The 70,847-nt window shown below is 45.3% G+C and overlaps 3 protein-coding genes across 6 annotated transcripts; 1 reads left to right on the top strand and 2 right to left on the bottom strand.

Moving 5' to 3' along the window:
• Positions 1-25,028: 25,028 nt before the first annotated feature.
• Positions 25,029-29,264, bottom strand: ZNF22 (zinc finger protein 22). Of its 2 annotated transcripts, none has more exons than XM_053583851.1 (2): positions 29,091-29,264; positions 25,029-26,618 (listed from the first exon to the last, which is right to left on the bottom strand). In XM_053583851.1, exon 2 carries the CDS (start codon positions 26,523-26,525, stop codon positions 25,851-25,853), a length of 675 nt encoding a protein of 224 aa, XP_053439826.1. In that variant the 5' UTR covers positions 26,526-26,618; positions 29,091-29,264; the 3' UTR covers positions 25,029-25,850. The 2 variants fall into 2 exon arrangements, with proteins under 2 accessions (XP_053439826.1, XP_053439827.1); XM_053583852.1 differs by having other exon boundaries at positions 28,994-29,102.
• Positions 29,265-35,038: 5,774 nt separating this feature from the next.
• On the bottom strand, positions 35,039-66,417 carry RASSF4 (Ras association domain family member 4). 3 transcript variants are annotated; one of them, XM_053583848.1, is made up of 11 exons: positions 66,319-66,417; positions 57,105-57,204; positions 55,980-56,055; positions 46,338-46,480; positions 44,598-44,689; positions 43,786-43,943; positions 39,950-40,051; positions 39,620-39,671; positions 38,118-38,239; positions 37,201-37,298; positions 35,039-35,950 (listed from the first exon to the last, which is right to left on the bottom strand). In XM_053583848.1, exons 2-11 carry the CDS (start codon positions 57,164-57,166, stop codon positions 35,890-35,892), a joined length of 966 nt encoding a protein of 321 aa, XP_053439823.1. In that variant the 5' UTR covers positions 57,167-57,204; positions 66,319-66,417; the 3' UTR covers positions 35,039-35,889. The 3 variants fall into 3 exon arrangements, with proteins under 3 accessions (XP_053439823.1, XP_053439824.1, XP_053439825.1); XM_053583849.1 differs by having other exon boundaries at positions 57,105-57,201; XM_053583850.1 differs by lacking the exon at positions 37,201-37,298 and having other exon boundaries at positions 66,319-66,398.
• DEPP1 (DEPP autophagy regulator 1) lies at positions 49,535-51,581 on the top strand. Its single transcript, XM_053583853.1, is given in 2 exon segments — positions 49,535-49,914; positions 50,590-51,581. A coding segment is annotated over 1 exon segment (627 nt). The 5' UTR covers positions 49,535-49,914; positions 50,590-50,591; the 3' UTR covers positions 51,219-51,581.
• Positions 66,418-70,847: the final 4,430 nt, after the last annotated feature.

Below are 70,847 nucleotides of genomic sequence, written 5' to 3'. Positions count from 1 at the left end.
AACTTCAAGACAACACAGAGAAAGAATTAAGAATTCTATCAGAGAGAATTAACAAATAGATTGACATAATAATAAAAAATCAAGCAAAAATTTTGAAGCTGGAAATTTCAATTGATAAACTGAAAATGTATCAGAATTTTTCAACACAAACTCGATAAAGCAGAAGAAAGAATTAGCGATCTTGAAGACAGGCCGCAAGAAAATATTCTGTCAGAAGAAGAAAAAAAGAACAAAATAGAATGAAGTATACCTACAAGATCTAGAAAATAGCCTAAAGGCAAATCTGAGAGTTACTGGTCTTAGAGATGAGGTAAAGAGAAAGATTGTGGTAGAAACAGATAATTTTCCAAAACGTAGAGAAAGATATTAATATTCAGGCACAAGAAAGTTATAAAACATCAAGCAGATTTAACTCAAATAAGATTATGTCAAGCCATTTAATAATCAAACTCCTGAATTGTTCCTGAACATTGTAGTAGATCAAAAAAATGAGTCCTAATAGAAGCAAGAGAAAAGAAAAAGAAAAGCACATAAAGGAGCCTAAATACATCTCACAGCAACATTCTCATTGGAAACCTTACAGGCCAGGAGAGAGAGGCATAACATATTCAAAGTGCCGAAAGAAAAACAATTCCAATCTTAGAATATTATATCCTGAAAAAATATCCTTCAAACATGAAAGAAATAAAGACTTTTGCAGACAAAAACCAAACCAAACCAAAACAACAACAAAAACCCAAAGCAGAAAACAAAACACAAAAGCTGAGGATTTCATCAACAGCAGAACTATCCTATAAGAAATTCTAAAGGGAGTTCTTCAATCTACAAGAAAAGGATGCTAATGAAAAATAGAAAATCATTTGATGTTATAAAACTCACTGCTAACAGTAAACAATCAGACTAATATAAAATATTTTATCATTTAATTATAATGTATAAATCATTCATATCTTGAGCATGAGGAATGAAAGATAAATCTATCAAAAATAATAACTATAACAAAATTTTAAGAGATAGTATAAAAATATATAAGTGGAAACAACAAAAAGTTTAAAAGTAGGGGTTGGATGGAGTTGTAGAGTTTCTATTATTTTTCTCTTTGCTGGTTTTTTGTTTGTTTTTGTAAGCAGAATTAAGTTGTCACCAGTTTAAAATAATTGGTTATAAGATGTTTTTTGAAAGTTTCATGATAACCTCAAGTTAAGGAACCTATAACAGATGCCCAAAACATGGAAAGCAAAAAAATCAAAACTACTAGAGAAAAACACTTTTATATAAAGGAAGACAGGAAGAAAGAAAGAAAGAAACAATGAGAGGACCACAAAACAATAAGAAGTCAAATAACAGCTTGACAGTAGTAAGTTCTTACTTATCAATAAAAATACTGAATTTAAAGGGACTAACTTCTCCAGTGAACAAACAAAGAGTGGCTGATGGATAAAAAAGCAAGACCCAAATATGTGGTTTTTATGAGAAACTTACTTCATCAATGAAGACATACCTGCACAGATAATAAAGCAATGGAAATATATCCCATGCAAAAAGAAACCAAAAAAGAACAGGACTAGCTATGTTTATATGAATTAAAATAGTGTTCAAGACAAAAACTATAAAAAGAGACAGTCATTATATTTATAATGGTAAAGGGTCAATTCAGCAAAAAGATGAAACAATTGCAAACATGTATGGACCCAACAGTGGAGCACACAGATAAACAAAGCAAATATTATTAGAGATAAAGAAAGAAACAGGCCCCAATACAATAAAAGTTGGAGACCTTAACACTCCACTTTCAGTATTGGCTAGATCATCCAGATAGAAAAACAACTAATAAGCATCAGATTTAATCTGTACTATAGACCAAAAGGACCTAATGGATATTTATGAAACATTTAATACAATAGCTGCAGAATACGCATTCTTCTCCTCAGGACATAAATCATTCTCAAGGATAGGCCATATGTTAGTCCATGAAATAAGTCTACAAAAATTTAAGAAAATTGAAATCACATCAAGTATATTCTCTGACCACAATGGAATAAAATGAGAAATCAGTAACAAGAGGAACTCTCATAACTATACAAACACATGAAAATTAAATGATATGCTCCTGAATGACCATGGATCTATGAAAAGATTAAGGCAAAAATTTAAAAAATTCTTGAAACACATTAAAATGGAAACACAACATACAAAAATTTATGTGATACAGTAAAAGCAGAAAGTTTATAGCAGTAAGTATGTAGTATCTCTGCCCACCTCCCCTGAGGGTGATTGGTGGGATTACACCTGAGGTGCATCTTACAAGGGTATATGTGAAACTTAGTAAATGTAGAATGTAAACATCTTAACACAATAACTAAGAAAATGCCAGGAAGGCTACGTTAACCAGTGTGATGAAAATGTGTCAAAGGTATAAAACCAGTGTGTGGTGCCCCATGATCACATTAATTTACACAGCTCTGATTTAATAATAAAAAAAGGATAAATCACACACACAAAAATAAATATGTAGTATCCACATCAAAATAAAATAGAGCTCAAATATCTGAAAGAGCTAAAAATAAACCAAACACAAAATTAGTAGAAGAAAATAAATAATAAATAGTAGAGCTGAAATAAATAAAATTGCAGCCAAAATACAAAGTATCAATGAAATGAAAATTTGATTTATTGAAAAGATAAAGAAAGTTGACAAACCTAAGGAAAAAAAGGCAGAATACCCAAGTATATAAAATTAGAGATAAAAAAGAGACATTACAACTGATACTGTAAAAATTCAAATATCATTACAGACCACTGTAAGCAATTATATGCCGATAAATGACAGAACCTAGAAGAACTGGGTACATTCCTAGAAACATACAGTCTATTAAGATCAAACCCCAACTATCCCAATTTGATTATTACACAGCACATGCCAGTATCAAAGAGTCACTTATAACCTACAAATACACACATAATAATAACTTTAAAAAGGGACATTGCTCATAAAGGAAGAACAATTTGAATGACTGTAGGTTTCTAGGTCTCTAACCAGAAACTACAGAAGTAAATGGCATAATATTTTTCAACTGTTGAAAGAAAATAACTGTCAATTTGAAATTTTATATTTAGCTAAAGGGCCTTTACGAATAAAGGTGAAAATGAAGGTGTTATCACATGAAAAACCAAGAGAATTTTTTCCCCAGATCTGCTGTAGAGGAGCTGTTAAAGGAGGCTTTTCAGAATAATGGAAGTTATAGCAGAAAAAAATAAAACATCAAGCATAATACACAAGACAAATGGTGAACATACTGGTTAAAATTATAGTCTACCCTTTTTATCCTCTTGAGTTCTTTAAAATATATTTGATAGTGAAAGCAAAACTAATAAAATTATCTAAAAGGATTTCCACTGTATATAGATACAACATATCAGACAATTATAACATACAAGGAAGACAGAAAAGGGCCCATAAGATTGTAAGATTTCTACATTCCATTTAAATGATAAAATATTGATTTTAATTAGCTTGTGAAAGTTAAATATGTAAATTGTAATTTTACAGTAACCACTAAAAAATCTATACAAAGAGATAGTACAAACACACTTGGTAAATTAAAATTGAACATAAAAAAAAACCAAATGACCCCAAAGAAGGCAGAAAATAGGGAAACAAAGAAATGAAAAAAGTACATCAAACAAATAGCACAATTTTCAACCTAAATCTTCATATGTCAATAATTACATTAGCTGGAAATGGCCTACACTCACCAATTAAAAGACAGAGAATGTCATGACAGTTACTGCATAATTTCATTTTATGAATTATATAAAATAGCCAAACTCTTAGAAACAGAAAGCAGAGTAGTGGTTGGGCAGCCAGAAAGAGGTAGAAAAGGGAAGTTACTCAGTGGGTGCAGACTTCAAATTTGGCAAGATGAATAGGTACTAGAGATAAGTCGCACAATAATATGTTTACAGTTAACATTATTGTATTGTACATTTACAATGGCAAAAATGGTGAATTTCATTTATTTGTATTTTTATTTATTTATTTTTAATTTCAAAATAGTAAGAGGGTACAAATGTTTCTATCAAATGGGTAATTTGTAATGCTTTAGTCAGGGCTATAAGTGTGCCTATCATCTGACTATTCTTTGTTGTGCCTCTTAGGCAGGTTTTTGCCCCTCCCCTTCTACCCATACCCCTTCTTCTTCATCTCCAATGAATTTTACATATTTATGTGCTCATCAGTTAGTTCCAAATTATTAGGGAGTACATGTGCTATTTGTTTTTCCATCCTTCAGATACTTCATATAGGATAATGGTCTCTAGTTCCATCCAAATTGCTGCAAAAGACATCAATTCATCCCTTTTTATGGCTGAGTAGTACTCTATATTGTATTATGTGTATATATATATATAGTGTGTCCATAAATTCGTGTGCAACTTTAAATTGCACACTATTTTAAATGGCATATGAACTTATGGCCACCCTGTATATATACAGAAACACACATATTTTGTTAATCCACTTGTGAATTGATGGGAATGTGGATTGATTCCACATCTTTGCAACTGTGAATTGTGCTGCTATGAACATTCAAGTGCAGGCATCTTTTTTATAAAATGACTTCTTTTCCTTTGAATAAATACCCAGCAGTGAGATGATTGGATTGAAAATTAGAACTACTTTTAGTTCTTAAGGAATCTCCATACTGTTTTCTATATAGGTTGTACTAATTTGCAGCACCACCAACAGTGTATAAGCATCTTTTTGCATCCACACCAGCACACAAACATCTATTGTTTTTGAACTTTTTTGGGGGTGGGTGGGTGGGAATTCATTGAGGGTACACATAACCAGGTTACACTGATTGCTTTTGTTGGATAAGGACCCTCTCATAATTATGGCCCTCCCTCAAAAGGTGTACCATACCCCTTGCCCCTCTTCTCCCTCCCTCCTTCCTTTTCTGAGCTCTCCACATCCCCTACTTCCCACCATGCACTAGAACCTTAATTATCTTCATATCAGAATTGAGTACACAGAATTCTTATTTCTCCATTCTTGTGATCCTTTACTAAGAATAATGTGTTCCTCATCTATCCAGGTTAATACAAAAGATGTAAAGCCTCCATCCTTTTTAGTGGCTGAATAGTATTCCATGGTATACATATACCACAACTTGTTCATTCTTTCCTGGGTTGGTGGGCATTTTGGCTGTTTCTACAGTTTGGAAATTGTAAATTAAGCTGCAATAAACAGTCTAGTGCAAGTGTCCCTGTAGTAGAAGGATTTTTCTTTTCCCTCTGGGTAGATGCCCAGCAATGGGATTGCAGGATCAAATGGGAGGTCTAGCTTGAGTTCTTGAGTTCTTTAAATTGCACACTATTGGGGTGAGGGGCAAGATGCTGACTGGAAACAGCCTCTGACAGAAGCTCCTGTCCAGAGAGAAGGATAGTGTTCAGAAAATATCCAATTAAGCTGAAGACAGGGAGCCCAGCCGAGAGAGAAGTGAGATAACTGCAGGTCACCCCTGCTGAGACAAGCTGCGACTCCAAGACAACAATCTTCAGGTACAAAACTCAACCAAGAGGAAAAGTGCCCAACCCCTCCCCCAAGAAAGCTGTGGGTTCTTTTTTCCTTTTCCTTTCATTCTTCATTTGCTCCTGTGGGTTTTCTATAGGCGAGCAGTGAACTGAGGATCTCTTGTCTCAACCCACTGGTGTGAGCAGTAGGAAGTGGGGACTACTTCCTCCAGAGGGACCCTGAGGTGACTCTGAACATTCTCTTACCAGGCAGAAAAAATTGAACTAACATTTTCCCTGCCATTCTGAACTTCCAGGCCATCCTTCTCCCCTCACCAGATAAACCAGATCCCTAAACCCTGCAGAGACTGAGAGAAGAGGCTCATGAGCAGTGCCTCCCCCTCCCAGCCTGCCTGACCGAGTGCCCAGCCCTCCACCCAGACTCACCTGGAGCCTGCACCCACACCCTTCCCCACCCTCCCTGTCTCCAAGCTGTGCCATGGGTACCGAGCCCTGCCCTTGTGCCCTCCCTGCCTCTGTGCTGTGCCCGCCAGGCTAGAGACCCGCTGAGGCTGTGTGCCAGGCCCACCCTGCCTCCGCGCCAGGCCCCAGCCCTACCAGAATCACCAGTGGAGTAGTGGTCTCCTTGCTGAAGTCATTGGGTGCTGGACACTGCCAGAATCATGTGCAGCGTACCCCTGCTGCCAGATCCACGTGCAGCACGCTCCTGGAGCTGCTCCTACAGCCAGAATTCTCTGGCTTTGATAATGGCAGAGGAGCTGAGCAGGGGCACTTCCCACAAAGATCTAGCAACAATAGAGTGATCATACAAGGGTCTAATCTTGGAGGAAACCCCCCCCAACTCTGTGCACTACCAGAGGAAACAGAACCCACTCTATAGGGATACTGGTGCTGCAGAGCAGCAGGGGCAAAGGCACAGTGGCTGAGGGAGATAAGCATTTGCTGGCCCGGTACCCCCAGGATTAGACTGAGCCCAAGTGGAACACTCACCAGTGGCTATTGAACACCCAAGGCAGGCAGGCCTCAGCTCCCCCAGCTGGCTGGTAGCCGAGGGCAGTGGCCGGGCCTTGGGAGCATTGACCTTCCTTTGACTCTGACAGACACTAAGCCCTTTTACTTTGCATTATTGAAGGGAGCAGGACTGCAGCCCTGAAGGGTCACCAGTGGTTAGGGATGAAAAAGGAACAAAGTGAGAAAGAGACTCAGCCCCATGGTCCTACTGTGCTACCAGGTGGGCCTTTCTGACTCTATAAAACACCGGAGAGAGCCAAATCTGAACAGCCAGTAGACCTGTGCCATCTAGCTGCTTGGAGACCTTTCAAACTCTCCCACCTGAGAGTTCGTACTGACTGGGTCAATTGGTTAACTTGGGACAATCACCCAAGGACGCTCTTGGGTGATTCCGTGGTTGTGTAGTAACAGGAAGGGTCAATTTTCCCATTCCAGTTGTTTTCTGGGGAGGTGGGATTTCTTAATTGCTTGTAGATTGGACAAGAACCAGTTGAATACAAGACTGAGCCACCCAACCCCACCACACCAAGCAGGTTTCCCCAGCCTCAGACTGTAATACTGTACAAGTCCTTTGCAAGGGTAAAGGGGAAAAAGCTGCAGTCATGAGTCCCAGATTCTTAACAAACGGCTGGTTAACCACAACTCCAGGAAACCCCTATCCAATCTCACCTTACCAGACCACCTAGCCAACAGTGAAAAACAACCATGAGGCGGAATCACCAGAAAAACTCTGGCAACATGAACAATCAGAGTAGATCAACTTCCCCAAGAAATGATAAAGCAGACATAGCACAAGATCCTATTCACAAACAAATGGCTGAGATATCAGAAATTGAGTTCAGAATTTGTACAGCAAATAAGATCAACAACATGGAGGAAAGGATGAAATTAGAATTTAAAGCAGAAATTCAAAAGATGTCTCAAGAATTCAACAAATTTAAAGACAAAACAACCAAAGGTTTTGACACATTAAAGCAAGAATTTACAGCCCTCAAAGATCTAAAAAATACAGTAGAATCCCTCAGTAAAAGAATGAAGCAGGCAGAAGAAAGGATCTCCAATATTGAAGACAAAGCTTTTGAACATTCCCAAGTTAGGAAAGACAAAGATGGACACTTCATTCTGGTCAAAGAAACAATACAATAAGAAGACATCTCAATACTAAACATTTACACACCTAACTGAAATGCTCCCAGATTTATGAAACAGACCTTGAGGGGTCTGAGCAATATGATATCTCATAACACCTTAATAGATGGGGACTCAACACCTTGCTGACAGAACTGGAAGATGCTTTTTTTTTTTTTTTGAGTCAGAGTCTCATTATGTCCTTGGTAGAGTGCTATAGCATCACAGCTCACAGCAACTTCAAACACTTTGGGTTTAAGTGATTCTCTTGCCTCAGCCTCTGAGTAGCTGGGAGTACAGGCACCAGCCACAATACCTGCCTATTTTTTGGTTTCAGTTGTCATTGTTCAGCGGGCCCAGGCTGGGCTTGAATCTGCCAGCTTTGGTTTACATGGCCGGTTCTCTAGACTGAACTACAGGCGCCAAGCCTGAACTTTTTAATAAGAGCTATTCTGACAAGGTGAAGGTGATAACTCATTGTGGCTTTAATTTGCATTTCCCTGATGATTGATGATGTTGAGCATTTTTCACATGTTTATTGGCAAATTGTCTGTATTTTTAAAAGCTTCTGTTCATGTCATTTGCCCACTTTTTAATAGGTTTGTTTATCTTTTTCTTGCTGATTTGAGTTCTTTGTAGATTCTGGATATTAGTCCTTACTGGATGTATAATTGGTAAATATTTTCTCCCATTCTGCAGCTTGTCTATTTGTTTTATTGATTACTTTCTTTGATGTGCAAAACATTTTTAATTTAATCAAGCCCCACTTATTTATTTTGTTGTTGCTGTAATTAATTGCCTTTCATCTTAGTCATAAGTTCTTTACCTAAGCCTGTATCTAGAAAATCTTTTCCTACATTTTCTTCTGGAGTTTTTGTGATTCGTGGCTTACATTTAATTCTTTTATCCATCTTGAATTAATTTTTGTAAGTGGTGTTAGAGTCCTGTTTCATTCTGCTGCATGTGGCTATCCAATTTTTCCAACCCCATTTAATGAATAAGGATTCTTTTCCACAGTGCATGATTTTGTTTGCTTTGTCAAATGTCAGATGGAAATATGAAGAGAGTTTAATATCTGGGTCCTCTGTTCTAATCCACTTGTTTGTGTCTCTGTTCTTGTGCCAGTACCATTCTGTTTTGGTTACTATAGCCTTATAATATAGTTTGAAGTCTGGTAAAGTGATGTCTCCCAATTAATTCTTGTTGCCTAAAGTTTCTTTGACTATATGGGTTGGTTTCTGGTTTCATACTGAAAGTAGAATTATTTTTTCTAGATCTTCAATTTTAAAGTGATGTTATTTGTTGGTGGGTTTTATTTTTAAAACGATTATTTTTATTTTTAAAAGCTCAACACCACATTTGGTTTCCCCTTTGTCCAAATAAGAATTTTGAAATAAATTCTTTTTTTTAACATTTGAAAAAAGTGATTTCCTTGATGAACAGTTCCAAAATATCCCATCATATGACCATGCCATTCTTCTTAAGGAAGGGAAGAAACTCAGAACCTTTAAAGTTAATTATTATAAGTCTAAATTAAAAGTTGCCTTTTAATCATGAAAAATATTACTGAGATTATGTAAAGAAAAAATATATTGATAGATTGGCTGAAAACATTTACACCATATATACTGAACATACTAAGGCTAGTTTTCTTATTATAATAATCTCTCCTGAGAGAAAGACATTCCAATAGGAAAATTGATGCATAATATAGAGACAATTCACGGCAACTGTACTGTTAATCATAAAAATTCAAAGTAAAGTAATAGTAAATAGTTTTATTTATCATATTGGCCAACACTTAAGTATAAAAGTTCAAGCAGAAATACAGGGGAAAAGGTCCTGTTGCTCTGCTCCATGTGTGTATAACTACAATTTTTGTGAGATAGAACCCACAGTATCTAGTGACATTAAAACACGCATATCTTTTGATTTAGCAGTCACATTTGGAGAGAGTCTATCCCACAGCTTACAACCCAACTTAATAATACATAATGATCTATGTGCAAAGATTTGTACGTCAGGCTCAGCCTCAACAGTGGTAAATTGTTTATGTGGTATGTACTTCTTGAGGCCATTGAAGTGATCAAAACTAATAAATAGGAAATGCATTTTGCAAATTAGTTGTCAATTGTATGACATATGGCAACATGGAAACACTGTTTCTCAAAGTGGATCCCAGCTTTCTTCCTTGTTTCCTCCTGCAGTATTTTCTGTACATGGTGTTTCCCCCAGTGAATCACTCAGAGGACATAACATGGGAAATAGCAGAGACAAATGTGATGGTGCAGGACAGAGGTCTTTGCTACCTCAGCCTAGAATGGAGCCACCCTGGAGAGCCACTTTCAGGACTTTGATTAACTAGCCTATTGATGTTTCTCTTGAGTATTAATTACTCCCAGAAAGTGAGGACAAAGAGAAACGTCTGGGTCTTAGAGGAAGAGACAGCCCTGGCCCTTCTTTAGGGATCCTGGAGGCTGGTCATTGTCTGCCTGTCTCTGTGGGCTTTGTTAACTCTAGGAGTTTGGCCTCCCAGAGGGTGCTTCCAGAGAGTTTAAAGGCTCTGGGGTGTTTTTAGGGACTGCTTCTAGGTGCAGGTGACTCTGAGAGTCTTTGCAAAAAATCTCTCCAACTCCATCAGGGGCAGATGGATTCAGGGGAATTATAATTACTAAGAGAAAAATCTGTAGGCTAAAGTAAATGCATGCTGGAGGAAGAATAGGGAATGTAGAAAGCCCTCTGCTTGGGAATATTACACCTTCATGTTAACAAATTTAGTAAGCAGGCTTTGATCAAAGCATGAGGGATGTGCAGTGTTTATAGGGCTTCTTCTCTCTGCTTCTTACCCCACTTTCCACTTCCTCCACCACCACCTCACTGGTTTTAGAGTGACATGGCTCTTTTTAAAACATAAGATGCAAAGAAAATGTTACTAATTTAGTTTGATAAGTGAGGTAACTAGAGTTACACGCGCAAACCGAGAGATAGAACATGTACATGTTGAATAATATCTCTCTCCAAATTCATATTCACCCTGAAATTCAGAATGTCATCTTAGAAATAATGTCCTTGCAAATGTAATTAGTTGAAACGAGGTCATACTAGAGTAAGGTGGGCCCTTAATCCATTATGCTTTGTGTCCCTATAAGAAGAGAAGAGATACAGATACTGAGATGTACAGGGAAGAGGCCATGTGAAGATGGAGGCAGAGTTTTGAGTCATATGTCTGTAAGTCCAGACTTGGATAACTGCTAACCACAAAGATATTCACCTGTGTAAGTTCTGGGTTTCACTTCAGCCTTTTTAAGTGGAGTGAAAGAAAAGTACCAAGAAAAGGAATAAAAGAATAAGTACCAGAGGAGGTGGCAAGTTTATGAAATGCAATGCTACTGAGGACTTCTCAAGTACCAGGCAAAAGCAACAAAGTACCTTGGCATTGCTCTGGGACCCCCTTTCCTGTTTCCTCAGGAAATTCCTAATATTCATTTTGCACTAGAATGCACAAGGTCCAACAATTAAGTTCTCAAACTCATCCTAGAAAAAGTGCTACATACCTCATTGTTGAAAATCAATAGTTAACTTTGAATACTCCCCCTGGGGAGCTATGCACCGACACCAATACCTAGTCCTCCCTTCAAAGCAATTCTTGAACTCTTTTTCTGGAATGACCACCATAGCTGTCATTGTATGAGGTCTGACAATTAAGTTTGTGAACTTGCTACTATGTGCTTACATTGGTAGCACTGTACAAACAATTCAATAAAATTTCATAACCTTGATATATCAGTGTCTCACAGCTATATTGTGTCCACATGTGGTGGTGTCTTGCTGAGTGGAGTTCATTATTGGTGTTGCATGTTTATGTGTGGTCACTCCTTTTTTGGGTATATAAATATTTATGCTTAAGTCTTCTTGTTAAATTATTCTCTTTACCTTTTTTTTTAATTAAATCATAGCTGTGTACATTGATATGATCATGGGCCATCATTCACTAGCTTCACAGACCGTTTACCAAGTTTCACATATACCATTGTAAGATGCACCACAGGTGTAATCCCACCAATCCCCTTCCCTCTACCCACCTCCCCCCTCTCTCCCCTCCCTTTCCCCCTTCCCCCTATTCTTAGGTTGTAACTGGGTTATAGCTTTCATGTGAAAACCCTAAATTAGTCTCATAGTAGGGCTGAGTACATTGGGTACTTTCTCTTCCATTCTTGAGATACTTTACTATGAAGAATATGTTCCAGCTCCATCCATGTAAACATGAAAGAGGTAAAGTCTCCATCTTTCTTTAAGGCTGCATAATATTCCATGGTGTGCATATACCACAATTTATTAATCCATTCGTGGATTGATGGGCACCTGGGCTTCTTCCATGACTTAGCAATTATGAATTGGGCTGCAATAAACATTCTGGTACAAATATCTTTGTTATGACGTGATTTTTGGTCTTCTGGGTATATGCCCAGTAGAGGAATTACAGGATTGAATGGCAGATCTATTTTTAGATCTCTAAGTGTTCTCCATATCTCTTTCCAAAAGGAATGTATTAATTTGCATTCCCACCAGCAGTGGAGAAGATCTCTGGTCTTGGGATTTTGTGATATAGGCTAGTCTCACTGGAGTTAGATGGTATCTCAAAGTAGTTTTGATTTGCATTTCTCTGATGATTAAAGATGATGAGCATTTTTTCATATGTCTGAAGGCCACACGCCTGTCTTCTTCAGAGAAGTTTCTCTTCAAATCCCTTGCCCAGCCTGTGATGGGATCCCTTGTTCTATTCTTGCTAATGCGTTTGAGTTCTCTGTGGATTCTGGTTATTAAACCTTTGTCAGAGACAAAACCTGCAAATATCTTCTCCCATTCTGAGGGCTGTTTGCTTGCTTTACTTACTGTGTTCTTGGCTGTGCAGAAGCTTTTTAGTTTGATCAAGTCCCAGTAGTGTATTTTTGAAGCAGCTTCAATTGCCCGGGGGGTCCTCCTCATAAAATACTCGCCCATCCCGATTTCTTCAAGGGTTTCCCTGCACTCTCCTCTAGTATTTTTATAGTTTCATGTCTTAAGTTTAAATCTTTGATCCAGTGAGAGTCAATCTTAGTTAATGGTGAAAGGTGGGTCCACTTTCAGTCTTTTACAGGTTGCCAGCCAGTTCACCCAGCACCATTTGTTAAATAGGGAATCTTTTCCCCACTGAATGTTTTTAATTGGCTTGTCAAAGATTAAATAACGGTAAGTAGCTGGATTCATCTCTTGATTCTCTATTCTATTCCAGACATCTACCTCTCTGTTTTTGTGCCAATACCATGCTGTTTTGATCACTATTGATTTGTAGTAAATTCTGAGGTCTGGTAGCATAATTCCTCCTGCTTTGTTTTTATTTCTGAGTAATGTCTTGGGTATTCGAGGTTTTTTCTGATTCCCTATAAAACGAAGTATTGTTTTTTCCAGATCTTTAAAGTATGACAGTGGAGCTTTAAAAGAGATTGCATTGAAATTATATATTGCTTTGGGTAGTATAGACATTTTAACAATGTTGATTCTTCCCAGCCATGAGCATGGTATGTTTTTCCATTTGTTAATATTTTCGGCTATTTCTTTTCTTAGAGTTTCATAGTTCTCTTTATAGAGATCTTTCACATCCTTTGTTAGATAAATTCCCAAATATTTCATCTTCTTTGGCACTACTGTGAATGGGATAGAGTCCTTAACTGTTTTTTCAACTTGACTGTTGTTGGTATATATAAAGGCTACTGATTTATGAATGTTGATTTTCTAACCTGAGACACTGCTGTATTCCTTGATCACTTCTAAGAGTTTTGTAGTAGAGTCCCTAGTGTTTTCCAGATATACTATCATATCATCCACGAAGAGTGAAAGTTTGATCCCTTCTGACCCTATATGGATACCCTTGATCGCCTTTTCTTCCCTAATTGCAGTGGCTAAAACTTCCATTACAATGTTCGAAACCAATGGAGACAATGGGCAGCCTTGTCTGGTTCCTGATCTGAGTGGAAATGATTCCAATTTAACTCCATTCAATATGATATTGGGTGTGGGTTTGCTGTAGATGGTCTCTATCAGTTTAAGAAATGTCCCTTCTATACTGATTTTCTTAAGTGTTCTGATCATAAAGGGATGCTGGATATTATCAAAAGCTTTTCCTGCATCGATTGAGAGAATCATATGGTCTTTGTTTTTTAATTTGTTTATGTGCTGGATTATGTTTATAGATTTACGTATATTGAACCAGCCTTGAGATCCTGGGATAAAACCGACTTGGTCATGATGTATAATTTGTTTGATGTGTTGCTGGATTCTGTTTGTTAGGATCTTGTTGAATATTTTTGCATCTATATTCATTAGTGATATCGGTCTATAATTTTCTTTTCTTGTTGGGTCTTTCCCTGGTTTGGGGATCAGGGTGATGTTTGCTTCATAGAACGTGTTGGGTAGTCTTCCTTCTTTTTCTACCTTTTGGAACAGGTTGAGTAATATAGGTACTAATTCCTCTTTAAAGGTTTGGTAGAATTCAGACGTGAAACCATCTGGTCCTGGGCTTTTCTTTTTAGGGAGGTTTTGTATGGTTGATTCTATTTCCGAACTTGATATGGGCCTGTTCAACATTTCCACTTGATTCTGGCTAAGTCTTGGAAGGTGATGTGCTTCCAAGTATTGGTCAATTTCCTTCAGATTTTCATATTTCTGAGAATAAAGTTTCTTGTAAATTCATTAAGGATTTTTTTTGATTTCTGAGGAGTCTGTTGTTATTTTGTATTTGTTGTTTCTGATTGATGAAACTAGAGATTTTACTCTTTTTTTCTTGATTAGGTTGGCCAAAGGTTTATCTATTTTATTGACCTTTTCAAAAAACCAGCTTTTTGATTTATTGATCTGTTGTATTATTCTTTTGTTTTCAATTTCATTTAATTCTGCTCTAATTTTGGTTATTTCTTTTCTTCTACTGGATGTGGGGTTGGAATATTCTTCCTTTTCCAGTTGCTTGAGATGTCCCATTAAGTTGTTAACTTCCTCTCTTTCCGTTCTCTTGAGGAAGGCTTGCAGTGCTATAAATTTCCCTCTTAGAACTGCCTTTGGGGTGTCCCAGAGGTTCTGATAGTTTGTGTCTTCATTGTCGTTTTGTTCCAAAGAATTGGCGATTTCTTTCTTAATCTCATCTCTGACCCAGCTATCATTCAGCATAAGGTTATTTAACTTCCATGTTTTTGTATGAGTATGCAGATTCCTGTTGTTACTCAGCTCAAGTTTTATTCCATGGTGGTCTGAGAAGATACATGGAATAATTTCTATTCCTTTATATTTACTGAGGTTAGACTTGTGACCTAAGATGTGATCGATTTTGGAGTAAGTTCCATGGGCTGATGAGAAGTATGTGTATTCAGTTTTGTTGGGATGAAATGTTCTGTAGATGTCTGCTAAATCCAAATGTTGGATGGTTAGGTTTAAATCTAAGATTTCTTTGCTCAGCTTCTTGTTGGAGGATCGATCCAACGCTGCCAAAGGAGTGTTGAAATCTCCGACGATTATGGAGCTGGAGGAAATCAAGTTGCTCATGTCTGTTAGAGTTTCTTTTATAAATTGAGGTGCATTCTGGTTGGGTGCATAGATATTAATAATTGAGATCTCATTATAGTGAGTATTACCCTTAACAAATATGAAGTGACCGTTCTTGTCCTTCCTTACTTTTGTTGGTTTAAAGCCTATTGTATCTGCAAATAAAATTGCAACACCTGCTTTTTTCTGGTTACCATTTGCTTGAAATATGGACGACCATCCTTTCACCCTGAGTCTGTATTTGTCTTTTAGATTAAGATGTGACTCTTGTAAGCAACAGATATCTGGCCTGAGTTTTTGTATCCAGTCAGCTAACCTATGCCTCTTTAGAGGACAGTTTAAGCCGTTCACATTAATGGAGAATATTGATAAGTCTGGTGAAGTTTTGGGTATTGAGTTTTTCAAAAGTCCAGTGGCCATTTTTAATCCTTTCACCAGTGTGGAAATTGGAGTTTGATCCGAAGTTTCTGAGTGAGTTTACTTTTGTGGTATAGGATTGGGTTGGTCATTATGGAGGATAGGTCTGAGAATATCCTGAAGAGCTGGTTTGGTTATGGCAAATTTCTTCAACATATGAATGTCATTAAAGTATTTAATTTCTCCATCGTAAATGAAACTCAGTTTAGCTGGATACAAGATCTGGGGTTGAAAGTTATTTTGCTTTAGGAGATTAAAAGTCGTTGACCACCCTCTTCTGGCTTGAAAAATTTCAGCAGAGAGATCTGCAGTCATTCTAATATTCTTGCCTTTGAAGGTAATGGTTTTCTTTCTCCTGGCAGCTTTGAGGATTTTCTCCTTCATATTAACTTTAGTGAAGTTAATTATGATATGCCTTGGGGATGTCTTATTGGGGTTGAGTCGTGCTGGAGTTCTGAAGCAGTCCGCTATCTGAATTTCAGAATTTCTAGGCATGTCTGGAAAATTCTCTTTCATAATTTCATGCAGAAGGGCCTCTGTGCCCAGCGAGGCCACTTCATCTGTTTCTGGAACTCCTATGATTCGGATAGTTGCCTTCTTTGAATTATCCCAGAGCTCTCTGAGTGAGTGGTCCATTTTTGCTCTCCATTTCTCTTCCTCTTTGAGAGATTGGGAGCATTCGAAGACTTTATCTTCAATGTCAGAAATCCTTTCTTCTGCTTGCTGCATTCTGTTACTGAGGGATTCTACTGTATTTTTCATATCTTTGAGGGCTACAAATTCTTGCTTCAGTGTGTCTAAGTCTTTGGTGGTTTTGTCTTTAAATTTGTTAAATTCTTGTGACAACTTTTGAATTTCTCCTCGAATTCCTAATTCCACTTTGTTAATCTTGTCTGCAATCCAAATTCTGAATTCGATTTCTGACATCTCAGCCAGTTGTTTATGAATGGGATCTTCAATTGCATCTGCCATATCATTCCTTGGGGGGGTTGATCTATTCTGGTTATTTATGTTACCAGAGTTTTTCCACTGATTGCGCCCCATGGTTGTTTTACTCCCTCTGATTTTTTCCCCTGGGGCTTTGTCGAGGGCCCGTACAATGTTGTGGCCTGAGAAACTGGGGCCCTGTCTGGTGTGGTGGGGCTAAATGGTTCTGTCTTGTTTTCAGCTGGTTTCTGTTCCACCCTAGTGAAACAGATACTTTGGATTGAAGTCTCAGCTGTGGAGAAATATCAGCAATTAAGTCACCCCGCCCCCCACTGGCAAACAATTGGAAAAGAAAAATCAAACCTTCCTACCACCGTGCACCTAGGGCACCACCTGATTTGTCCTCAGGTGATTGGTTCAGTTCAAAAATGTCCAAATCAATTGTCTCAGTCTGCACCTGTCTCGGGTGAGAGAGTTTAAGAGGTCTCAGGGAACTGGATCACAGAGGTCTGGTGACTACTCTGGTGTGGCTTGCTCCAGTGCTGCGTGGAGTCAGGAGAAGCCACTCAGCCTATAAATCAGTCTGGGAAGGTTGCTGCCTCCTTCCCCACCTTGCACCACTTCAAACCCAGTCACTGATAGCCCTGCAGTTGGCTGATCCAGTTGCCTGTAGTGAATCGGTACTCCAGGAGTTTGTACCTGCCTGAATCACAAGGAAGTCTGCCAGGCCACTGCACTCTGCCTCTCTCCAGCAGGAGGAGGTGAGGCCTGACAACCTCGGGCGCTAGATGAAGGTTGAGGGGTTTACACTCAGGTCCAGTCTCACCCCTGATTAATGTTACTGACAGAACAGAACAGAACAACTCTGCGTTTCCCCGCAGAAGAGAAGCTGAATTGAGTTCCAAATCAGCTTGTCTTTGCTCTTGTATTGTCTATAGGCTGACGATCCCCTGAGGGCCAGGTGCATCTTAGGTTTAGTAAAGTGGACCTCTGGGTCAGCCCCACCCTGGGAGTTTCCCTGGTTTGCAAGTTTATGTTGCCTCAGGCAAACTCAGAGTCTCTGGTTGCACAGGGAGACAGGGGGTGTGGCTTCAGAATATTCTGTAGTGAGCCATATTGCTAGCAAAAGAGGGCTGCTGCCTTATGGCTCAGGCAACTGTTGCTCCAGTGTAGCTCCCCTCCGGCCAATTGTCCTCTCTCCGCTCCGTACCCCAGAGTCTGCACTGACAGGCTGCAGCCCAGCACTGTCTACACCCCTAGAGCAATTGCCCAAGAGTCTGGACCCCTGGGGGACAGGCCTCCAGACCTTGGAGTGAGAGCAGAGGGGAGCGCGGGGAGCGCTGGAAGCCTGGGGTTGCGGGCAGAGAACACACACAGCTTTACACAGTCTTATGCCTGGCCGTATTATCACCAAAAGACGGCTGTCGCACTGTGCCTCAGGGAACTGTCACTCTGGTGCAGTCCCCTCTCTGCCGACCGACTGGGACTGGCCTCCAGACCCCAGTATGAGTGAAGGAGAGCGCTGAGAGCTCAGAATTCCAGGTAGAGACCATATACAGTTTATACAGTTTTATGCTTGGCAGGAGGATGCTGTGGCACCCCAGTAGGGGAGGTAGGTCCAGTTTTTAGAGGGTCTCTCCCATGGAGTGTAGTGGGAGGACCTTTGAACTCTGCCCGGTTGTTTGTGGGGCACTCTGAGCCATTCTCATGGGGGAGGGGACTCCCATCCACTTGGTGATGGATTTTGTACCTTTTGTTTGTATCCTTGTGGTCGCTGCTCACCTCAGTGGGTTGACGTGCGTTCTACAACCTTCTCTCTTAGTGCAGCTCAAATCCACCAGGTTACTTGCTGAATTTTTGTCCTTTAACTCTCCTTCTGAATGGGAGCCTCTGTGGAAAGCTGGCTTCAGTCAGCCATCTTGTCTCCTCCCCCCCATTCTCTTTACCTTTTACAGTGATCATATTTGTCTTTCTTGACCTTTGTTGATTTAAAGTCTATGTTGTCTGATATAAGAATGGCTACACCAGTTTTCTTTTCATTTCTAGTTGCATAGAATATTATTTCCCAATATTTCACCTTGGAAAGCATCCTTATGGGTTAGATGTAATTTCCTGGAGACAATAGATACTTGGTTTGTGTTTTCTTATCCATTATGTCTCTTCAGTGGGGAATTCAAGCTATTCACATTTATTAAAAGTATAGATATGTATGGTGGATTTTTGTTCATTCTGTTGGGTAGAACTTTGTTGCTTGTCTTACCTCTAAAGTCACTGCAGTGTCTAGGCTGTGAACTTTAGGTTTGGGGTGATTTTATACCAGTGGGTGTCTGCTGTGCTTTTCCACTTATAATGAATATCTCAGTACTTCCTGCAGGTAGGTTTGGGTCCCACAAATTCTCTCAGAGATTGCTTGTCTGTAAAAGTCTTTAATTATGCCTCATATAGAAAAATTAATTTTGCAGGATACAGGATTCTAGAATGGCCATTATTCTGTTTTAGGAGATTGAGGATGAGTCCTCAATCCCTTGTGGCTTGCAGGATTTCAGTTGAGGAGTCCACATTTAGTCTGATTGGTTTTTCTTTTCAAGTTACCTGCTAATTTTACCTTACTGGTTGTAGGATGACCTCTTTTGTATTTACTTTGACCAGCTAATGATTATGTGTTGTGGTGATTGCCTCTTCACAGTGAATCTCCTAGGTGTCCTTTCTGCTTCTTGGACCTAGATATCTAGATTTCTAGAAAGGTCAGGAAATTTTTCCTCAATAATTCCCTCAACCAAAGGAAGAGTACTTGAGTGCTCCAAGCTTTAGGAGGGACACTGTAGTTCCCAGGGGGTTTCTTGATCTCCACCACCAAATTATCTAATGCTTGAATATTTTCTTCTTCACCCTCCAGGATGCCTATGATTCTTATGTTTGGCATCTTTACATAGTTCCACATTTCTTGTAAGCTTTGTTCTTTTTTTCTGACTTGTTTAGCACAAAGGTATTATCTTCAAGTTCTCAGATTCTTTTTTCTGCCTGATGGAACCTGTTTTTAAGGCTCCATAGTGTGTTGTAATTCCTTGAAAGAATTTTTCATTTCCATAAGTTCTGTTTTGTTTTCCCATAATATTTTGATCTCCTTACAGAACTTTTCATTTATTTTCTATATTGTCTTTGTGACTTCTTTGTGATGTATTTCATTTTCTCTTCTATTTCCACGAGCTTCCATACAACTCATTTTTGAAATTCTTCACCTGTCTTTTTGATCTTTTTATTTAGGTTGGTAGCCATTGGTAAGAAGTTATTGTTTTCTTTAGGGGGTAATCTTGCACTTTGATTTTTCATATTTCTGTTTGATTTCATATTTCTGTTTCATATTCCAGTTTTTTCACTGGATACTTCTCATCTGATCTCTTAGTTGAGAGCTAAGGGTGACAAGGCTGGTTTATTGGCTGTTTCTGAGACCCTGCAGATTGATCCCAGCTCTCGGTAATGGTAGGTGGAACTTGTACAGCCATATCTAATTTGCTTGAGTTGGGAGACACTTTGGTGGGCTATATCATTGTTCTCCATGTCTTTGGTTGATATTTATGTGAGTGAGCCTATTGCTGACTCTGTGGCATACTTGTCCCTCAGGTGGTGGAGTACTTGAGTGCTCTAAGCTTTAGGAGGGACCCTGCATTTCTCAGGGGATTTCTTGATCTCTACCACCACTGAAATTGAGAGACGAGTAAGGTAGTTTGTGGCTAGGATGCCTGGACTTCAAAGACTTTACAAAGCTTCAGGGGGGGCTAAAATATTACTTTTCCAGCTTTGGGGAAACCACAGGTAGCAGGATCAGGGCAAACTCTAGACCACCACAGCTATTGACAGAGGAGAGTTGTTAATGCATCTATGCTAAAGCACCAGACAGGGTTCTTTCTGTCCTTATCCCACAGTGAGCTTTTCTGAGAGGGGAATTGTAGAAGCTTCTCCAAGTGCCCACTATGCCCACACACAGGAGGGGACAGAGCCAGAGCCAGCCATGTAGGAGGCAGGTGCAACCATAGCACCCAGCCAGCAAAGGCCGGTTCAGTTTTTCCTGTGGCCAAGGGGGCATTTCCTCACTCAAATCCCGCAAAAGCTGAAGCCCTCTGGGCTCCAGCCTGATTTCCTCTAAGTGGGGACTGGGGTGGCACTGAGGGCAGGGCTTACAGGTGAAGCCTCTAAGCTGGGAACAGAGTGGAGATGTTGGGAAGAACTGAACAAGAGGGTGGGGTCAGAGCAAGCCAGGCAGGCATGGTTCAAGCATCAGCCCCACCAATGTTAGTTCAAATTAGCTGCTGTTAGCTCCTACAGTCGGGGGAGGGGCACTCCCTGATCACAGCCTGCCAAAGCTGGCACTCAGGGTCACAAAAAGCAGGGCCCACTGAGTTCCAGCCTGATATGGTAGAGGGGAAGGGTCCAGTTCCCTTCACTGATCCTGCCCTGCAGGGCAGGGCCTGGGCTGCTAAGGGGGAGAGACAGCTTCCAGTCTCCCTTTCTTACTCCTGAGCCTAGCGAGGGGGAACTTAGACAGCCAGAGCCCGACTGTCTAAGGCAGTGGGTGTGCCCTTCATACACAAAGGGAAGCAGGCTCTGGTTACCAAAGGGGGAGATAGGCTGTGGCCACAAGCCAGCTGGAGCCTAAATCACTCTCTGTTATGCCAAGCAAGGGGAGATTCAGAGGAGGAAAAGTCTAGGTTCAGGAAAGCCTGATCTCTGGTCCCTGGTGACATTCTCCAGCAGGATGAGTGCTCCTATGTCCGGCTGCTTGCTGAGAGCCATGGAGGATTGAGCCAGGGAGGAGATCCCCCTTATACTTCCACTTGGCTCCAGGCTTCCTCAGATTCCATCTGCTTGGCCACTCTCCTCTCTTCTTTCTTCCTTTCTGTCTTCATCCTTGCATCTCTCAGTGGGGTTGCCAATGCCTATGTTGCTTCTTCCTGCAATCTGCTCTCATCTCCCTTGGGTCGAACCCTCCTACCTTGAGCTGGGACAGTCTGATGAGAGCTGCCTCTAGTTGGTTATCTAGCCCCTGCTCTCTGAAACATATGTATTTCATGTTTAAATTTGGGTCACATCTTCAAGATATCTCATTATACAAATATTCCAAAATCAGAAAAAGTCTCAAATCCAAACACTTCTGGCCCCAAACTTTCAGATAAGGAGTACTCACAAATTGAAAGTAAGCAAACTACAGTACATGCTGGTTTCCATTATATCTCCTTTGCTGCCATCTACTGACAATTCTACATACTGTAAAATGTCAAAAGCCCCTGTCTTCACAAGGTCATTTCCTTTTCCTGTTTAGTGCCTTCATTGGATTGGAAGTGCTTCCATCTGAGCCTAGAGATTTAATGTGGTGGTCTGCATTTGTGGTGGTAATTAATCTCCTCAGAAAAAGCTACTAAACTTGACTCTGAGTTCTGTAAGAAGCAAGGCAAGGTGACCTCTGAAAATGATAAAGTGGTCCAATTATAGTACAAGCAAAACGTCACTAGGTAATCATGAACAGAGCCAGCCCATTATTGAACAAACACATAGTATGTTTTAATTAAAGCCAAATGTATTATAGTGAAAAACGAGTGTTTTCTATAAATATGTGCTGCTATATGTATACATTATTTCATATTTTTGTACTATATCTTTGGGAACAACTCCTAGAAGCATAATTTCTGGATCAAAGGGTGAATGCATATGTTAATCTGCTAGGGATTGCCAAATCCCTCCTCAGTAGGGATTGCCCATTTTGTATCTCCACCCCCAGTGCGTGAGTTTGGCTAGTTCTCCACAGCCTCACCACCACGTAGATTTTTACACCTTTGATCACTTTTGATAACTAAGAATTGGTAGGTCTTTACAGTTTTAGTTTGTTTCTCTTATTGTTTCTGTCAAGGTCCAGTCAGAATAAGAGAAACCAGATCAATTATTTTAATAGAGAAAACTGAATAGAGGTACTAGGTTAGACATGAATTGGTGGACTAAACACGAAAAAGGAAACAAGGAAATAACAGAGAGACAATGTTAGGAGAGTGATACATTATACAAATTCTTGGTACTATTCTTAAATACTCTATAATTGGATAGAAACATTTATGACAAAGATAATTTATAAAGAGAAATTTACAACTAAGTCAATTCATGTATATTGATGCAAAGCTCTAATAGTGCCAGATATTGTAACAGTAGAATTCTAAAATACCATTACTTAGTAAGACTACATTGCAAAATTTATTCTATTACCAACTATGTGTATCAAAGGAGAAAAAAATACTGATCTCACAAAATAACTATGTTAAGATTAATCTTCTTACATTTAAAGAATTACAATGCTTCTAAGCGGCTATGCTATTTGTACCTGATTTTACTGTAAGAAATGCAACTATGAATTGTTTCTGTAGTTTTTATCTCTTTTCATCATTTAAACTGTTAAGTTGATTAATTCCAAACTGAAGTGCAATATTTTGCACCCTTTCAGAACAATAACCAGAAAAACTCAAGAAAAACAAAATAATTGTTTTTATCACATAAACCAATCTAAAAATGACAGAAGAGAATCTCTGGGCTATGAGTTTTACTACAGAACTCTGAATTGAATACACAGCCCATAAGTTTTCCCTAAATAAAATGAAAAGATAACCCCTAAGTTACCAAGGTGGTGAAGAGTTCCTTCTCAATCCTGTTATGAAGTCCCCTTGACATCTCTAGGGTTACATAATGATCTAGGGCACTCATGTGGCACCTGCACATCAGAGGATCCTCTGTTCATCACGATTGCAATGGGAAGTTTGCTTATCCAAGCTGGTCGGTCATTCGATATCAAGTAGGGGACAGGGACAAGAGGTTCTTGCTCTTGGAAAGGAGTCCTCCTGGCACCTATTTACCATCCTCTACTAGTCCAGCCACACTTTGCTCCCAGGTGGAGGGATACTAATCCCTTTTCTCCATGTCTGAAGAAAGCTTATCAGCTTTGGGACTGATTTTCAGATTTCAAGGATGATGTTGCAGTACATTCTGGCCCCTCTATGTGTATAGACTTTTACCCAGAGCCACAGATTCACAGGACATAAATAAAACACAAACAAGTTTGGTACCAAATCTACTCTGAATCTTGATGGCCTAACTTAGCAATTTCTCATTCACGTTATGTCAAAAGCAGGTTGTCAAGGGGCTCAGGAACTGAATGTCTGCGCCACTGTGGCCCAGGTGGGAGCATGGCCAATCACACCACAGATTTTAAAAGGATTAGTCAAATGCCCAGAATTAGTTTTCTCAGCCCACAAAAGTGTCAGGAAACCTAGGGGAGCATTTGTGTATTTGTTCATTAAATATTCCTTTCTCCTTCTTCCACCCAGAACACACTCACCTTCTCTCCAAGGATGGCAACCTCAAATCCCATATAGTCACACTATAATCTGAAAATCCAAGACCTCTGGATTGTCTCTAGATTAGGCTTAACTCTATTTCCCATTGGTCCAGAGCTCTAACCCAAAAGATCTGGACATTTCCCAAACATGGTGGAGGAATAGTAATGCATTACCATGCTCAATAGTGAAGAATAAAAAATGCAAAGGCGACCCTGATCTGTGGTAATTCAGTACCCTAAAAGGCATATTACTTAATTATTCTGATTATCACTCTTCTAGACAGTCATGTGGTTACTGTCAAAATAGGAAAATTCATGAATTTAAGAATGATGTTGATCCTAGTCAGAAACTATTCCAGACACAAAATTATTATAGGTATTATTTATGGTAGATCCTCAAAAGAGCCCCATAGCTAGAAACCTGCCAACAAGTGACATGGACATGGCTGTAACAAGGTGGTGAAAGATCAAGTCTCCTGTAAAAGACAACTGCAATCACCTTATACTTATGAAACACTTAGTAGCTACCCTATTGAAGGAAACTCCATCAACAAGGTCACCTTCTAGGACTGCATGCAAATGCAAGGCCAGGAAGCAAAGTTTGAGACTGAGGAAAATAAAAAGCAGGCACAACAGGTAATTATTCCAAAAGTTTTGTTTTTAGATCTGCTGTCTAAATCATTAAAACAATTTCCCAGAAAAAAAAGAGGTAGTAGTATGCAAAATATTTATTTTTATGAATAACTGTCACTAATACAGTAGGAACTGATATAAAAGATATAAAAAAAAGAATGTTAGCATTCAATAGAAATTAAAACCTGAGCTGAAGGCTGATCAGAAACTGGCACCATTCTGATGGAAGTTGAGAGACACGTTTGCTAGAATTCTCAAATTCATGAAATGAAGAAAAAGTTAAAAGGAGCTACAATCCTCTGACTCTTAGATTAAGTCACTTGTTGACAAACATTTACCATAAGCAGGGTTATCTAAAGCTCACAGTCTTGAAGGCAGAGAGATGCGTAAATTACAGATTTTTTAATTAGCAAGAAGGCAAGCTGAAATTTTGTTGGTAAAATATGCTTTGCTTATTCATGTGGATCTAAAAGTCTGGCTCAGTTTGTCAGAGCACAAGAGAATGTCAAGAGGTCAAGGACATGAGGATGGATCAATGTCCATCCATCCCAACTCCTGGAAAACAAATGACACAAAATCAAAGAACAGTATTAGTAGGAATAAAAGACTTGAGGTCTAATTCAGTTCTCACTTTGGATTCTGTAGTATCTCTTACTAAAAAAGATGGTGAAAACAAAACTTCTTACTCCTTTAATTAATAACTATAAGGGAAGAAACAAAAGAAAGCTAACAGAGTGAAGGACCTTGTTGATTAAAAATCTGTGAACTTGAATACATTTTGATATGTTGAATCTGAGTCATACTAATAAACCAATGGCTAATATACTACAAAACTTTACAAAGTTAAAATTTCATCTGTTGCAGAACTTCAAAACTAAAGGAATTAATGTCTTTTCCCTTTTATTTCATTATTCTTTCTGCAGAATGTCCTAAAATCATCAGCATGCCTGTACTTTTCACAAATACGTCTATACAATATGATGGTTTTTGTCAAAATGATGCAGGAAGCAATTTCAAATGAGGTCAAGGATCTTGTACTCTTTCAAAACATATTTTTAGTTCTTTGTGCTCCATGTCACATAAAAAAGAAATGAGGGCAGCTAGACTCATGTGGTTTCTTTTAGCCCAATGTCATTAATTCTCAAGGTCTCCATGTAAGGAAGGATCCAGTATTTAAGTGCTCTACTATAAAGCATCTCCAATTCTAAAAGAGACTGCTTTTATTTTTTACTACTTTTTAAAAAGAGGGCTGGTCTTAGCGGAGACGAGCCACCAACTTCCTTCCTGTACCAGCTCTCCAAGAGGATATGTGAGTTTTTGCCCTGATATTTTTACCCCGGGTTTTACGAGGCTTCTCTTCTTTGTGCACCTTTGTGTGCTGTCTCAGATGAGAGCTCTGGCTGAAGCATTTGCCACATTCACTGCACTGGTAAGGTTTCTCCCCAGTGTGGGTTCTCTGATGTTGAATAAGGTGGGAACTTTGGCTGAAACATCGGCCACATTCATCACACTGATAGGGTTTTTCTCCAGTATGAATCCTCTGGTGCTGAATGAGATTGGAGCTCTGTTTAAATCTTTCTCCACACTCATCACATATATATGGCTTTTCCCCAGTATGGATCCGCCGATGCTGAATGAGATTAGAACTCTGAAAGAAACTTTTCCCACAATCAGCACATTTATGGGATTTCTTTCCAGTATGAATCTTCTGGTGTTGAAAAAGAGTTGAACTCTGACTGAAGCTCTTTTCACATTCAGTACATTTATAGGGTTTGTCATCCAAGCTTCTTCTCAGTCTACTCAAGCCTGAGTCAAATCGAATAGTCATTCCCCATTTCTGCCGCTCCCGGCCTGTTTTGCGCTTGTTCTCAGAGGCTCGTCCTTGGCTTGAGCTTCGAGAAATACCTCCTTTAGTTTTTCCTAACTTCATGGTGAATAGTCAGATGTACTTGTAAACGAATCTACTGTCTTCTTCTAAACCAATGTTCCGTTTCCTAGAGTTACACAGTTCAGAATTTTTTGCCTGTAGAAGAAAAAATACAAAATATTATAGATGATCTACACATTATTCAACTTTAACATCTCTTCAACCCATCATAATTGTATTCATGCTTAAATTAAAAATATATTCAATACAAATGCAGAAAAAAGATACCTCTGGGGGGAAATACTTACAAAGAAGTTCTAATAATTCTAAAGTTTAAGTTAATATATATCATCAAATTGTCACTGACTATACCTTTGGAAATTTTGTCCTTCAAAACTATATACTCATTTTATAATGCCTAAAAAATTCATATTTACTTATAATCAATTTATTTATAAATTTATATTTAAATAAATTTATTATAAATATGAATTTAATACATACATTTATTATAATATAAATAAAACACATTTTTATTTTGATAAATTTCTCATAAATATGAATTTATTTATTCAAATTCATATTTTATGAATTTAATTTTTATACATTTATAAAAATTAATAATGCCTAAATTTAATTTTAGACATTATAAAATGAGTATGCAGTTTTGAAGGATTAAAAAGTAGAGACAAGATAAAATCCTAACGGAATAGAAAAAATAATTCTAAAGACAATCAAAATTTATATAACTGAATATTATTATGTTTTAATATTTACTCTCATGTTAAACTTCTACTTACTGAAGACTATTTAATTAAGGTGTCCAAATTGGAAAGAAATAACGAATTACACTACTTGATGATATATTCCTGTTTATTTCCATAGCTATAGATGTCAAGTTAGGTCTAATTCTGTAGTGTAAACTGTTTCGAAAGTAGAAACTACTCTACATAGTACGGATACAAGGAGTAATAATAGATTTACTGTCTGTATTGAGAGATATCTTACTATTACTTTTTCTAGATCCTAATGGTCTATGAAAGAAAACAATTCACTAAAAACCTAAAACAGAATCATTGTTTTTAGAGAGAAAAAAATCCTTAAAAGAACTTTAACTAGATAGTAGAATGAAACTGAGTAGAAAAAAGTGTGGTAGGTAGAACCCAAGAAAAGGGGAGGGAGGAAGTAAGTTTACATGTAAAAGTAGGATGAAATTTTTTAAATTCCCAAATGCTACAAAATTCAAAAACTTTTATTTATTTACTTATAAGGTTGTCTTGAGGTTATTTAAAATAACACCTAAAGCAAATAAACAACCCCCCCCCACAACTTGAAATAGGTGGCAATGTGGGAGAAGCTAGGACTGCAAAAGTAATAAAATGATTGAAACTACTTTCCATATCAAGATGGAAATTTTAGATGTAGATTTTAAAATAGGAATAATTATCCTAGGCTTCTTTTCATACAACCATGTAAAGCAAATAAATGAAAAAACAAATAACATTTTTCTTCCTTTCATCTTATTGTATAATTAGGACTTTTGGCACAAGACTTTATCTGGATGCTTAATAAGTGTGTTTGCTGTAATTATGGTCAGTATAAGAAAGAGTAAGCTGCTATAACACAAAATTACAGAGCAAGCACTACCCATTCCTTAACTTAACCAAATATTTACAGAACATTTACTACATAGGAGACATTGTGTTAGGTACATGGTGTTTGTATTAAAAAATAACTATATATAATAGTTATTATAAATAGTAATGATAAATATTTAAAAAATGCATTTCTTAATACTTAATGCTAAGTCAGTGGTAGGAAATGCTGAGACTATGAAATCTTCCTTCCAGTGCGGAAATCATACCACCAGGTAGCTTATCTGCCAGACACTGTGCCAGCTCTTTAACTAATATAACAGCATGATGCAATTATCTCCATTTTAAGGTAAGGAAAGGAGGGCACAATGCTAGTTAACAAACACACTGGCCAGGTTCCCAACCCCTACCAGTCTGACTCTGGAGCCTGTACCGTTAGTGGCAGAAAGGATGCTCACGGGCACGTCTGCCAGCTCCAAGTTCAGTGTGTGGAGTCCTGCACTCTGACCTGTGCACTGCATAATGCCCCGGCACGTGCGAGCACTAAGGAAAACTCCAGTGACAGGAGCTACTCATCTTGCAATCCTAGCTAACTGGAATGTGCCTCAGTTTCCTCATACAAAAAACTGGGCTGGTGAAAACACAGTAGCAACACCATCAGGACTAGAAGTTTAGATAAGTCAGTATCTACCTGTACATCACTCACAGCAGCCCTGTGCTGCCTAAGCATTTGTTCTGTACATTAATTACTTAAGCACGCCAAGCCACGGAAGAAGACAGGACAGATGCTCCCCGCCGGGTTCCCCGCCTCTGGCCCAGTCCCCGAGGCCCCGATAAAGGCCTCCGCCGGCCGGGGTCCCACCCGGGGCCTGCTCAGCCCTCCCGCCCCGCTCCCTCCTCCCCGGCCCGGGCCGGAGGCCTCAGCGCCCGCCACACCGTTGTCCCGGTCCGTGCCGCCCCGATCAGGCCAGTTCGTGCCCGCACAGCCCCCGAGCGCCCGGCTGCGGACCCCACGCGGCCCGGGCCCACTCACCGCGCGGGGCCGGCCACCGCCCTGGCTCCTGGTCGCCGCCCGCGCCGCCGGAAGTGCGGGCCGCGCAGTTCGCCGGCGCCGCCGCGGTCGCTCTAGGAACGTGGCAGAGCGACCCTCTATGGTCCCAGGCCCACCAGAAAGAGTGTTGTTGGTTTTTTTCTCTGCTGTTTCGGTTTTTTCCTCTCATCCCTTGGGAGGCGACTCGTGACCCCCAGGACCTCAAGACCTGTGGCTGCCACCGTTTGTGGTCCAGGAGAGGCCTGTGCCAGGGCTTTTGAAACCAAACAGCAGCCTGTCCAACCTCGAAGCTGCAGTTTTTTCCTACAAATATCGAGCACCTGGTATAAAGAGATACTTTTGGAGGGCCAAACTATTCCTGACGTTTTTCACGAAGTCACTTTATTACCAAAAAGCTCCTGCAAAATGGGAATGATTACACTCAATTTACATAACAGGCTCAGAGAAGAAATTTGCTCAAGACCACGCTGTGTAACTGGATGGCCCAGGATTGGAATGGCTCTTCAGGGCACCAGAGTCTCTTGATTTTCAAAAAACCCCTCTCAGTTCTCCTCAGCAATGATGTCTCTTGGTTCTTCCTCCTTACAGACATATTACTCCTCCTTAGCCTGCCTGGCCATTTGACCTCTACTCTTCCCTCTCCCGGGAACTCCTCCAGTCTGATGGCCTCACATAGTATCAAGATGTGCTGAAGACTCCTGGCCTGTTAACTCCAGTTTGACCGTAGATGCATATAGTGAACTCTAGATTCGTATGTCCAGCAGAATACTCAGTGTATTCACCTGTGTAATGGATGTCCCAAACCTAACATGTCGCCAAATGAATTCCTCATGTTCACCTAACCTGTTCTTTCAACAGGAGTTGGCAACTTCAACTTTGCAGTTGCTCAAGCCTAAACCTTTGATGTCATTGTCGTCTCTTCTTTTTTCACCCCAAACCCACAGGCAATTCACTGCAAATTGTTGGCTCTGTTTTTAAAATATATTCATTACTAAGCCATTTCAACATTTCCACTGCTATAACCTCTACCAAGCCACCCACCCTGTCCTCTTGTATTGGCTTCCTGACAGGTTTCCCTACAGTCTATTCACACCTCAAAGTAATCCTTTTACAATCTAAGACAAGTCATGTCACTCATTTGTTTAAAACCTTCCAAAGGCTTTCTTTCCATCTTACTAGAGAAAAAGCCAATGACCTTACAGTGGCACACAAGCCTGTCATAGTATGTCTCTTTTGTCTGCAGTGCTAAGAATAATGCTCAGCATGTGGCAGGCCTCAGTTAAATATTTGTTGAATGAATGACTTTAGAAGCTGCCACATTGTTTTACAAAATGCTTTTACATCTATTCTCTGGTCATTCATCTTTAGAATCATCTCAAGAAGCAGGGATTGTAGTATCTGGCTTGCAGATGAGTGAAATGAGTCAAGAGAGGGAAACTTTGTCTGAAGTAATAAAGTGAGTTTTGGGACGAAGCTAGACTAAATTGAAGGTTCATACTCTCAAGCTGGGGTTTTCTGCTCTGCAGGGAGCTGCCCCTGGAGATGGCAAAGCAAGGAGCTGAATGAGGTCTGGACAAGGAAGTTCCACTCAATAATCTAGATAATAGTTGGACTACTCATAAAGATTAGATGGGGTAATAACACAAAGTACTTATCACAATGTATAATACACAAGAAATGTGAGCTGTTGCTATTACTTTTACTATTAAATTATTACTACAAGTTGTTAATGCTGGTGGTCTGAGGGGCTGGGGTAGAGGCCAATGTCAAAGACCCAGAGATGGTTTAGGAAAAGGTTTTAATTTTTATTTTTTTTTTGGTATTATAGTTTATTTATTTATTTTAATCTCAGGTTAATGTGAAGGCACAAACAACCAAATCACAGTATAGGAAAAGTTTCAAGAGAAAAACTGACCTGTTGGGGCTGTGCTCTATGTATATTAAAATAAAAAGATAATTTTTTCAAAAGCCATTTTGTTAGTAAGATAGTTATGAATTATAACCAACTCTTTCCATGTTCCACATAAAGGTGGATTATTTCTTTTTTCTCTACCTGAAAGCAACTAGGCCAGAGGTATGCAGATTAAAGCATTGGGTAAAGAAAGATGAATTTAAAAAAAGAAAGAGATGAAAGTCATGAAATAAAGGGGTGTGGGTGGCTAAGAGTGGATGGAGGTGAAGATGGAAAGACAGAAGATTCAGAAAAGGATATGGAGGAGAGTGAGGATAAAGAGGAAAATGGAAAAGAGGAGAGAATACAGGCAGGGTTTTATGCCCACTATTTATCTATTAGTATAACAATAGTTAACATTCGCTGAATACTGACTGTGTGCTGGGCGCTGTCTGAAGCACTTGTGATACCTCATTTTAACATCCCTATGACCTCAGTGTTCCTGGGCATGTGCACCGCCCTTCTCTGATCTCACATCCCTGCCCATTGTGGTGTGACTGCCCGTATCTCCTGGTGCTATGTGCTCACCCCACTGATGTTGATTTGACCACATGACTCACGGTGATCCACTGCACGTGAGTAGATGCAAGGTACACTGTGTCCCAGAAGAAGCTTTGAACCACTGTGCTTCCACCAGGACTCTACTGTTTCTGTCCTCCTTCAGAAGTGTATGTCCCAAGTAGGGACTGCCCCTTTGGTCTAGGACCCAGGATGGGAGACAGACACATGGCACAGAGCCACGTACAGGCTGTGGTATCATACATAACATATCAGAAATACATGTCCTTGTAGCGTGAGATTTTTGCTGTTATCTGTGACTGCATTAAAGTTGACTAATATATTAATACCTCCCAATAACCTTGAGATAGAAACTATTCTTTCCCTATTTTACAAATGAAGAAACTTGCTCAAGATAACACATTTAAAAGTGGTACAGCCAGGCTTTGAAGCCAGAGAATGTGGCTCTAAAGTCTATGCTCTTAACCTCTAAATCATGGTGTATAACTCTCACGTGGAATTTCAGGTTATTTTCATGTGAATTAAATCATCGAAAATGGCCACAGATGATATTTACAAAACACAAAGGAAAAGGAGGAAGCAGTTTGGGGACACATAGTCTGGGCATCTCACAGTGCATCTTTCTGGGGAATCTGGGCTGGGAGAGGCTAGATCTCTTAGTGGCTGGGACATCTTTGGGAAACTGCCCAGCAGAGGCCAATGTGCTCCTTGGTGATGTTTGAAGAGTTCATTCTAGGAAGAAGAGTCTTCTGGGCTAAGAAAAATCCTGGCAAGACAGTTTCTTTTTCCTATGGCTTTGTCATCTGTACCCCCCCCCCCACTCACAGACACACACACAAACACACACACACACACACACAGTGTCTTAACAGAGAGCACTGCTGCCTTGGTTCTGTGTTTTGCAGCACTAGTCCCAAATTCTAGAAGACCAGTTAATATGTGTGGCCCAAGTGCTGTAACAAGAATGGCCCATCCACCACAAAGGGGTCCCATCCACCACAAAGGGGTCTGCTCAGCACAGGGACCCTGCACAATGATTGTGTCCATCAAGCCTGAGACTTTGCTTTCTGTTTCCTCTGGACTCCCTGGGAAAGGAAACACTGGGAATTCCCATTCTTGGGTCTGAGAAAACATCTCTGTTAGAGCCCAACCCAGGGCGGGGTGGGAGGGAGGGCAGAGAGCCCCACCCTATACAATGAGTCTTGGACATGTCAGCAGCTGGCTTGCTTCCAGATAACTGCAGCTGTGGGGCCTAAATATAGTGCACGCATATGACTGTTCCTACACTTGGAGAAGCTTGGTTCTAATTGACAGAGCTTCCTGCCTGATCACTGAGGAGGGGCTGAGGGCAGGGGGGCTGCTGCCCACCATTGCACCTGACAAGGATATCCGCTGCCACCTCTGCAGCTGCAGAGCAATAGTGTCCTACACACGAAGAGCACAGTATGCATTGCTGGTTCCTGCACAAATCATCCCATTGGACTGGATAAGCCTTGGGACTTGTTTCTCTGGGCCTAAGGGGCCAGATGTATCCGGGGTGAATGCATGATTTTATTTTGACTGTGGGAAGGTCTTTAGTTCATTTTCTGGTAAACATTTCCAAGCAGGTAGCAGCATATGGTTATCACCAGGGAAAAACAAGATGTTTTTTAGAACCCTTCTGGTAATTTGCTCTGGGAAAACGGCCCTGTTTTTCCTGAGTCCAGTTCTTTTGCAATCATGTTGTTTTCATCCTGTGCTGTTTATTGTTCTCTTTGGCTTTGAAACCTGACTGGGAAGACAGTCCTATTTTTAGGAGAGGTCTCTCTGATAGAGATCTTTGCTTTATCATTGGCTACCTTTATTACCTAAGGTACTAGTTAGCCAAGGAGCATATTAGGAACACCCTAAAATCTACAGAGAAAGAAAGTTAGAGCTCCCGGCCAAAACCAGCAGGAATCATAGCATCTAGCCCCTAATGTCTGAAATTGTGGGTTCAAGGCATGCTGAATTAGCAGCATTCAGATTGCCTCCGAAAAGCAAATATGACGTTGATAAAAAGATTGCTGACCCTCTCAGAAGACTTCATTGGTACACCTTTTCCCCTTTTTTGTGCAACTTGCTAGTGATTTTGCTTAGCTATAATATTTGGAAATTAGTTTTGATAATGTCTACATTAGAGGTGACACACACCTAAAGAGGCCTTAAATAATATTGTAATAACTTGCACAAACAAACAAACAAACCTAACAGGGGGGTGCTCAAGGAGGGTTGCTCTAATGGCTTCCCGTGTGCTGGGCCCCTGTCCTGCTCCCGGCTGGCAGGTGTCTCTTGGCCTGCAACCCTACATGTCATATCTCAGCCAAATCTAGCTCAGCCTCAGGACTCTGTGCAGGGAGCTTCGTAAGATCTCTGATAGAGGGTCTCCAAGGTCTGTTTTTTTCTTCTGATGAGGAGATCCCTGAACACAGGGTAGACTATGGCTCTATCTTTGTCCCTCAGTGACAGAAGACAGTCACTCAGTGACAGCCAAACAACAGACAGGCAGTTGTCCTAGACCTGAGGTGGTAAATAAGGGGTGTGGGGTACAATTACGTAGGAGCACCTGTTTGATTCATTTTCTATGGTCTCCTATACCCTGCCTCCATTGCACTGAGCCCCCTGCCTGGAAGATTCCTGAGGTCCTCCTGATGCTGAGATTCTGAGATCCAATGTGGCCTTATGTTGCTCATTGTCCAGGCCATCTGCAGTACCCCAGCCCTGTGACTCCTCTGTGTCTCACAACAGCCTCTCATCAGGGTCCACACCGGTCTCCAGGACATTCACAGTCATGGAGGCATCCACTTGGTGTCAAGAGGAGTGGCCTTGACTTTTCTGCCAAACAAGACACTGAGCATGTAGTGGGACAACAGCTTCAGAGGTTAGAGCAGGCGGTCGGGGTAGACAAACAGAAGGAAAAAGGAAAAGAAAGCTTGGTCCTCACTTCTTCAGGCCAAGACAGCACACTTTTATTGAGCACCTAATGAACGAAGCTGCCACAAGAGAAGAGAGACAATGGAGCAGTGGTCAGGCCTCCTCTGCCATCTCTGTGTCTTTGACCATGGAGTTCTGTCAGGGTAATCTGGGCGTGACGTTCACCCTGATTAGTGGCTCCACATGGCCTGGCTGCTCCCAGGCTCTGTCCTCTGTGGGCACCTGTAAAGAGCATCTTCACACCTTTGGGATGGACTCTGACCTATCTTTGCAAGCTTTTGTGGTTTCTCCCTTTAAATATGATATCCACAGATTCCGGTGGCAGAAGTAGTTGGTCTTCAGGTTCTCTTGGACAAACATGACTGATGTAAACTCTTGCATAGTTTTGCAAATTCTTTCTCATTCATTCCTGAAATTCTCCATCAGCCCACAAACACAAATTGCTCAGTATATGGCCCCAGGGAATTCAAAGCCCTTTCTCTCCAAACAGACATTTCTCCTCATCATTCTCCCTGAGGAGAATTGCTGAGGGTTGTCTCCTGCCCACTAGACAAGAGGAATGTAAGCCCAGAGAGGGCAGGAGGCACACAGGTGTCCATAGGACAGTGGGGATGGGGGCTGAGCACTGCCTGCAGGAGCTGCTGTGCAGCATCCACATGGCGCAGCACCCTTACCATCCGTGTGAACCACCCCCTCAATGTGATTGAATTGTGTTTTTTGCAGCAAGCTCCTAATAAGGATTCTTTTGAGTCTTGCTGATGCAGACTGATTTCTGCAGCCAGAAGATGGTCTTCTTCCCGATCTCACCCCGGCACCAGGGCACCAGATTGTGTTAAGCTCATGGAGTGATGTCAGAGGCTTGGAGGCTGGGCATGCTGTGGAAGAATGGCTGGGAGCAGGGCACGTCCCGTACCTGCTGGCAGTCCCTGCTTTTCCCAACAGAGTTCCAGGGTGGCAGCATGACATGAGGGCACACAGGGATCTCACGGTTCATGTGGAGGATGAAGATGGGGCTTGTGGCCCTGCAGGGGCTCTGGAACAGACACTGAGCAAATAGTTCAAGCCCGTGTCGCAGGTGCTGAGTCAGGTACTGTTCTGGGCAGGGCAGGCATGGTATGGACAGGGCTGGCCATGCAGATCCCGTGTGGTGCCTGGGGTCTACGCCCTGTGAGTGCTCGCCCTGGGGCTGAGAGCTAAGGCTGTGAGACTCACAGTACTTGGGCTTCAGACAGGTAGGAGAACTGGCACTAAATTGCTCAGGCAGTGGCTGTCATCAGTGCGACCAGCCAGGCCCTGGCCACCGGTGCTCAGGTGCACCTGCTACTGCTGGGGCCTTCAGAAGAGGCAGGTTCTGACCAGTTACTCGCCCCCTACCAGCTGCTCCAGGCGCTGCAGCATTGTCAGACGCAGGGCTTGGAACCTGGAGGGAGACACCGCCAAGGGGAATTACTGAGCTGGATGGGACAGAGAGGTGGGGAGCAGAGTGAGGGCTGCACAGATGCCTGGTCCAGGAGACCCCTGCTCCCAGTGGGCTGATGGCAGCCACCACCTCTCCTCTGCCAAGGAGGAAGGCCCTGGCCTGTGTCCTAAAAGACCAGTTGAATAGGGCTGCAGACTGTGCAGAGCTTTAAAGCAGAAAGTTGCCATTTCTATTCCAAAGACTTTCTGATATGGACAAGAGCATGATAGGGTGGACAGGGTGTCAGGGCAGGGACCTTGTGTTCCAGCTCAGACTTTTCAATCACCTCTGCTGCAGACTTCCTCACCTGGGCCTCAGTTTCTTCTCTGTTCACTGAACAGAGGACCAGCTGGACCCAGGTCTCTCCCACTTCTCAAGTTCTCCAGTGACCTGACTGACTGCACAGAGGATGATACCCTGTGGTCTGACTGTGGTCTCTGCTGAGTCCCCACTGGGGCCTGACTGCACAGACAGGAGCCTGTAGAGGGTTTCCAAGGGTCATTCAGACAGAAGACAAACTCCAAACCTGTCCCTTGCCCCCAGGCCCTCCCCGTGAGCAGCCTGACCTCCTTTGGGGCCCTGACTGAATGCCCTCCACATGTCCCGCTCCATGCTTCATCTTGCTGAGGGAGAGATGTCATTGGGACCCACAACCTGATAAACCTCACACAGCCTGGCCCTAACCTAGCTTCCCCAGGAGCCAGCAGGTACTGCTCACCTTTTCATTGAACTAGTTACCTGCACCTGAAAAACATCAGCTGGTGCTGGGAATGCCAACAACTGCCACTTTGGGGCAGGCTCAGAATCCTGCTGATATGATAGGCCCAGACTTGGCTGAGTCTGTCTGCCAGGCCATGTCCTCTCCTCAGCTGCCTCTCTAGGAAAGCCTGATCCAGTGCCCACCTGGTCTCCTGCCTGGAACTCTCCTTCCCGGGTTTACAGTTTGTATCCTGTGCTGGTGAGGATGCCAAGGCTGGATGGTTGGTTGGGGCCAAATCTCTGCCATTTTTGCACCCCAGGTAGGTGGCAACAGTGAGCAGGGGGCCAGAGAGTGATAGCAGGGAGCCAGGATTAGCAGGCCTCCCCAAACTGCCAGGGCACCCAGTGCTCATGGAGGACAGGACCCTCCTGACCTGGCACTGCTGGTCTGGTGCCTCACAGACTTGCCCTGATGTTCAGGACCCACAACTGACTTTTTAAGTGCTGCTTACTTCATGGTCAGTTTGATTATTTCTCTTTCCTCCTCTTCTTTTAATTTTTCAACAAAACTGTCCAGCACCGGCATTTCAAATTTAATGTACTGAGCGACCTAGAAAATCCAAGAACATTTTAATGTGCTTTAAATTAGAAGCTAAAATGTGTTTTCTTTTCCTCAAGGCTTTCATGATGGCCCATCCAGCCAACGTCTAGTATCCACGGAAGTAACTGCCCTTTTCCCACCCTGCCCCCAACACTGCTCAGTTGTGTATGAGGACAGGAGTCCATTCTTATCTCAAAGGCAACTGTGATGCCTGGGAGGAAATATTAAGCTGAATATTAGGAAAAACATTTAATACTGCAGCATTGTCACACTGGGTGTTCTCTGGGCTGGGGGTGGAGTGGTGGTGGAACACCATTGTTTCTGACAATGGAACGAACCGGGGACCAGCACTGTGAACAGCCTGAGGAATAAAGGGCCACCAGGCCTTCTCCCTGGGGTGTAGACCCTGTGAGCTGCTTCTATACAGAGGTGTTTGGAAATGCACTCACTGCCTGGCCAGGACTCAGGCTATCATGATGTCATTTAGACTTAGACAACTCCCTCCTTTCCACAGGCCCTAGTTGAGCCCTAGTTAAGAACCCCTTGCCTGGGTCTTTAACCTAATGACAACAAAATACACTCCAATGAAGGAAAGGGTTTACTGGCTGGAGAGGAAAAGGACAGGGCCATGTTTCTTCTTTCCCCTAAGCCTATGGAGCTGATGGCCACTGATGGGATGGGGGGCTGGCTCCACCAGTATACTGAGCTTAAGGCCCCTGTAGATAGCTGTGGAGCCCCTGGAGCCATGGCCCGAGAGGGCTGTAGGCATGGTCACCTTCAGAGCCCTGGGAGTCCCCCACTGCCTCCCTAGTCTAGCCCACCACTCACTTCATGGGGCACTTCCACGCCCAAGTCAGCTTCCATCAAGAATATCTTGGCGATCTTCTCACATGGCCCATGTAGGATTCTAGAAATCAGCGGGTACTCACAGTCTTTTAATTTTGTCCTCTCTGCAAAAGAAGGTGTTTCACAAAATTTGTGGTACCTTAGGATTGCCTCTCTTTGTTCCAGAACAGGAACTGATAGAAGATGTGTGTCTAGAGTCCCGGGGAGCCCTCTCTAGACCGTGGTGAGGATGCTGCCCCAAGACACATGTGATCATGATGACCAGGTGCAGAACATGCTGCCCCCAAACCCTCTACTCTGGCATAAGGATTATGTTGAGCTGAAGGCAATTGAGAAGATGCAGATATAAGAAAAGCTCTCTGTCCTCCCCTATTTACCTAAAAGCAGGACATATATTTGTCACAGTGACACTCCTGCCCTCTCTACCAGGAAGCACAGGGTAATTACCAGACAACCCTGCAGCCTTATCAGCCTGAGAGGCAGCAGAGGAGTACACATAGTAAATCTTGCTAAAGCCAGCCTCACCCTCCATTAGTTCCCCATAGAGTGACCTCACTGTTTGCCTCCCCAGAAACTCCAAACCCTTTTCCTTTGTTTCGTCACCTCTCTAAAAACTTATTGTTCTTTTGTTAAGGTGCTACACAAGCCCTAGTTCTCACCACCCTTTGGAGTTACTTACCCCTCCCTGCGTGTTCCCATGGGTTTGTAGGATGTAATGTTAAACTTCTGATTGTGTTTCTCATATAAATCTGCCTTTTGTTAATCTAATTACAGGGCTGTCCAATGTACTAAAGCAGTGGTTCTCAACCTTCCTAATGACGTGACCCTTTAATACAGTTCCTCAGGTTGTGGTGACCCCCAACCATCAAATTATTTTCATTGCTACTTCATAAGTAGTAATTTTGCTACTGTTATGAATCATAATGTAAATATCTGATATGCAGGATGGTCTTAGGAGACCCCTGTGAAAGGGTCTTTTGACCCCCAAAGGGGTCGCGACCCACAGGTTGAGAACCTCTGAACTAAAGGAAAAAGATTTTCTTCCTTCCCTACAGTGTCAATTCAGCAAAGGCCCCGCTGGAAGAGTGAGGGGGATCTGGGATCTGAGGGGCTGGGGTAGAGGGGACTGACCGCTCAGGGACCAGCCTGTGTGGGAGGAGCCTACGGGAGGGAGCAGTGGGTTCTGCAGCAGCAGCCTGACAGCCCCTGCCCCTCCTAACTGAACAACCAGCTAGAGGTCCTCTGGGGAGGAAGGCTTCCCACACACTTGGGAGGGATTCCGAGAGAGAGTCCAATGTGTATAGGGGAGAAACATTCATGAAAAAAGGCACAGCACGTCCCAAGGTGAGGAGGGCTAGCTGCTCTGAGTCCCCCAGCCAGGCCAGCCTGGTGCCCCTCAGGGAAGGAGGAGCTAATCGGCAAGGTTGCTGAATGGGCAGAGGCTTGTGTGCTTTTATGACTCAGAATTAGAGGTGGGCACTTACCCCCAGACTCGTGAACGATGTAGAGGGCAAACTCACTGGGCCCGTCTTCCACCTGCACAGGCAGTCACAGAAGTCAAATGAGGATGTTTTGAGATGTGAGAGAATAGAGGGGGTCCCCTGGCAGTAACCACATCCCCAATGCCTCACACACAAGTCCTCAAGGATCTTCCCCTCTCTCTGCTTAGAATCCCAGCTTTGCAGAGGAAACCTTGCTAGAACTGCCCAGGAGCTGCCACTGGCTTTCCCCAGCTTTTTCAGCCCTCTTCCCCCAGTAAAACAGCAAACCACCAGTGTCCCACCCAGCACAAAGCTACTCATGGCCCTACTTACCCTGAACTTGTTCAGCAGCAGGGTGACCACATGAAGGGTTGTCATGGTGCTGTTGACCCTCACATTGGTCACGGACCCGTAGGCTGGAGTGAACACGGAGGTCTGTGCCAGGAAGAAGGGCAGTTCAGGGCAGACCCAGAGGGGATATGGGGCTGATGTCACTGTGCTGAGCTGATCCAAGTAGGGGACCTGGGTTCTGGGAACACTGCCTGTCCATTCATGCAGATGCACCCAGGAGCTGTTCCCAGACTTGGGGGTGCTGGGGAAACTGTGACAGTGTGTGTCTTCCAGAGGCCCTAAGGCAGATGCCTCACACCTCCAGGTCTGAGGAAGGGGGACCCCAGAGGTAGCTCACAGGGGTGGGGGAAGCACCTCACTTTTCCCATTGACCAAGTCACTGAGTATCTGTGGATTCTCAGGCTGAAAGTTTCCCGTCTGTCTCCTCCTCTCCATTCCTGTGTCATACGTACCGCTTCAGCTTCCCAATTGTCCCCTCCTGATCTCAGCCTATCCAATCCGCTCTCCATACTGCTGTCCAGCAGCACAACCTTCCAAAGTCCTTGCAACTCCAAATGTGGTCTAGGTCAGCTGTGTCGACTTAACAGCCTCAGCCCCCCACCCTGCCACCGGACCATGTCAACCAGAAGCTGCCTCTGTAGAAGAACGCCAGGCCCACAATCTGTGCAGCACAGAGTGAGAAGTGCTGTCTAAAAAGCACAGTTCAAAAAACACCTGCAGGCTACCTGTGGCTTACACAATATAATCAGCAGCCCCTCTCATTGTCACACACACGTATGACACCATGATCCTCTCACAAGCACCTTGGGCATGCTCCAGCCACACGGCTTCTTTACAGTTTGGGGGGAGGGCATTATATCCTCATGGGTATCTTGCCTTTGCCTATGAGACATTGTATATGAAATCAGCCGGGACATTGTCTGATGCACCATAATAGGTCCTCAATGAACACTAGCCACACTTGGAGCCTGCTAAGCACCTTGCATACAATCTTTGATTTAATTCACACAACAGCCCTTTGAAGTACCTCTAACTAGGCCCTTTTTCTTAGAAAGGAATCAAGGTCTTGGGCAACTCACTCATTATGTCACCTATCATGAGAGGACAGAGCCACAACCGAAAGGACTCTGAGATGCCTGACACTCCACATGTTTCCCACTTGGTGCTGGTGACTCCCGGAAAATAGGAGTCCTCTGTAAGTGAACTTCTCCTTGCTTTCCAGAACCAGCTTCAAATGTGCATATTCTATCTCCATGGTCCTAGCTCTGTTTTCCCAAGAAAGTCACTACATTTCAGGCTGCTTAAGGGACATTGTCAGTGACCCCAGCTGGTCCCCACTCTGGCACGTAGGGGCATACCTTGAGGATATTTTGAGTTCAGTTTCAGACTGTGACAAGAAGCCAAATATCACAATAAACTGAGTCACACAAAGTTTTTGATTTCTTAGGGCATATGAAAGTTATATTTACATCACATAGTAATCTAAGAGTCAATAGCATTATGTCTAAAAATGTACATAATTAAATTAAAAAGTACTTTATTACTAAAAAATACTACACAGAGACATGAAGTTAGCCCATGCTGATAGACTTCTTTGATGCAGGGTTGCCACAAACTGTCAAGTTGTAAGAAGCATGATATTGCAAAGCACAGTATAGAGAAGTCACACTCGATGAGGACTGCCTTATCAGAGTCAGACTCAAACCTAGACTGTTTCTCCCCATCTCAATTCTAGTTGAGACACAGAATGACCTTGGGGTTGGGAAAGCCAGAATTAGATTTTCAGTTTCCAAGAAATGTGAAATAGAGGAGTCAGGCTGTATCAAAGAGACAAAAGGTCTGGCCAACAAGACATTGCTAGTGTTCCTTCTGCATGAAGCCCTTTCTCAAGATGATACTGACCAATTCCAAGTAGGAACAAAGGTCCCGTGGCTGCTTTCTCATCTCTAACCACAAGTGGTTCTCTCTAATGGAACACACTTGACTCCAACAGGGCAGGACAGAGCAGTGGGAACAGATACAAAGTTATACCCAGTCTGGAAATAAAACCAACATTACTGTGCCTCAGAACAGTTTTGGAACATGAGTGAGTGAAGTAATACTGTGTAGCTCCAAGAAACAAAAGCTGGAACAACTACTCCAGGAAGCAATGCTAGGAATTACTTACTTTTTAATCATTGTCTGTGACTCAGGGAGTTTGTACCCCAATCCCTAAGAATGTCAATTCTATGAGAAAGAAGAGAGCCCCTTACCCAGGAGATATGAACCAACTGTCCAGAATACCTAAGACACTATTCCATGTCCCAGAAGGTAGTACTTTGTGAGAAAGAATGGAGCCACATTCCACAGGTAGATTTGTGACTAGAAGGAAAAGCCACCCTGACTGGGCCACTTGCTGAGGTCAGGGTCTGGCTGGCTGAGTAGCTGTTCTCGGCAGGGTGGTTCAGTTGGAAAGGAAAGGCTATAATGTTCATTCCTGTTCCTTTCAAAGGTCACACAGTGCTTGAGACTTTGTGTCCCAGTAACATTTGCAATGACCACAATAAAGTTTTTTGTGCCAGACATACATCTTAGAGATAAATGAGACCATTAGAGGAAAGGTAGATATACCAAAGCTAAACTCCACTATTCTGTGCCTTGAATCATGGAGCGAAATACTTACTTTTCTGGGGAATGTAGACCTGGGAAGAATCTAAACCCTTGCATATGTTTTCTGAAAGTTTTTGAAGGATTCCCTAAAATAGCATATCAATATTTATGCAAATACTAACAATTGGTGTTTTAACACTTTATAGATCCCTTTTGGAACAAGATTTCACTTTATGAAATCCCTTTTGGAACAAGGTGTAAAGAATACCCAAGTCATATTTTGGGTTCTTGGCTAATCAACATCATTCTTAATCTCCCTTAATCTCCGTTTAACTTCAATCCTGCCTCCCCCTTCACTTTCTCAGGAAAAATCTTCTTTGGAATTGTCCTGGGTTTTCCTGGATTTATACAAGGTAACCTACTTGTTATTCAGTCACAATGGCTGCAGACCTCCCTAAGTCCAGGGTACCCCAAGGGCAACTTGAGTGGCCCTGGGAAGGCCTGACCTGGGCTCCCTGCACTGTCAGATCTGACCCCAAGTCTTCCCTTCGCCTAGGCCCCTGTGCCCTGGGTCAGCCTCTATCAAGGAGGGCAGCTGCTTCAACTGGAAACCTTTGCTTTCATTTCCCAGGGAGGCAGGCAGACACTCCCTCCAGGCCCTTGCCAGACTGCCACTCACTTCATTTATAGTAACAATCAAGTGTTCCTTTTACAGATCAGTTTGTTTACAGAGTGATGTAATCTGGGGAGGGCGATCTCTTCCTGAGGTCAGTACAATGCCTCCTTGGACAAAGGCAGAGTGCTGAGAATCAGGAACTGTCCAGGTTCTCTGGGACACACACAAGTGTCCTGGATACACTGCAGCCTCGCCTACCCAGCGAGGGCCACTGTGTCTCCACAGAACAGCCCTTGGAGCTGGGGTGGAAGCCACACAGAGAACGGCCTCCTTAAAGGGAAACTCAGCACTACCATCTGCCTCAGGCACCCATGGCTTCCTTAAATTCACTCTACGGTGCAAATGGACAGTGGGTGCAGAGTGCATGGTGGGAACAAAACGGGTCATGAGGGGCGATTGCTACGTCAACAAGATTTTGTGCAAGACATTTCTCCTCCTGTGAACACAGGGATGACAACAGCCCCCTCCCAGGCACCATGCCTGTTAAGCTGGGGGCTGGCTCCCCATACACCCTGCCTCAGGGCCCAGAGGAGAGGTCAGGCTGACACGTCACCTTGTGATTGTAAAAATGCCCGTTGATGGAGAACCGGTGTCTCCGGATGCGCTGGGCCTCGCCGGGCGCACGACACTTGGGCCTCCTCTGGATGGAGCAGCTGGCGTCGCTCCTAGTGCGCATCAGCTGTGGGGGCTCCTCGTCCTCCTCTAGGGGCCCTGCAGTGAGAAATGTGCGAGGGGTGGAAGGTGCAAGGGTGTTTGTGTGTGGGGTCTGGTTCCCTCAAGTCTTGAGGTCACAGGGTGCTGGAGATGATGGTGACCTGAGTGCTGTTTCTAGAGCTGGGATGATTCCCATCTGCAGACAGGAAGGTGGCCCCTAGACAAGGTGACCCAGGCTCTGACGTCACACCACCATATGCCTCTAGGTCTCTGTCTGGGAGTGTCCAGGAAGGTCTTTGGTGGTCCCAGCCTGGTTCTTTGAGTGTCCACACTGGGCCAGGGCCTTCCCTGAGTGCAAAGGAAGGGGTATGCAGAGGACAGGTGAGCAGTTACTGATTTCAGGTGTTCTGGAGGCCTAGGGGCTGGGAGGGCACTATGCCCACTGCTGATGCTCCACCTACCTATAGAGTGGCACAGGGCAGGGAATTTAGGCCGCTGACAAACTATGTCACCCCTGCAAGCCTCTGCTTTTTCCCCGCATAAATAGGAGCAAATGAGAGTGTATAGAGTACTCATAGGTGGGCCCCTGAGTAGGTCTTTAGCCAGGGCAGCTCCTGGACTCGCAGGAAGCCACTTGGAGATGTGGTTGTGAGCCAAACCCCTCTTCTCTCACCCTGATGATACAGGGTCCGGGGCAGCTCCCAGACTCACCTGAGCTATCTCTGGAACTCGTGGGCTTGTCCACTGGCTGAGTGCCTGGCTCCTGGGTAGTGACCCTGCCATCCTGGGGAGGTGCCTCTTTTCTGAAAAGACACATTTGTGGTCAGATGACTGTGGGCAGAGAAAGGGAATTCAGGTTCAAGAGAAGAGACCAGTGGCCTCTGGGGATAGGACACAGGTAGGAAGCAGGGCAAGCCAAGTTGAAGCCTGGATTTAAAAAAATAAAAGAAAAGAGTCAATTTAAAAAAATAAAAGAAAAGCAAAGGCCTCCCATGGTGCCCACTGGAGGAAGAGTGAGTCTGGCCCTGCACACCAGAGTGACCTATGCTGGGCTGTGTCGCATGGACTCATGCACATAGCTTGGGCCCTGTATTCCTGTAACATCCTTGGCCAGCACATGTGAAGCCGCAAGCTCATGGGTAGCTGGGTTTCCAGAGGGTCTGGTGGGGTGTTGGGCAGGGGCATCCTCCAAGGGGCAAATCTTCAGGCTTCTTGATGCCAAATCAGGGCAGCTGGTGCCAGGCTGGGGAAGGAATGGGTGTGATGGTATGTGGCCCCATAGTCAAGGAAGTCAGGGATCACAGACACAAGGGTGATCTGGGGACCCTCTGTGGCAGAGCCTGCACCTGCTATCTGTGACTGCTGCTACCTTGAGGAAGGAGAAGCGTGAGTCACACCTGCAGCCCTTCTGGGGAGTCTGAAATTATACTCTAAGTTTGAGTGTCTCAAAATTAGCAGCAAGTGACCAGGGACCTGAGGATGTGCAGGTGTCAGCATGCTCAGTGCTGTAACAGCATCTGTTTTACTTGAATATTTGAAGGACGTAGGCTGGGTGTGATTGCTCACACTTGTAATCCTACCACTCTGAGAGTCCTAGGTGGATGGATCGCCTGAGCTTAGGAATTCGAGATTAGTAAGAGTGAGACCCCATCTCTCCTAAAAATAGAAAAGTTAGCCAGGCATTGTGGTGGGCACCTGTAGTCCCAGCTACTCAGGAGGCTGAAGTAAGAGGATCTCTTGAGCCTAAGAGACTGAGGTTGCTGTGAGTTCTGATGACACCTTGGCACTCTAACCAGGGTGACAGAATAAGACTTTGTCTCTAAAAAAAATAGGAGGCAAAGCCCTGAACATTTGCCTTGATGACGTTACCACATGCAGGAGCAAGCAAAGCTCAGCCACTAAGTGGGGGTGGTAAGGGGAGGAGGGAAATGTCCCCTAAACAGTAAGAAGGTGGGAAACCATTCTCTCTTGCTGGAGACATCCTTCGGATAATAAACACATCTGATCTGAAATCCTAATAACTTTTAAAAATAAATTTGGACATTAAAATAAAAACAGAGTACCAGGAGGCTAAATGTGTGTGAATATTTAAGATAGAACAGGAGATGCTGTGACGTGCACGGGTGTCGGAGCCCGCTCCTGCCTGAGACTGCAGCCTGCTTTTCTTGCCAACAGGTGGTTCATGTGTGAATGTTTGAGAAACATGAGTGGAGGTGATGGGAGCCCAAAACATCCTCCAGGAGGGATTGAGGGAGGCAATGTGGTTGTTGGCCAGGAAAACCACTTTGGGGGAGACTACAGACACAGGACACAGGCTGGGTTGGATCCTGCTCCCATGAGAGTCCCACGCAGGATTAGGGCCTATAGGCTGAGGATATCGCTAACACTCTATAAGTAGAGTTCAGGTTGAATAGGTGTCACAGAAGCCAGCGGGCCTGGCTGTGCACTCACATGTGGCAACTGGGCCGTCCAGACTCCCACGAGGCCGAGGGCAGGTGCACTCGCTCCCGGTCATCCTGCACCTGCAGCCGGATGGGCCGCCTGAGTCCCCAGGCGATGCTGAGCAGCCCCTCGATGACCAGAGCCCCTTCTTCCTGTGGGGGTGCACAGAAGTCAGCCTCCTCCTCTGGGACAGCTACTCTCAGGGATCACTGGCCCTCCTCTCCTGAGAAAGGGCCACCAGCCTCCACTTGTGCTGGGGGGTGAGGCCCGGCCCTGTGGGAGGAAGCCTGAGGCGTGCCTTTCACTGCTTGGCCCATGCCTGGTCAGGGGCACGTCCAGGGACAGAGCAGCTGAGTCAGGTGTCCCACAGGAACCCAGATGCTGTCCACAGGCACGTCCACTCCTTGGACAAGGAAGTGGTTCCAGGAAAGCACAGCCCAGCTGCTCGTGCCAAGCAGGGAGCTTCTCTGCCTACACTGCATCTGGGCAGGATGTCCAGAGGTGGCCGCTCCTCCAGCTGGGTCTCAGCCCCACCCTCCTGTGTGCAGCAGCAGTGCCCACTCTCCTGGGCTGAGCCCACCCCTAGATTTCCAAGCCGGATTCTTCCTCCTGTCTTGCTTTTCTCACCATTGCTTGGGTCACCACTAACCCTACATCCACCCCCAAGAATTTCGACAACCCTCATCCCATGTCCCCAGCCAGCCTCAGTTTCCCTAGGGCTGCAGATGGCACAGCTCCCCTCCTGCCACCTGAGGTCCTACTCAACAGAGTTCTCTGCAGGATCTCAGGCGGCTCTGGCTTGCATCCCTTGGGTCCTGGATTCTGTGTCTCTGACCTATTCCAGGTGCCTGTTTCTGTGTGACCACTCTAGGCTCCTCGAGCCCATCCTGACTGCCCCACTCCTGAGTGTGGCCAAGCTGCCTGGTTTGCACCCTTAGAACATCTGCCAGAAGCCTTCTTGACTTCCCTCTCCCCAGAGCCACAGTGCTCCCCATTATGAGCTCCCAGTCTACTTCAACATTGGTCTTTTTGACAATGAACTTTAAACATCATTCTCCCATCACTATCTCAACCAACATTTTATTTTACTATTTATTTATTTTTCATTGTGTTAAGAATGTATGGCGTGAGACTTACCCTCAAAACAAATTTTTGAAGTGCACAACACAGTGTTGTTCTCTGAAGGCACAGTGCGGTCCCGCAGTCTCTCGTGTAACAGAAACTTTAGACCCTTGGAACAGCAGTTGTCCATTCCCCCTCACCCAGCCCCTGGCAACTACCATCCTAGCCTGTGCTCATGCGAGTTTTAGATTAGATTGCTCAGACAAGTGGAATCACGCAGTATTTCTGATGAACATTTTAGATTCACAAATTTCGGTTCTCACTCCTTGTTGGCACCGGAGGACTGGTGAGAATGGGGACCCCACGGAAACTTCCCTATCTCCCCGGCAGCAACTATTCTGCTATCCATGGAGACAATTATTGTAATATCATCAAAAATACACAAATAGCTTTCTGAGATGACCTTGCACTACTTGCTAAAAAAAAGAAAACAAGAAATGTGAGCTATTTTTGAGGTCCACTGATGTTACCCAGGCACAGATGTGTAACTAAGCTCCCTATAAAGGACAGGCTGGCGGGGTCTATGGAGTTAAAAGTCATTTAGGAGAATAAGAAGACCACAGGTTGCATTCAGTTCTTCCGTCCTGGCCTCAGGAGACAGTCCTGCCCCATCCAGGAACATCTCTGCATGTAGGGATGGCTCATTCATTCATGGAGACCAGCTGCCCTCCAGCCGCACCCTGGACTGTGGGCCCAGGGAGGTAAAGCAGGTGCAGCCTGGTCATAGGGACTCATGCTTGGACTCCAGAGGGTCCATGAGGTATGTTCCTGGGGAAAGTACTGTGTGGTGGGTCAGGGGAGATGATTACAGGTGGACAGACAGGCAGTGTGAGCAAGTGGTCCTGACAGTGGGACCTGCCTGAACAAAGGCCAAGGCAGGAAAACAGCAGGTAGGTCAGTCTGGAGAAAGCCCAGGAACACTGAAAAAGCCAGGTGGTTGTTGGCACCTTGGCAAGTGCTCACTGCTACTCAAGACCAGAAGAGACTTCTGAGGGGAGGGTGAGTGAGATTAATCGTCCTCTGTGTGAGGGGCAGCCCAGATGACAGGCAGAGGAGGAAAGCCATCTCACTCCAGGGCAAGAGAGGGGGCAGCTAGGGCAGGGGCAGTGGGCTGGAACACGCCAAGACCCGGCCTTCAGAGACTCCAGAGGAGGAAGACTCTGGGGGCCTTTTGGTGAAGGCGGAGACAGAAATACTGAGGCAGAGACAGGGGTTGCCTCCAAGGTCAGGGGACTGATTGTGTTAGGGATGGGCTGACTTAATGTGACTCAGGCTGGGTGTCCCTGCACGGTCTGTGTGTGTGTCCCCATCATGCCCTGTACCACCTCGTGCCCACTCAGCAATGTCCTCTTTGCCCCTCAGAGAACCCAGTGTCCATCCTGAGGCCGACTGACCCTCCCCTTACATGGGGTAGTCATGCAGGCCCCTTGCCCAATCTACCTGGACTGCGCACTCACCCAGTTTCTCTGCTCCAATGTCCCTTCTTAGCGAAGAAACACCTGACCACTCTACCTACAGCAGAAGCCTGTCACCCTGTCCCACTGCCTGACTGCACTTTCCTTTGCAGTTGTCATCAGCACCCATCCATTGATGGTTTGGCCCTCTCCCTCACTAGAACATGAACTCCTGGGTCCACATGTTTGGTCACTGGTGTGTTTGCTGTGCCTAGAACAGTCACTGGCACATAGTAGCACTGTCTGGTGACCAAGTAAGCACCACACCTGGCGGGAAGGTAGCAAGACCAGGACCAGGCCCCATGGCTGCCCTTGGTCCCTGTCAGAGATGGGTGTACCTTGTCTTTGACCAGGCCTAGGGAGCCCAGCCTCAGCCACCTCCAGGCTGGGGCCATGTATGGCTGATGTCTCTCATCAAGGTCACTTCCCTAGTGGACAAGGAACGGCCTTTGCAAGAATCAGCAAAAGGCCAGAGTGTCCTAGAGTAGTGAGGTGCTGGTGTGATTTCTGGTGCGGAATGCTTCCAGGCAGTGTGGCAGACCCCGGGGCCCAGTGAAGCCCCCTGCCTCTCCCAACCAGGAGTGCCCACCCTCCCTCACCCTCCCCTACCCTGCAGCATAAACATTTCTGAGCCTCCCACAGGCACAAGCACGGTCCAGGCTGGCAGCTGGGCCAAGTCCCGCCCGCCAATCTGTTTTCCTCAGAGAGCCTTCCTGAACACTGCTATTTTTAGCCCTCATGACAATAATTGATGGCTAGTGGAAAGGTATAAAAGCAGCAGCCAGGCCTCGAAGTTTGCCGGACAGATCAGGGAAGAGCCTTCCACTGTGAATGGTGGCCCTCGGCACATCGTCCTTGCTGTCCTCTTCCCAGTGATCCCCCACTGGACACTGGGCTCTGGCTGCCAGAAGTCCCACCCTTCTTCTGAGAGCTTCCCAGGGGCTTCCTTTGGACTGAACCATCCTTGCTTGTCCAGCCTCCTGGCCACCCTCCGACCCCCTCATCTACAGGTAAGAGGAACAACTGCCTCTGGTTTGAGACAAAATAAGGGCTTTATTTTTTATTTTTATTTTTTTTGAGATAGAGTCTCCCTTTGTTGCCCTTGGTAGAGTGCTGAGGCGTCACAGTTCACAGCAACCTCAAACTCTTGGGCTCAAGCAACAGGGCTTTATCTTTGAGAGCAATTTTCAGCCTGGAGTTGTACAATCTCTCCAGGGCAGATCAGGCCGATGTGCTTTGCAGAGGGCTTTGCATTTACAAGGGATTGAGGTGTTATTCCAAGTGTTATTCCCCCTGCTGGGCAGGTGTTTACAACCCTGTGTTATGGATGGGGATGCAGGGCCTTGGAGAGGGGGCCTTGCCAAGGGTGCCAGGGTGAGTACGTGGCAGATCCTGGTTTTAAACCCAGGTTCCCTCTGATCCTGAGTTTATTAGGTTGGGTTCTCTTATTTGTGTAAACTCTGAAACAATAGTAATAATAAAGTCTTAAGCCCGTGAGTTTTTAATGTTATTAGGAAGGAAGAGCCTGGGAGTCCGAGCCCTGGTCTTAGCTCAGTAGACTGCAAACTGCTTTCAGGACGGCCCCAGATGAGTGAGGTCACACTATAGGGAGAGTCAGGAGGGCACAGCAGGCTCTCACCCCTGTCCTCTGTTGACCAGCAGGTCTCTGTGTTCTCTTACCACAGTGATGAGGTCCCGGCATCTGCTTTCTGTGCCCTACCTGCCCACAATTCGGGAGACCACAGAGGAGACGCTGTCTGGTGGGCCTGGGCTGGAGTCCCCAGCCTCCCCCACCCTGGATGACTATGTGAGGTCCATCTGTCAGCTGGCACAGCCTACCTCTGTGCTGGATGAGGCCACAATCCTGGGCTGACCCAGGACATCCCACCAGCTGGGCCAGGCTCTCGAGAAGAGCTGCCTTGCCACATCCCTACAGGACATCACTGCCCACTTCAGCGGCCAGCATCCCACACTGCCAGAAGCTGACACTGTTGACCCCCTGGACTGGCTCTTTGGGGAGTCCCAGAAAGAGTGGTCAAGTCCGAAGAACCTGTCGAGGAGGACCAGGCCCTGTGCTGGCTCTTGGGGTCTGCAAAGACAGATGGACAATGGCAAGGCCAGGGGGGGCCCCAAAGGGAGGCTCTGTGAAGCCAGGGCACCTGGGCACCCTCTGGCACAACCACGACGGGACTCACACCTAATGAGTCAGACTTATGGGCAGCCTGGCCAGGCCATGGCCTCTCCACGCAACCCCCGCCCCAGCAGTGTCCTCAGAACTCTCTACTCTCTACTCCCGGTGATCCACGAACTCTGAACCCTCCCCAATAAAGACTTCCGTAAAGAGCATGCTGGGTTCGCATCTACTTCCCCTCCCTCCATGGTGGACACTGTACCTCAGGGGTCTGTAGAGGGCTTTGTATTTTAAAGGAATTGAGGTGTTATTCCATATGTTCCCCACGACAACCCTGTCAGGCAGGTGTTTATAACCCTCTGTTATGGATGGGAAACACATTTGTGGGAGGGAAATACTTTTCTGTATGGGCTGCCTGCTTTGGTAATTCACATTGACCTCCCCCGCAGCACACTATGAATAGTGGTAACAGTGTGTCTCACATGAGATGTTATTGTCTCATTTCTCTGTTCTTTACTGGCTGTTCACTTTGAATAAGTTTCTTAACATCTCTGTTCCTCAGTTTTCTCATGGGTAAAGTGGGGCTAATTGCTGGGACCTGCCCCCCAGGCCATCTTGATGAGTAAATGCATGCTCACAGCACATACATGGTATTGTTTACAGGTGAGAAGAGCAAGGTTAAGGGTATGGTGGTATTGGGGGGTGGGGAGGTCCCAGCCACTGCAAGTGGTTTCAGAGCAAAGTTCCCAAGTCAGCCTCTTGGCCACCACCCTCAAAGCCTATGTTCTGTGAAGCCCAAGAGAAAACATGGAGTTTCAGCAAAGGCACTACTGTGTCCTGGGGGACCTGTCATCTGGGTACACCCAGGACCCTCTGCTGGCTCCAACTCACAAGTCCTGTGGTGGCATTGAGAGAATTCTCTATGCTGAGGAACTAGACTGAAATGGTACCACTCAGCCGACAAGGTGGCAAGTGCCTGGACTTGCTGGCTCATCTCCACTGCCCCCACCCACTCACCTGGGGGCCTCAATGCAAGGTCAGGCTCCCACTTGAGGGCTGAAGAGTGGGGCACTGCCCAGCCGCCTGCACCAAGCAAGCGCAGATGTCTCAAGGCCAAGGTCAGCTCTAGGCCACCTGTAGACGGGAGAACTCCAGTTCCTGGACCAGTATGGAAAGCAATGAGGTGAAGGTGGAGAGCAGAGGAGGGAGGGAGGATTTCCTTTCTCAGAGAGATAGGGTGGCCTTAGGGAACTGCAAAGACTGAGGCCTGAGAGCCTATCACCCTGCTGTCTTGAGCCAGGCTGGTGCTTCTGGCTCTGGTCAGGCAGGAAGGAACAGAGAGAGATGGGAGGAGGAGGACAGAGCTGCCAGCCCTCGGCAGGCTGAGTCTCCTCCACCTCCCTGCTCTGTTAACTATCAGTCTATCTTCTTTCTTTTTTGTGGCTCTTTATAATTGCTTTGGACCTGCTCAGTCTGTTCTCTGTTATGTGTGTTTTCTAGGGAGATGGGATAGAAACCACACATTAAAAAGAAAAGTTTCAATGGTGGGACCACACCTCTGGAGCATATGGCAAAAGTACAAGTCAAATCCATCAAGTGTAGAACACAAATGTCTTAATACTGTGATTAAGTGAATGAGGTGAAAGCTATGTTAATTAGTAGGATGTAAGCACTCCAATTTATACAAATAATCAACACATTGAATCCCACAAAGGCATAAATGTATTCATGATCTATGTACATACGACTTAATAAAAAAAAGTGTCAGACAAATAATTTACTTAATTTTTTCATCTACAGAATGGGATGCTACCATCTGCCACAGCTTCCAGACTATGGGGAAACTGCAAATGAACTTGGAGATGCAGCTATGGGCAGTGTGTACAAATGTTTGTATATATCACAACCGGGTGTGTCTCTTTGGTGGCCTCAAACATTTAGGTTCCTGACCTCCGACCAATGTATCTGGGGCAGCCTTTAGCCTGACCTTCCTGAGGAGGGATGGGGAGGGCTGACCTACCCTATCGTGCGCGGCTGGTGCGGAGGCAGCCGGGTTTGCTGAGTGCAGCGTCTCTGCAGCCTGCCTGCCAAGCTGTCAGAGACAGCAAGAGACCCTTGTGTAGCAACTAGGATGACATCAGCCTACTGCCTGTGCTCAGAGCCAGGCTGCTGGGGGAAGTCAGGCAGGGTGAGGAGACCCGCTCTGGGGTTCCCTGCTAATATCCCCTCGTGTAAAAGAAGTTGATGGTACCTTCAGCGGGTGCCCTCCACCCAACTGAATAAAGGCTTAGGTGAGGGGCTTCTGGCCGTGTCCTAAGCTCCTGAGGACAGAACAATCCAGCAGAGTTCGTGATTGCCCCCTACACTTAGTCCTCCTGGTGGGGGACTTGAAGGAGCGTCACTTCCAACCCCCACTCGCCGCAGGGAGGGTGTGGGAGACACCAGGCTCCGCCCAGAGGGGCAGCCTAGTAAGCATAGATGTCCAAGGTATTGGGGGTCTGCCAGGCTTTAACAGAGCTGAGGGAGAGGCCCCCCCCGGGGGAAAATCCCAGCTTCCCTCACCCCTGGCGAAACAGAATCCCTAGGTCAAGGGAAGCACCTTCCAGTCCTGCTCGCTCTGGTCAGAGGACCTGGGGCTGAACGGCAGGCCGAGCGTGGTGGCGCTCACAGCCACCAGGGGGAGCCCCCGAGCCCCCCAGGGCCGGGCCAGGCCGGTGCAACAGGTGCACGCCCACCCCAGAAGGGTCCTGCTGCCGCTGGCTCGCACTGTTAGTCCGAAGGATAGTTTTCCACACTAGCATTTCCAGGTGGTCCCTTTTTCTTTTAAGATAACAACCAGCCTGGTTAAAACCCTTTGCCATCTTCGAAAGGCACCGATTGCACCATGTGGTCTTTTGTAATACAAGCATAAACCTTACCCAAAGGCAAGGTTTGCAATAAAGTCAGCCCAGCCCTCAGGTGAGAGGGGGAAGCCCTCCGCTGCCCTCAGGTAGCTGGGAGAAGGGTGAAACGCTTGCCCCTGTCCTCCTTCTGCAGACACTGGATGAGACAGTGGAGGAGAAGCTGCCCCCAACGGCAGCTCAGGCTGTAGTTTCTGCGGGAAGGCCGGGTCCCAACAGGGAGGAGGCTCTCTTCCAGGGCTTGGTGGCTCTGAGTGTACAGTGGGTGGAGAGTCCCTTACAAGTCTGAGGGCACCTTAGCTTGGGGATTAACGATGACAAACAGCTCCTCTGCTCAGGAATACTCAAATAGAGATCTTCCCCGTCCCCCCACCAAGACCTCCAAAGCTTAATGATGGAAATGGTGTTGCAGTATTTATGCTCAGACCTTGGAGCCATGCGGGCATCTTTCATTTACCGCAATGTGGCCTTGGACAACAGACTTAAACTCTGAATTGCTTGGAGAATGAACGTTCCTACATTGTAAAATTCTTAAATAAAGGGAAAAAGGACCTGATGCATTAGAGACTTCCGAGGAGTTGTTAGTGCCTCTTGTCTGCCCAGACCTTGGGACCTGTGGTGCCTGAGGAGAGACCTACCTGAGACAGCCCTGCCTCTGAAGCAGGTGCCTGGCACTGTAGAGTGCCCAGAGGCCCAGAAGGTCCCAGGTCTGCAATTTTCAAAATGGTGGGTAGGTCCCAAGGGCTGTGGTGCCCCAGGAGCCAGCTGTGCCTACCTTATCCGAAATCTGCTGCCTAGGCCTGCAGCCTCATTTTTATGGTGGTTTCCACCCCTTAAAAGTCATTCCCTTCCTCGAGCTGGCACCCCCATGGCCATCAGGGCTGTAGAAGTTTCCAGAAAGGTATTTTCTGATTCCATGGAAATCAGGTCACATCCTCACTCCCTCTTTAGGAAGAGGAACATGAAAATCCCCCTGTGGGTAACTCCCTACCTTTGCAGGCTGTCAAGAACACCTCTTCCAGGCTTTGGAGCTCCCTGCTTCTCTATGTGGGCTGTCCACACACGCAAACACAGGGCCCAGGCTCGGGGCTTCCCAGCCCCAATCCCCACGCAGCCCTTCCTACAGAGGGGATTATCTTGGGGAATCCCAAGTGCCAAGAACAAGCTCTTACTAATGGTTCTCAAGTCTGACCTTCCACTAGATGCCCTGAGGCCTTGTTAAAACAGAGACACTGGCAGCCAGCAGTTTCTGATTATGTGGCCTTGAACCAAAGACTTAAACTCCAAAAGCCTAAGAGTTTCTGATTCAGCAGGCCTGGGGAAGAGGGGTGGTAGAAATTTGCATTTCTAGTCAACTCCCAGGTGATGCTCATGCAAGGACCAAACACAGAGAACCACCAGGGTCTTAGATCAACCCCTGAAGAACAGCAGCCGAGCTGCACTGCCCACCACACCCCACACATCCACCACGAGTTCTGAAGGGTGTGCCACATCCTCAGCAGCACAGATCAAAGCCCCTCTGACCCTATCTGCCACCCCTTCTCTCCTTGTCCCTGCTGCCTCATGATATCTAGCTTTTTTGAAAAATTGGAAAGGGTCTGGTTCTACTGGGCCCACATTCCTACACAGCAGCGATTGGTTTGATCCGATGGGCAGCTGCAACCTTCGGTGGGGACCACCCCTCATGCCCGCCCTGCCTAGCCCTTCAGCATCATCTGAGCTTGTAACCCTGCAGCCCCATACTTCACCTTACAGCTGAGGGCACTAAGGACCAGGGGACACAGATGAGCCTGTCCGGGCACACAGCTGGGTTGGTGGGGAACAGAAAGGGACCAACGCCTCCACTACACCCTCTGCCGAGTGCTGTAATGGATAAAGAGCATGAGTGATGAGGGTGACCACATAATTTATTCTCTAAACCAGGTCACTACTAAGAGTGAAGGGGATAGTCTTAATAATTACCCTGAAACAGGTGTAAGCCAGGACTGTCTTCAGCAAACTGGGATAAATGGTGGCCCCATGGATAAGAAAGAACAGGCCTTACCTCTCTGTGTCTCAGTTGAAAGCTTTTGCCCTCATGGTAGCAGTTGTAGGTTTTCAGTAGGCTCAAGAGCTCTGACCTGAAAAGGCAGAGACACACACATGCTCTTGGGGCGTGGCCAGGCTTTGGCTTCCCTGGCCTTGGTTTCTTCATTTGCTAAAGGAGCACAATAGCACAGGTCTTGCCAGCCACATAAAAGCAGAAGAGAGGCCAGACCATGCTTGCCTGACACACCCAGTTTATCTTCCAGAGGTTTCAAATCTGGGCCCTGGTGGGAGGCATGGAGAGGGGGCTGAGTAGGAAGTGAGACTCCTGGGACGGGCCATATGACCTGTGTGTGCTGGCACTTTGTCACTCTTACATATGGGAGTCCCTGACAGCCTCCCTGACCTTTACCTCTGAGTCATAAGCTCAGCGTAAATTCCCTGGGCTTGGATTCTTGGCATATGAAAGACTTGCTTTCCCCCTACATTACTTCCTATAAGGGCCTGGTGTGGCTTCTATAAGGGCACCTGCTTCTCCCCCATCCTGACTTTAAGAGTACCATCCTGAAGGCCATAGAGAGGACCACTTTGCCCAAACACTTTCTCCCAGCCTAGAAGGAGAGCCACAGTGCTCTGCCTGTGTGTAGGAGAGGAGCCAGGATAGCCCATGCACCAGGCTGGGCTCTGCAGGGCAGCACAGGACAGCAGATGTGAGTGTGAGCCAAAGTGGTAATTTTCAATCTTCTAGTACGTATTAAAAGGGAAAATGAAATAGATGAAATTATTAATAGTATTAACAATACATTTTAGTGAATGCAATAAATCTAAATTATTATCCTGTCAACATGGGATCCATATAAAAATTATTCATGAGGTCTGTACATTCTTTTGTACAAAGTATTTGCCTTCAGGAGAATCTTTTCTATGAACTATACCTCCTAGCCAATGGTTACATGTGGCTTGTGGCTCCCTTACTGGACAGGCTCAAAAAAAAAAACAAAAACAAAAAAAGTACTCCATCACTGTCCCCCAGGACATGGCATCAGTGAAAAAGTTCTCCAGCCCTCCTCCAAACTCCTCCACCCCACAAGGAAATGGCAGGGGTGACCCACCCCCATCCCACTGTGTGCACACCAAGGCTTACTTCTGAATGGATTTGCTATCGCTGATGGGCACTTGAGTAGTGGACGGACAATCTTCCTTCATCTTCTCCTCCTCTTGTCTGCAGACCCGGAAGTTACCTGCTGGAAGACACGGAAGGGCATGCAGACAGGTGAGCAGGCTGTAGTGTGTCCAGCAACGCGCACCTGCAGCCGGTACAGACGCCCTTGGTCTCCACATTATACCCACCTGGGCACAGGCCCAGAACCCCATGGCCACATGTCAGCCAAGGTCAGAGCTGGTTGGGCAAAGTCAGAACTGCTAAGCCGATGATACTGGTCTTAGCAGCCCCCAACCCTGGGAGATTATCCATAATCCCCAGAAATGTAAATCAGTTTCCTTAAGATCTCAGACCACATGCTTTCTTCCCTTAGCTGGAACCCTTCGAAGATGGCTTTTCTGCCTTCATTTCTGCCTGGCTGCTACTCCGATCCTTGAAAGTGGCCCTGGGCCTCTCTTTTCCCTTCCTGCTGAGCTGAGTAGTGGCCCTGTCACTGCCTGTCACAGCTCATCTGGGCCAGCTCTCAGTGGTGGGCTAGCTGGTCCCACGTTCACTACATGCTGGACACTGCTGGGTATTTTCTATAAACTTTCTAGTCTTTACAACAACACTGTGAGGTTAAATATCATCCTATTTCCATTTTATGGGTAAGAAAACAGGGACAGAAGTTAAGCACTTTGCCCAAGATTACTTGGCAAGTAAGCTGCAAAGCAACTGTCTGAGTGCAAGATTTGAACCCTGATTCTGGTTTCCTAACCCCTTTGCTGTGTTGATCTCAGGCAGTGACTAAAGTCCCCATACTTTCTTCCCTCATCTGTGCAATGGGTGATCCCTAGCCTACAGGATGGCTTGTGGACTCACACGTGAAACTGTCTACATCTCTTTCCAGTCAATATAATCAACAGGTTTGAGGAGTCTCTCAAGCTCTCCCCAGGCTTCTTTCATGGAGGGCAAATCCCCCAGAGCTTTCTCTATCCTGCTGGCAGCTTCTGCACACGTCCCTGCTCCTCTTGTGCCCCATGTTGTTCTGGCCGAGGACACTCTTTCAAGGCTCCTACGAGCTAGGCAGCGAGGCAAAGCTTCACACACACACACAAACACACACACAATCTCTCTCTCCAGTGCTGACCCTGCTTCCCCGTCTCATACCCCAAGTTGCAGCTAAGGGTCTAAGGGGTTACATGGGGAGGTGACACAGCCTGGGTGCATAGTGTGAGCTTTCCACTACAGAGGTCAGCTCATTCACAATCCCCCCCACGTCTGTTCACACACAACTGGCTTGCCACGTCTTCCTGAGCCTGTGGGTGTGCAATTGTTACAAAGGGCCCAAGATCAGGCCCAACTACTGTTGTATTCTTTTCATGTCCTGGGAGCCCATCACTGCAGAGCACTGTGTCTCCTCCAGCACTGACTGCGGCAACTCCAATCCTCCTTCCCTCCTTGACTGACACCCACAAACCGAAGAAGCCTCCAGTCTGACTTGGCACTGGCCCTGAGTTTGATTTCAGAAGCAGGGGAGAGAATGGCTGGCAGAAAGAAGGGGAAGGATCTGAGGGAGGTGGGCTTCCCAGAGACCCCAGGACCATCCTATAAATACCTCCCCTCTGTTATGTTCTAGGGGAAGTCATGTCAGAGCCTGGAGAGAGGCCAAGTCACCAGGGACACAGGGCCATAGCCCCATGGGGCCTGGAACTGGGGACTGCTTGCCACATTCTTCTCAACCAGGCAACAGGGATTTCTCAATGGTAAAGTTTCTGTTCCTCAGCATCTCAGCCTGCCTGTGGAAGTGACCTGTTGGCTCCCTCTCTGGATGGTTGCTCTAGCCCAGTGGAAGCCGTGGGGCTGGGCTTCTTAGTGGGTACCGTTAGTGTGCACCCATAGCACGACGATGTCTGGCTTTAAGCCAGCTCATTATGGGAAGGGTTGGATTAACCCTGAGATGATAGGAGGTGACTCTTCTCTGGCCTTCCTCTCGTCCAGTTTTGACCCCACTTCCTGCTCCAAGCCCTAGCTCTGCTGAGCTGCTCACAGCTTCCCTAACCGGCTCTCCGCTCTTTCCTTCCTTAGGCCTTTTGTAGTGCTGTTCTCTATTCAGAACCCAGGCTCCTCCTCCTCCAAGGCTCTGACTTTAGCTCTTCCTGGAAAGTCTTGCCAGGGAAGCCCCCGTTCAATGTCCTGGCAGCCTCTCCTCCTGGCTCTCTGCTGTGTGGCCAGTGTCTTGTTTTGACTCCCCCAGAATAGGAGCACTGCCAGAGGCTGCCTTTCTGCTTTGTCTCACATAGGCTGCTCCAAGCTCAAGCCTGGAAAGTCAGAGGAAGTCTGTAAATGGGTTGTTAAATTACCGAATGGACAAGAAGCAGCACGGCCTCCTCCAAACGTCCACATTTCAGAGTTGTGTACAGACAGCAGGAACAAAAAGTGTAAAAGTCTCCAGAGGCCAAGGAAATGATCAGCTGAGAGACACTGGCCACAGATCCTTGGAGAGTTGAGGGACACATTCCTCTTCTAAAGCGGCAGCTCTTCTGGTGTTTCATAAGAAGCCAGAAATCTGGACTTTTACAGGCTTTCACTGCTTAAAGTTGGGTGACTGTGGCAGAGATGTTACCTTCCAGGGCCTTCCCCAGTCCCCTGCTGCTAGCTGAGGCCATGGGCCTAATTCTGACCATTGCGCCACAGACAGAAGTTCTTTGAGTCACTTCCAGGCCAGCATATTTATGAGGCACTGTGCAACTCTCCAGCCCACCTGTTCCCTGCTGTGGAGACTCAGAAGACCACATGTTCCAGTTGCTCATGGTCAGCCTGGGTTCCAGAGTGACCCTGTGGACCAAGCCTTCTGCCAGCCTACACTGCACATGGACTGGGAAAGAGAAATAAGCATCTGCCATGATCAGTCACTGACATTTCTGGGACTTGTTACTGCAGCAAAGTCCAGTTTATTGACTTACTCAGTAAATAATTCAATTAAAACAACATATGCATACACGTTTTAAGAAAGGAAAAACTGTATTAAATTTGTAATACTCAATATATGCTGCTGATGAAAAATGAATATAGTCATGTTGAACACCTCTTATAATTGCAGAAGTCAAACGTGACTTGAGTATTACAGTTGTAATAAAGCTTTTTCCTTTCTTAAAATGTGTATACATTTTCTTGGTACTTTCTGTAGATTTAAATGTGGTAGGAATACCTATAATTGCAATTCCTCATAAGTCAAACAATGGTTACTTATTTTTAAAATTTTTTTAGAGACAGGGTCATGCTCTGTTACCCAGGCTAGAGTGCTGTAATCATAGCTCACAGCAACCTCAAACTCCTGGACTCAGGTGATCCTCCCTGCTCAGTCTCCCAAGTATCTGGGACTACAGGTGCATGCCATCAGGCCTGTTAATTTTTTAAAAAGAAATTTGTAGAGAGAGGTTCTTGCTCTATTGCCCAAGCGGGTCTCAAATGACTAGCCTCAAGTGATCCTCCTACCTTAGGCCTCCCAAAGTGCTAGGATTAGAAGTATGAGTCATCACACCTGGCCATGGTTACTTGTTAATAGGTGATGCTTCCTAAAGAGCTCTGGGCTGCTTTAGTTGCATGCCTTCTGGACCTTAATTTTCTCATCTGTGCAATAAGAATATTGACCTCCAATGAGTTTGAAATTTTCTTAGCTATAGAACTCTTTGTTCAGATGGAAAATTCATACAAATGAGTTTAAAGGAGGTCGCTCTGGTTGATAGTGAGGTGGGTGTTTGAGAGCCTCCCTTGCCAGACTCTGGGCAATACTATTTGGAAAGCACTGTCCTTCCTGGTGGGCCTTTAGAAGTACTTTAACCTGAGTGTCTGCTTATTTATGTCACAGTTAGGGGAAGCCACTCAGAGGAGGAAACCAGGAGGAAAGCAAAGGATGGCAGATGCCAATGTGAAGAGAGAAAGGGAAGGTGGGCTTTGGGGTAGACAGCTAGACATGGCAGGGACAGAGATCTGAGGGGAGAGTGGGGTGGGGGGAGGGCTGGTGAGCAAGACTAGAGGAGGTGAAGAAAGACCTACTTCAGCAGAGCAGAGCTCTTCCCCTTTGCTGGGCTGTGTCCTGAGACTTAGAGGGTGGGGGCTTCAGCTCTATAGAAAGATGGTCTCTGCTTGAGAGAACCACATGTTTCTGTGCTCTGATAGTCTTCAGCTGCATGGTCCTAAGTGTAGTCTCTCTAGTATTCAAATCCCTCCATCCCAGGTAGGCAATGCTCCACCTCCCTGAGCTTCAGAGTCTTCAGCTATGGCATCATTCATGGGGTCAGTCATAACACTCCAAATAGAAACCCTGAGTTTGTGTTTTGCTTCCTTTATCAGGCTTTCATTCATTTGCTGAATTACATTCATTCTGATCTCAGTGTCCTGTTGAGTCTTATAGTGGGCTGCACAGGTACCTGGGGGGCATCCTGAGACAGCTGTTAAATGAGAGAGCTTCGAGAGGGAACATTCACACCCCGACAAGAAAGTACAAGGAGCTTCTCTCCATATTGAGCAATTTCCTGATACTGCCTCTTCAACACTGAATCTCCTTGTGCACTGTGAGGGCCTTTGAGAACCTCTAATAGAGTATTTTTTAGCTATTTATGAACAATACAATCTTATCTTGAAATTAAATCTTAGGCAGAAGCCCAGTACACACGGATTTAAGCCCATGGATTAAAGGGAGGCTATTGGGGTGGAAGCTGGAGTTGGGAGAGGATGGGCTAGGGCTGGCCTGCGACCCAGGCACCATCTCAAAAGCACAGTGATAGATGCAGTTGGACAGGCCAGAGGGTCCTCCCCTCCCCCCGGCCCTGCTGCTCTGCTCTGGACAGTCCTGCCTTCTTTGTCCTGGCCTGTTCCCTTCCCCCATCCCCCAGGGCACATAGCTCAGGCCTCTGCCCTAGCTTCCCAGGCTGGAGGGCACTGTGTCCCCAATCAGGGCGCTTGGCTGCAGCTGGGGCCCTCTGTCCCCTGGAGGAGGCCCCTGGGCAGTGTGCCAGTCATGGCTACCTGTCTCCAGTGAATAAGCAGGGAATTGTGCTCACTTTCCACTTCAGTGGCTTCTCTGCCAGCATTGGGCAGAGAGCATACAGCCAGCACACAGCCTGCTATCACTGTTGAGAGACAAAGGCCACCGAGGCCCTGATAACTGCCAGGTGTGGACCATCACTTATTTTGTGGGACGTCACCACTGGGACCCAACTTCTATAGGTCAATGGTAAAAAGAGGAAAAGAAGCCTAACAAAGTGGGCCTTTCATGAAGAAAGACTATGTGCTACCCCACTTTTGAATCTTACAATGTCTTATATAAAATGTGGCAAATAGATGGTGATGTCCTCACTCAGCAAAGTGAAAACGTATTGGCCTCCAAGTTAAAATATTCCAAACATGTCTGTGAAATCTGAGAGCTTGGTTACCTCCCTTCTAACATTTCCTAAAACTGTGACTTTTATTTTCTTATTTTGGCATGATATAAATTCAATAGGTGACAAAGTGACCTGGGAAGCAGAAGTGAGGAGGGCTTAGGTGTGGGGCACAGTGTGCTTGGGGAGGGCTGCAGGTGCGGTCATGCTGCCAGCATTCCTGGGAGCCTGAGCTCTGCTCCCTGGGAAGCCACTGGCTACAATTTTCACATGCCAGAAATGCCTACCAGAAGGGGCGGCAAGGTACTGACAACAATGAACCTTTCAAGGCACCCTCCTGGCACCTGTTAGCCAGCAAATGGCAGAAGCCTGGCCAGGGAGAAGCTTCAGTGCCTACTGGCACCAGATGCCTCTGACAGGGGGTCTAGCTGGACACTGGCCACCCCTTGGTAAGGCATCCTGGACACTGGCCACCCCTTGGTAAGGCATTTTTGTTGATTAAGCCAGCTGTTCATTTGTAGAGGGCAGGCAGCTGCCACTCCGACAACCCCCAACTGCCGTCCTCTCCAGTGTCTCCCCACCCTTACCCTAACTCCCTTGACTCAGCCACACCTGTCCCTGCACCAGTCCCAGTGCCAGTCCTGCCGGCTAGAAAGCCCAAGGAGGACTTTTTGACTCTATGTTCAGTCTACATGGAGGTGTGAAGGCCTGAGGGTTACAGGAGTGGACCTCCCCTCTACTCCCACCCCGGGTCCCAGCCTGCCTTTCAGTCCCCTGACTCCCCAGATACAGTTCTGGGCTCCCACTAATAGGTCTCCCTGAGTCTCTTCCAGCACCCAGGTTTCCCTGATGCCAGCCCCTCCCTCTGAAGAGCTGGCTGGAGAACTCCACGCACATCAAAAACCAGTCTGCCTCTCCAAGCTTCATGACAGCCTCAGCCCAGAGGCAGTGCCTCACTCTAACCCTGGCAGGTAGGACTTCTAGTTTTTGCCCTTGTTTAAGGTACAGCAACCTGGAGCAAGAAAGGCATTTCAACCCTCCTGCTCCCCTGTGAGTGTACATTCCCTGTCTCCCCAACTGGGCTCATCTCCTGTCTATGGAAGAGGGGGTCCATGGAAACAAGGATTCTCTCAGCTTGCCATACAGGTGCTGAGAAAGGCCACTGGTCATTCTCAACTGCGGCAGACCAAGAAGCCAACACAAACAGGTAGACCCTTGGATGCTGGGTGCCAGCTGCGCATAGCTGCTCTGGGCACTCTCCTTAGCCCACCCTTGCTGTCCACTGCCGGGGAGTGTGTGTCCTGTGAGACACAGTGGGTCTTAGACATTTTTGGATCATAGAGCCTTTTGGAATCTCTTAAAAGCTTAATGCCTTTTCCCCAGGAAAATGTGCATGTGTGTGCAGCTGTATGTACACACGCACACACACACAATTTGCACACCCCTGCGGGGGGATCAGGGAGCCTCCTTGTCCATGTCCTCCCAGATCCCAGGTTATGCTTCTCCAGTGAAATGTGTCACAGCAAGAAAAGGAAGGCAGGGGGCATTGCAGAGCAGAGCATGAATGACAATTTTGTTGTGGCCTCGAGCTGGTATGCCACCTTAGCACCAGCCTGTGCCACCTCTCAGACCTCAGGTTAGCCAGAGTTGGCTTGGCAGTTGTGCAGAGTGTCTTCAGGGCTCTTCCCAGCACTGCAGCTATGGGGCTGTTGCCCAAGGTCAGACGGGGCAAGGGGAGGTGGGTAGTGAACCTCTCCCTCAGCAGCATACCCTGCGGAAGACAGTCGGATAGCCAGAAAAGTAGAGCCATGGAACTGCAAGTTCCTCTTTGACAAAAATGAGAAAACTGCAGAAGCTTTGGGTAGTGCAGTCACTTTCTACTTGATTTTCATTTACTTTAAAACAATTTCAAATTATTTTCGTCAATGTACTCTGTGATAGGATAATCACCCATTCTTTGCAAGGCTCTGGGTTCATAGCTCTGCTCTGTGATTCCCTGGCTGTGTGATGCTGGGCAAGGTTCTTTCCTCCTCTGACCCTTGAGTTTCTCATTAATTAAATAAGTATAATTCTTGACCACTTTTGTGAAGCCTAATGAGATATGTAAGTTAGGCCTTGTATGGAGCTCACCTATAATAAATGAGCTCTCATTTCTGTTATTTTTGACATTGGGAATCAGAGGCTCTGGAGATGGGAATGTGGGATTCAAATAGAATTAGAGGCCTCCCCCTCCAGAAGTGAAGAAACAAGCTGAATTTATCCTTAAAGTCAGGACCCAGGTCTCTAGGGGCCCAGTCCAGAGGGTTTCTGGTAGACCCCATAGTCTGAGTCTCCCCTTCAGGCTTTGCATTTGCAGGATTTGAACTTTGACATATGTCCAAGTTCTGTTCTTGTTCTTTGTTCTTTGTCATGGTCTAGGTGGCCCCGACTCAGGGCGACCCTGGGGCTTAATTCTGCTCTTGACCTCCAGGACCTCCTGGAGCCTCATGGTGGAAATATAGGCCCATGTCCAGTTTCAGATAGACTTTGTGGCATCAACCTTACTTTCACTGTTGAGTCTTGGGCCACCAGGACTACACAGAGAGAATTATGACTAGAACTAATAAAAACAGACTCAACCTATACTGACTGCTGAAACACACCCTGGCAACTTTCAGAGATGTTTGGACCTAAGTTTATTAAGTTTCATTTTCTCTTCACTCCCTTCTTTTCCTCTCCTTTCCTCTTCCTCCTCCACTCCCCCTGCCCCCTTCTTCCCTAGCACCTGCAGCCCTGGTGACAGAAGCCCAGGATTCACTTAGAGGAACAGGAGGCAGAAAGATCTGCATTTACCTCTTAGTTCACCAATTCATTTATAGCTTTTTTTGTTGTTTGCTTTTTTTATGGTTTCTGGCAATAAATCTGATTGGCACCTTAGTGTTATAGGTAGTTAAACTACAGCAAAGCTAGTGAAAAGTCTCTTCCATGAGCACAGTACATGGCTTTGTAGTCTAACTTGTTTGGGTTCAAATTCCAGAATCCCAGCCTTTATTTGCTGCATGACCTATTTAGTTCTATGTGAACTGAGGTTACCAAAGCTCTCTTCTTGCAGTGTTTGAAGAAAGCACTGTCCGTGGCCTGGTGCTGGTCCTCTTTCTCACAGGCTGTGCCAGATTAATGAAAGCACTGAGGCATCTTTTGAAAGCGGGTGGGGTGCAGGGCATAGAGACAGGAGCAGGGGAAGAGCAGGGCATCAGCAGGTGAGCTCCAGAGTTAGCGGTGAAGGGCAAGAGATCTGGAGGCACAGCAGGCCCTGGGTTCAAATCCTGACTCTCCACAAACTCATCCGGCTAAAGGTAGACGACTCTACTGTATCTTTCAGCCAGTTTTCATGTCTGAAAACGGGGATATTGTTACAGCACAGGGCCTGGCACAAGGCGAACCCTCCATAAACAGGCATCGTTAGAAAAGCCTCTCCTTCTGCTGTTACTTTGGCACTCTGGGAAATGAAGGAGCTTTGTTGCAGGTGCTCTAGGCTCTTTCCCCAACTCTGGAGCTAACATTGCTAGAAGACTGGCTAAGAACGGGGTGGATAAAGGTGTAGCCAACACCTGTCCTGCTTAGGTTTTAGCCCCGAAATTGTCTTCCCTGCGGAGGAGGTGCCAGGAGCAGTGCCCACTCTGGGCATTGGCCCGAGGCCTGCAAAGCGCCAGGCTGGCAGGGGAGGGAACCTTGCGCGTGGTGGCCGAAAGGCACAAGCGCTTAGGCTCCAGCCCTCTGCCCGGTGGCATTCCTGAGGTCGGAAGGTGCGCTCCGTGGACGGCCACGAACTCGCCTGCTAGTGCATCACTCACCGTCCAGCCATCGCACCGTCCAGAAGCCGCCGCATGTGCCGTGCCCTTGCCTGCACCGGAGCTGCTCCCGCAGCGCCTGCTGCCCGCTGTCTCTCAGGCTCGGGCCCACGCCACGCCCCTCACCCAGCATAGCCAATGGTGCCGTTTCTTCCTGCCCCACCCGGGCACGCCTCTCTTCCTGTACAGCCAATGGCACGGTCCGGTTCCCGTGCCATCAGCTTCAGTCCTCCTGGTGCAAAGGCAGGGTCTGGAGGCCGCTCGGTGCAGGAGCTGGGGCTGGGGCTGGGAAAGTGTGCGGTATCTGGCCGGCCGGGGTCCCCGGACCTCACAGTTCAGATCGCTGCGCGCCTGAGGAGTCCCCAAGCCCCGGGGGTGCGCTGAGAAGCGCGGAGAAAATAGCACCTATCACCTCTGAAGGGTCCGGTATGAGAGCCGTGGCCAGGGACCTGGAGTGGCGCGGCCGACCCCTTTGATTTCCCACAAAGGCCGCTGCGCAGGCGCCACAAGTACTTGTGTGCGCATATGGTGGGGAGAGGGTGGAGGGCCTTATCGGTAAAACCGGAGCATTTGTTATCTATTGTTCAAGGGTCACCTTTGTACTTTATTCGCTTGGTGTGGCCTCTGAGAACTTCACATAGTTTGAAATCCCATCCGGTGAATAAAAAGAAATTAGATTTCTCACCAGCCTCTGTCCAATGGACAAAGATTTACCCACAAGGATGCCGAGAGGACAGAAAACCCAAGGGCATTTGGGGAAACTAGGGACAGCTCACTGTTTCTGGGGTGTGAGGGTGGCAGCGTGGGGCGTGGAGTTTATGGAAAACATTTGCAATTTTTGTTTCATCTCACCATTCCAGCTCTGACCTTCAGACCTCTTTTCCCTGACTCCCAACATAAATCATTTTAGTTTCATCCAGTCTGTCTTCCCTAATCTTTGAAGGATCATGAGTCATTTTAGAATCTGATACGGATCTTCCAGAAGAATGCAGTTGATCACATACACAAAAATCAGCCTGGGGTTTGAGTCTAGGGGCCTCCGGTTCCCACGGCAGAGGACTGTGCTTGTGACTGTCAGGCTGTGGGGCTGGTCTGCCATCTACTTCCAGTGGGCCCTGGCCTATGTTGCAACTTCACTGGGTTTGTTTCTTCACTTGCAAAAATGAGGGGGTTAAAGATGACCAGTCCAGGGACCCTGCTTGAATTCTTAGAGAATGGCCTATCCATCCTTACCAGCTCAGGCAGTCCTGACGGTGACCTTCTTCCATGACAGTTTGCTGTTCCACAGCCCAAATATCAGACTTCATCCAAGCTGAGATCAATAACTGGGTGCTACAAAGAGAGTTTCAATGCAACATAGCTTTCAACCTCTAAGCATTAGATCCTAAGACTTTCATCATTCCCAATAGCAGAAGTAAACATAGCACCAAGGTGACACACAATTTCCCTGGGGGTCTGTAAAGCTTGAATGTGAATCATTCTATCTGACTCAATTAATGTTCTTCCCAGGGCCAGGACTAACCTAGAGTGAGGATTGGGTTTGGGGCAGCAACTCAATGTGTCTGGTGTACCCAGTGTGCGTCAGACACTGCAAATGCTCTGCATCAGGTGGGCCATGTAACTCCCTCAACACTCTAGAGCAGTCATCCTCAAACTTTTTAAACAGGGGGCCAATTTACTGTCCCTCAGATCGTTGGAGGGCCAGACTATAGTTTAAAAAAAAAACAAAAACTGTGAACAAATTCCTATGCACACTGCACATATCTTATTTTGAAGTAAAAAAACAAAATGGGAACAAATACAATCACACCACCTCATGTGGCCCGTGGGCCGCAGTTTGAGGACCCCTACTAGACCGTGGGAGTTACTACTTGCATTTTATATGGAACATCAGTGTCTGTTGTCAGGATCCTCAATTCCTTCAGAAAGAGGAGTCGTCTTTTCTTTTAGTATTTCAAAGAGTGTGTCCCCAAAGTCACCACAACAGAGAAACTGGGAAATTGTAGCTAAATGTCTTTTTATTGACAATATATTTCTTTACAAAATTTTATAAAGAGGTGGCCAATTTGTAAAGGATATTTTGTAGAACTGTGTTTGGCCTTCAGTTCACTTATGGTGGGGGCTGTGGATTTCCAATCCAATATTCATATAAAAGGTGTGTCTCATTGTGGGCCACAGTCAAAAAAGTAAAAATAGCTGTTTAAGTCAGTTTGGGCAATCTCTTTTCATGGTATTTCCAGTTTCCTTTAAAGCTGGAAGTGGTTGTAAGACCCTTTTCTGGGCAAAAAGCAGGGAAAATGTGCTGGGGTGGGAGAGATTTGAGGAAGGGTGAAGACAACTTTTGCTTCTTTGTAGAAAGAACAGATATCTCCTTTGCCTTTCTTTTAAAAATGTGGTCATAATGTGTAATGTCTGGAGCACTGGCAGCCATTTGGAGATGATACAGTATGTCCAAATACTAAGGTTGGTGGACTTATAGATGAAAGGAGTCTGGGCCTTTATTAACATCATGGAGCTCTGCACCATGACTCTACTCCAGACTCCCTACTGTGGGGAAAACAAGCCCTTGTTTCTTTCTTTTCTTTTTTTTAGTTTTTTTGGCCAGGGCTGGGTTTGAACCCACCACCTCTGGCATATGGGGCTGGCACCCTGCTCCTTTGAGCCACAGGCACCACCCCATGCCCCTGTTTCTTTAAACCAGAGATTGGTAAATCTTTTCTGTAAGGGGCTAGATATCAAATATTTTAGGTTTTGTGGGATAATTGATTTATGTCACAATTATGCACTTCTACTGTTGTCGTTTGAAAGTAGCCATAGACAATACGTGAACCAACGGACATGTCTGTCTTTCCAATAAAACTATTTATAAAAATAGGTGGCAGGTCACATGTGACCCATGGGCTGTAGTTTGTCAACCTCTCCCCTGGATGTTCTTGTTCCCTTTATTGCCTCTCTCACCTCAAGACCCCCACTCCCCCACCTTCTCTCTGCTTTGAATCATATGTTTCTCCCACATTCCAGGCCTCTCACGCCTTAGAGCCTTTGCACTTTCAGTTTCTTTATCCTGGAAAGCTCTCCCCCCAGATGTCCTTGGGACTCACTCCCTCACAAATCACCTTCTCTTTGAGGTCTTCTTTGACTCTTACGTAAAATGTCCCTCCCTGTTCCACACATACCACTCTCTAATAGTCTGTATATTTCAATTCTTTATCATGCACTCCTTGAGGGAGGGACACTGTGTTTCCCTATAACCTGGAATGGATAGTGTTTAATCAATATTTGATGTATAATTGTTTTTATTTTTCCTTATTGCTAGATTCAGATAAGAAAACAGACTCAGGAAGGCTCGCTCAGTACCTCATTGAAGATGATATGTACAGAAAAGAACCACTGGTGGCCCTATGTGATTTTGTTTGTTCCACTGGGGAGTGAAGGTAGAACAACATCTCCTTCTAATGGGAGATCAGGCCTTAAGGGAGCAGAAGCCACACAGAAATTCTGGCAAGCATATTCCTTGCCCTAGTGCATACTTTAGTACAGAAGGCCTTTGGGAATCCATTAAGAGAGCAGGTGTCCTGTTCATCTTGGGCAATCTCATTCCTAACATTCCTACATCAGAAAGTCTTTAGAAAATACCATTGTTCTAGAAACATGACTGACCTGTGAGATCCATAAAAAGCCAAATGGAAACACTCGTGATTCAATGTTTTTAGTTAATGAGCTACAAAGAATGAATTTATCTTTGATTTACCAGTTGGGAAGCTAAAAGGATCCCAAGAGTCTGATAAAACACACATAATCTCATCTGCAGGTAGGGCGCCATCAGTCAGGCTGCTCATCACAGGTTTTGCTGAAGGCATCTTGGCCCCAGGGCACTGCTCCAAACAGACTGAGAAATTACCTTCTTCTCTCTGGTACTTCCAAGGTAAGGGGGATGTGCTTGGGTGTGACCACATGTTGTTGAGATGTCATTTCTGAGTCTTGAAAAAGGGTTTCTATATTTTATTGTAAATGATGTTAATAATGAGAACCATTTTCAAGCCATTCTCTTAAAATAGTAAATGGGATTTTGAATTAAATTACTGATTGATTGCTTAAGGTCTTGTGTGAGTAGTTTTGTGTGATTTTTTTCCCCCTTGTATCCTTCAGAAAACAATAGGATGATTGCACTGCTTTGACAAGAAAAGGCCGCTTGCAGAATGCTTCTTGCACCGTTTGCTTTGGTGGGGTCCTTAAGTAATGAGGTCATTCCACCACATACAGAAGGCTTTCTGAGGGTTTGCCATCTGTTTTCAGGTGACTTCTCAAAAAATCAGCATACCTATGTGAAATGGTTTCCATTAATTCCATTTGTTAGCATATAAATAATAACTTCAGGTTAAAATATGGAACTCTTCAACCCATACCATGGAAATGCTAATATATTCCCCAAATGGACATAAATTTCAATATAGGCTGCCTAAGAGCCTTCTCATTAGATGCACACACACACACACACACACACGCTTTACTTATTATTTTTCCTTTATGGT

Source organism: Nycticebus coucang, chromosome 3, assembly GCF_027406575.1.
Source record: "Nycticebus coucang isolate mNycCou1 chromosome 3, mNycCou1.pri, whole genome shotgun sequence".
NCBI classification, from domain to species: domain Eukaryota; kingdom Metazoa; phylum Chordata; class Mammalia; order Primates; family Lorisidae; genus Nycticebus; species Nycticebus coucang.
The sequence above is the reverse complement of the archived record's forward strand: the minus strand, read 5'-3'. Positions and strand labels throughout refer to the sequence as shown.

What these genes read in the sequence shown, in the direction of transcription:
- RASSF4 (XM_053583848.1), bottom strand. Translation starts at nt 57,166, where the DNA reads ATGAAGGAAGATTGTCCGTCCACTACTCAAGTGCCCATCAGCGATAGC. An exon ending in TGCTGCTGAACAAGTTCAGG is followed by an intron (nt 39,672 to 39,949) that starts GTAAGTAGGGCC and finishes CTGCCTGTGCAG; the next exon opens with GTGGAAGACGGGCCCAGTGA. An exon ending in GCGTGGAAGTGCCCCATGAA is followed by an intron (nt 37,299 to 38,117) that starts GTGAGTGGTGGG and finishes TGGATTTTCTAG; the next exon opens with GTCGCTCAGTACATTAAATT.
- ZNF22 (XM_053583851.1), bottom strand. Translation starts at nt 26,525, where the DNA reads ATGAAGTTAGGAAAAACTAAAGGAGGTATTTCTCGAAGCTCAAGCCAA.